This window comes from Chanodichthys erythropterus, chromosome 8 (genome assembly GCF_024489055.1).
Source record: "Chanodichthys erythropterus isolate Z2021 chromosome 8, ASM2448905v1, whole genome shotgun sequence".
NCBI lineage: Eukaryota > Metazoa > Chordata > Actinopteri > Cypriniformes > Xenocyprididae > Chanodichthys > Chanodichthys erythropterus.
In genome coordinates this window covers 25,477,415-25,549,503 of record NC_090228.1, presented here as the reverse complement: position 1 = coordinate 25,549,503, position 72,089 = coordinate 25,477,415, and the positions used below count along the sequence as shown (strand labels likewise).

Genomic DNA, 72,089 nt, shown 5'->3' with positions numbered 1-72,089 from the left:
GTTCCTGAATGGCTTCAAATGATGCTTCCCCACTCTCATCTATTTCCCCCAGCAGGTCGGCTTGGTATGCCTGCAAGATAGACATAGTATGCAGGCATGCTGCCGCTTGACCTGCCGCCGAATAAGCCTTGCCCACTAAGCTGGAGGTTGTTTTTAATGGCTTAGTGGGCAACGTCGGGGTCTTAAGGGACAGAACGGTCGGGAGGTCGGGAAAGAACGGCAGACCCCGGCGCTGGGGTAGTGACCGCGTTGGAAGAAATCTTTCATCAAGCTTGCTTTTAGGTTGATTTTCCCTTTTTTCTACGGGCCAGTCTATGTTTAACTTTTCAACTGCCCTGGTCACTACCTCCAAAAGCTCCTCGTGCGCTGGAGATGAGGATGGCGGTCCCTCATCTCCTTCTTCGGCACCCTCCACATCAACCTCCTCGGAGGAAGACATGTTGAGTGCCGGTGTCTCTCTCCGGGGGGAAGAAACCGCAGCGCGTGCTTCCGCCACCAGAGGAGAGACACTGGGTTCAGCAGGTAAGGGGAGCGATAGGGCAGGACCCGTCTCTCCCCCCTCTGCTAAATCCATTTGTGAACCCCACGAGTGCAGCCTTCGCTGTGCCTCAGCAGCAGCGGGACTGGACCCGCGGGGAACACTCGCCGCGGCGCCCTCCTCAAAGAGCGCCCGGCGTGAACGCAGCACTCTGAGAGTGAGCCGCTCGCAGTGCACACAGACAGCTCCCTCGAGAGCTGCCTGTGCGTGCTCAACTCCCAGGCATTTTACACACATATCGTGTGTATCCCCGTCCGTAATGAAGCGCGGACAGGGAGGAACACACTTAGTAAAGTTTTGCTGCTTTTCCGCCATTTATATATATATATATATTTGTCTTATTTTGTGACTGTGAAACTCTTGTCCTCAGACGAAGAGATGAGTGTATGCAATGTGCAGGGACAAACAACAGTAAATAAGACAGACAAGATACAGATAGCGCTTGCTGAAGACAACAGAAGCTGGCGTTCTCTGTTTCTGGGTATGCTTTATAGTTTCCTGGTCCGTGACGTCACCCGCCTCTGACGTCACATCTTCTCATTGGTTGGATACAGAGGTGCTTCACGAACACAAAATGCAGAGGGTTCCCATCACGTCATTGACGTAGCGTCGATAGTTCCCACGAAAGGGAACTACTGTTGGGATTTACTAATGACAAGCTGTGCAAAATTAGCACTGAAAAGGCGTGGACTGAGTCGTTTTTGCGGCTGACCTTACTGCATATGCAATTGTAGAAGTTTCCCTTCCAGATGCAAAATTGATGGGAGGAGAGTATTTAAATGAATCAGGCAATGCGATTTACTAATGTTTGTGCTAGTCAATTTACTGGTATTTGTGCCATTATTTATGCCCAAAAAAAGCATGTGTTAACCCATTTTGCGACATGGCTGCAATTGTTACTGCTAGGAGGAGACACCACTGAGAGCATGTGGTAGAAAGGGAGAAAATATTTTCCACTCGTATTAATTTCTTTGGAATGCCAGAGGAAGACGTTATCCGAACATATCGTTTGCCAAGCCATGTTGGCCTATAAATATATATAGGCCAACATGGCTTGGCAAATGATATTATATATGTGTACGTGTTTGTCAGATTAGATGTAACAAGTTGCGCTTGTGTCGACCCACACCTGATGAGAGTTAAATATGTTAAAAAATAATAGATTTTTTTTGTACTTTTACTAGACATGTTCTGTTTAGTTTCATTATCTCTTCTTAAGTGTAACTGTCATGTTCTGTTTCTACCTGAGTTCTCATTTGTATTTACCATGGTTTCTGATTAGTCACACCTGGGGTCCATTCTTCTTACGTCGCTAACTTAGTTACCTGGATTTGATTGATGAAGATTTGGCATGATCTTGGAACGTGCGGTTTTTCAACAGTCATCCTGGACTTGCTGTCATGGCAACAGGTTCTAAGGTGTGAAATTATTTTCAGGGAAATGCATGGCATTGCAGTCCCATATTACTTCACCAAATGTTTTCAGTTACTTCAATAGGTCCTTACAGCCTACACCCGCAAAAAAAAAAAACCCACAGCGACACCCACAAAGCAAATAAATATAGTAAACAATAGGATGAAAACGACAAATTATTGTCATGGTTTTTGCCACAAAATACGTTTTATCGTGTCCTAAAAGCACATACCTCTCTCTCTCTCTCTTTCAAACGTACTGTATAGTACAGACACACACTTTTTGCATAGAATTTTTTTACTGCTTTAACTGCTTTAATAACTGTATCAACGGTATTATTCTGCTATCAAGGCTCAAGCCTTCGTTACTAGTTCTGATTTTTTCTGATTCTGATAGCTACTAGTTCTTGGTGATTAATCTCAGTGCATTTAAGCCTTCTGTTTTCTTTGTTGGCTGTCCTGTGTTAACATTTGTTAATGCGTAGTGTGCTTTGTTTTTGTCTGTTTCATTAAAGTCTTCTTAGATCTTGGTTGTTCTGCATGACATCTCTTTTTAGATTTATCTAAACGTTTACATAATAGCCTACTATACAGCAGTGACCAGCAATAGGCGGCAGCAATAATATCTGGCCCACGCCCGCCCCGAAGCCAGATTATTTTGATAGCGGCTGGTTCTGAAATAGATCTTCGTCTCGTGGTGCCGTCAACTATTATCACCGTGTCTAGGCTACACCAGAAGCGACTAAAAGCTGTCTATAGAGCTGTCTACACTGAACTTGACAAACCGACTGTTGCAAAGCACTTGGACTACGTCAGAAATAGAATGGGGAATCCGTTTACTGTCGGGAATTTGTTGTGTCGTGTTGGGCCCCATCCAGTGTCAATGGCTGTTTCTCAATTCCAAGAATGCAGAGAACGGACTTGTGTTCTTGTGGAGTCCGGTCTTGCCAGGCGACCTTGAAAGAATGAACTCGGAAGGACACGAGGACACGGAACGCATCATTTGAGAATTGAGATGTGCTGCGATTGTTGCTCAACTGACCATCCCAGCATAAGTGGCCAATGCACAATAAATACAACATAACATCACAAACAAATGTCATAACCTATTAAAATTTCTTTCATATTATTTTAGACATTGTTTTCATATAATTATATATCTTTTTATTTCACCACGTGTGTTTATGAAAATGAATAGCCTGTAATGAATGCGGACTCATGGTAAGATCCATTTGCAGCATTTATTTACAAGTGAGAGTGGTCGTACAGGCAGGGTCAATCAGGAGCGAACAGGAACAGCAAGGAATAGGCAGAATCGTGGTCAAGGAACAGGCAATGATCAGGACAGGCAGATATCACTCACAGGTCAGTATACAAAGCAAGGGTCAGGACAGGCAGCAACGGGTCAATAAACAGGAAACAGGCAGGATCGGTAACAATTAACAGGCAGGCAATAAACACAGGGAAACGCTCGGAAATGTCTCACAGGGTAAACAAGACTTCGCGGTGAGGTGGTGTATGTGACAGTCCTTTATAGTCCTGTAAATGAGCTGCAGCTGGGTGTGGTGATCAGTGTGGTGTGCAAGGGTGGATGTGGCAGGTGATGATTGGAGAGGAGTGTGAGCATGTGACTGGCAGGGGGGATGATGGGAAATGAAGTCCGAAACTTGACAGGGGCCGACGGTGATTGTGACACCGCCTTTGTGTTTTGTCAATGTTAAGATTATTTTTTTTATATTTCAATAAAAATACTGCAGGCTTTCTTCAAGTTATCACTTTATTAAAATTAAGCAAAACAAACGGTTTACTTTCACGAGCCTTCACGCATTTGCGAGCTTGTAGCTGGAATCTCATAAGTGAGAACGAGAACTTTAAAGCTTACAGGCTTCTGTATGTCGACCATTAGCAGTGTCTTCTGGGATTTCGATTCTCTCAACTTTGCATTCGATGCATCCTCGAAAAACAAGAACACATACAAACATGCGTTCTCTGTTCTTGCGTTCTTGAATATTGGAACTGAACTTTGACGGTTGACGTAGAGCAAGAACACAAGGACGCAAGATCGCTTTAGAATGCACATTGAGAAACAGCCAATATCATTATAATGAGTTCTATTATCTTTTGACGTGTCGCATTGCTCACGTCCATTGTAGACACAGTGTTATGTTCTTTGCAAACAGCAACAACTTTGTTGCAAATAAGACACACTGGTTTTGCATTCACAAAACTAGGTAAGAACGCATAGTTGTCTTTCTATTCTTCTTTGTATGCCATATTTTCTCTGACAACTTGATAGTGCCATTTTCTCTCACCAGCTAGCTTAAATGTTAACATCACTCTGCACACGGCATAATTGCGTACCTCCAGCATGCAAACAATATTAAAAAAAATGCAGTTTAGCACATGAGGATGCCAAGGAAGTGTAAAAGTTTGTCAAATAATTATTACAGTAAGCTCCAAATTAAAATGGTACACATTTATTATTCACAATATGGAAAGAATAAATAAAACATAGTTTGTAAAGAGCTCAAACATGCCATTAATGGGCTTATTCAAGTCCTCTTTTATTTTTTGAGTTATTTTTTTTTCCATTACGCATCTCCCACATATGTGTGTTTTAGCAAGGCAGTCTGTGTTGCAAGTTGGTGAATGAAGATACTTGCCAGGTCACTACCCGCTTTATTAATTTATCCAGTGTAAAACCCGGACACCGCCACAAAAATGTGGCGTTTTGTTAATGACTGTCCTACTACAGGATTTAACACAGAGTAACAACTCAATACCAGTTAGAAAAGACACTGACACTGTCTTATCACAGGCAATTCTAGTTGCATTTTTCATTTATTAAATAAATATTATTCATATATTATAAAAAAAGATTCACCACTAGATGGTGGGCCAGAACATAGTCAAAGGATAATTTAGGAAATTATATATTTTTTTGGCCCGATGCCAAACTTAATTGCATCCCCTGCTATATAGTATGTCAGAGCAAAAAAACAAACAAACAAACAAAAAAACTAGCAACTGTAGACATCTGAGAATGAATTATGTGAAGGCATAAATCTGGGATTCTGTTTTATTTTTTATTACACACACAGGTCTTTAAAGGGTTCTCAGAAAGTGAGGACCGGCAAAAATGTACTCACTTTACTCTCTTTGTCCTCACTCAGATTGTCTAAAACTCAAACTGATCCTCCCAAAAATATAGCTGTACAAGTACACACACACAAAAACATTCTAAAAAATGAGTACTCACCTGAGAAAAATAGCAAATGAAACAGCCTGTCCATTTTATGGAACCTGAAACTGTAGAAAGAACCAGAATAATGACAGTTAAACAAGAGTATGTGTTTGTAAGTATAATATAAGACAAAACTCCTGATCAGATTCCAGCAGTTACCTGCAACAACATCCTACACACATTTTTATGCATTACATTTCATGCAAATGCTCTTTTCTCACATGCAAAAAAGTCATGGAGATTGATTTCCATTTGGACTTTATTTACATATTTGAATGAAGAGTAAACAATCAGTGCTTAGCATGAATGCTGTAGTTCTCCATCAGTCTTTCGAAACCCACAACTAAATACAAGCTCTTGAAATGTGCTTTAATGGGTTAAGCCTACAATATATTTCTGAGAACAGATATTCATGAGTTGTATGTTACAGAAGATTGTTAAATGTTTTAAGTTCTGTTAGAGAACACAGAAACACTATCACAATTTTTAAGGGACAACAGTGGCGGTCATGGCCATGCTGTATTGTATGTTATTATGCTGTATTAAAATGTCATACAAGTTTCAAACAAGTATAATAAATTAAGATGGGGAATTATGCCCATTAAACCGAATAGAGTCTTCTTCAAAAGACCATTTACTTTAAAGCAAGTGATATGCATAATAGTATTACAAACAACTCACCCTGACAGAAGGGGTGGAGGGACAGAGAGCAGCGGACGGCCTACAATGTCTGAGCCAGGTGGAGCCGATGTGCCAAGGCTCCTCACACCCAGGAGGAGATGGTTCCATGCCACGGAGAGGAGGCTGAGGTAAAACTGAAGGGATGATGGGAGGCAGCGATGATTGTGTAGCTGGGGACTAGAGAGGGGCTTGGAGAGCATTGCAAAATCCAACAAAAAATAAAGCCTCAAACACATTTTGGAGAGGTAGTGGGAGAGGGAGGTTGGGCGTGACCAGAGTATTAGAGATTATCAGATTCAGATGGCAAGACGGGCAGAAGGTTAACCTCTCCAAAATCAAAACAGTTTTGAGTAAAACTCACTCTCAGTGGTGGGAGGGTGGGCGGGGCTCACTTCCATTCCCTCAAATTCCACAAGCACTCCCTCGGCGACAGATGGTGCACCCAGCTCACACACCGGGTTAGACCCACATTTCTTAGGCTCAGTGGTGATGTTCTGCTTCGGTCGCTCTCTGGCTCGAACATCATGGCAAAGTCCCTCTCGCGGCCTGTGGTGGGCTCATGTTGCCAATCCCCGCAGTCTGGGTGATGTCGGCTGGGCACTGGGTAGCTAGTAGGGCTGGTGTAGTTGTTGACGATGTCCACTGTGAGCGGCGAATAACAGGACATCAGCACCCTCTATGTATCTGGCAAAGCTCCCTCGAGGGCCTTCCCCAGACAGCTGCTCTTTGAGGCCGGCATACAGAAAGCTGCAGAGGCAGTTGTCCAGGAAAGACGTAGCTGGCACGAGGCTGAGGAATTCCTCCAAAGGTTTCTTGAGGGAGTTGTCCTTCTGCTCAAGGCATACCAGTTTGACTGCTGCAAAGTGGTCCATAGTACAGAAAGAAACCAAAAACATGTAATCACAAAAATACAAACAAAAATGCTTTAACAAAACACACTGCTTATCTGTTTGTTGGTCTGGTCTTCTGTAACGCACAGGCTGTGAAAACACACACAAAGATGAAGATGAGAATAAATAGGTAGTCTTTAATAATTCCCACAGGTACAATCCAACAAAGAAGCAAGCTTGTCCAACACAACTGTAATTGAAACGAGACCAGACAAGGACACATCAACAGAGCTGAACTTATATACACAGATGACAAACAGCTGTGATGATCAGTGCAGTGTCCATGGTCACTGATTGTGGCGGGAAAATAGACCAAAGGAAAACAAACTTAAAGTCTATAAAAATTAAGGCAAACTGAACATGGCTGTGACACCTGCACCCTCACATTATACCCCAGCAGAAGAGCTGACCCTTGGGTTGAATGTGGACTGACCCACGGTGCAGGGCATCCCTGGGAGCAGCTGTTCCCTAAACCCCTAGCCAGGGACCAGTAGCAGCAACATTACTGGTAAATAAGGGTGTGACGAGATCTCGTGTAACGAGATCTCGCGAGACTAAAATGTGACGAGATTTCTTGTCGAGGTGAAGAGTAGTCTCATGATATTGCCATGACAGAGTGTTAGGATGATTAGGAAAGAATATGTCACTGCTACATTTACATTACGCCTCCACTGTCGTTTTGCTTTGTATTTAAATAAAAAACATTTAATTCAGTTGGATAACGGTCGCTGCCGTTCGATATTTACAGAGAATGCGCGATCGCGAAAGTGAAAGTAAATGCGAGCGCGCATTCAAACGCGCAATACCCCACATTTTGAAAGTGGCTCCATGATGAATGCACATATCTTCCAATATGAGAGCTATCTTAGGCTGGGCAGTGTAGTTGTAACCATCTCTTAGCTCTGTATCAAAGAAAAATTTGGTCTTATTTGCACTTTAAATATTGGGATAAGTGCAATTATGGTTGCACTTATTGTAAAGTGTTACCGTAAAAATGAATAAGAGTTTTCTCAATCTTATTAAGCACAAACAATAAGGTTTCATTTGTTAACATTAGTTAATGCACTGTGAACTATCATGAACTAACAATGAATGACTATTTTTATTAACTAACATAATCAAAGATGAATAAATACTGTAGCAAATATATTGCTCATTGTTAGTTGATGTTGGTTAATACATTAATGTTAATAAATGAGACCTTATTGTAAAGTGTTAACATTTGTATTTATACTGTTTTTATTTCTATGATCAGTTTGTGGAAAGGAGTTCAGTTAGGAGGTCAAAAGTTGTAGAAGCTCATAAATCATGTACAGTAAGGTCTGAAGAAACTGAAATCATACAAGAGAAGTCAGTCAGTTGAGTTAGTAGCAAAACCTTTTACAGTACTTGAGTATTGTTGTCTTTTACCGCATATGCTAATTCATACTCAGAAAGTAGAATTGAAATGACATTCATTACAAGATGATTAGTTAAAACATTTCAAATACACCTGCAGAATATTTTTTCTAGTCATGTATTTCGCCATTGAGGATTTCTTAAAAATAGTGTGTAAAAATCTTGTCTCGTCTCGTGAACTCAATCTCGAGTCTTGTCTCGTCTCGTCTCGTGAGATACCTGTCTTGTCACACCCCTACTGGTAAATAAGCTTTAAATTCTCTTAGTACAAAAAAAAAAAAGTTGACACGTTTTGAGTTAATGCAAAAACGTGTTGCAATGACTTCTCGTATTCTGCCTCACCTCTCTTTCCATTGCTAAAGTGTATGCATGTATGTGTCTGTTAGATTAGTCTAAGTGTTTAGTCTAGTTAATAAAGTCTTGTTTGTGTCACACATTAAGTTGTTTGTCGACATGCTCGTCAATGGTATGTGTATGTGTTACTGCCTGCTCGCCTGTCCTGTTGGATCTTTATATGTTAAACTACATTTTGGATTGTACTCGTCGTCCTCATCTGCTTTCCTTGCAACAATACGTGACGGTATGTCTCTGTGGAAACATGCAAAGCTGTGTGAGGTGTTGTGCAGTTCCAGTGATACAACCAGAGGTGACTTAACTATTTAGACTTGGCATTAAACCTAGCACTGAAAGTTTCCTTGATATAACTTTACAAATCATCTGGTTTACAATTCAAAACCAATGTTTATTGTAAAAGATTTTTTAAATAACATAAAAAATAAAAATCTTTTACAGTGTTCATTTGAATTTTATTATTGCTCATCATTTAAGGTAGCATTTCAGATAGAAATAAAGAATGGTCATGTTTTTTTTTTTGGAACAGTAATTTGTGTCTGATTTGATTAAAATGGTATCAATAATTGAAGGACTTAAATGTAATTGTCACATTCATTCATAGTTTTAGTTTCCTTATCAAGGAATTTTTGTATGTGATTTTAGTACTGACAGTAAGTAAAAAGCACATTTTAGTTTATATTCATGGTGTCTCAAAATAGCACAGTTGAGTACTTAATAAGTATTTAAATACTCTTAATAAGTATTTTAGTATAATTTTTAGTATATTACAGTTTTTTTCAATTGCTAACAAACTTTTGTCCAATCTGTAGTCACATTTTCAAAACTCTAAACACATTTAGCAGAACATCCGTCTGTTGTGACCATACCACTAACACAATTCATGTCGTTTTCACACAATATGCAGTCAATTAACACGTTTCTAAAATGTTTACATTTTCTTTTCATATAAGCTTACCCCATACCAAAATCATGGATCTTTCTCACCTTATTTGCAAATGCTTACAGTTTTTTACAGACGCTAGGACACATTTCTCAATACTTAGGTCACTTTTGCAAAACTCTTCACACAGTGAGCACAACAGAAGTCTATGTGGGCTAAACTGAGGATCAATTAGCATTGCTTTGGCACAAAATGCATTCAATGACTACATCTCTCAAATTTCATTAATTCTTTTCTCACTCAGACACAACAACTGCCCAAACTCTTTGTACGTACAGGCCAATTTGCACATGCTTACATACTGTTTACAAAACTGTTAAACTTGAGTTCAGAACAATAACATAATACAAAACTGAATAAGACAGCAATTTGCTACATTTCTACAGTAATATAGTTATAAAATATATTCTGAATCTAAAAAAAATAAAATACTATCAAAACAATTAGATGAAACTGAACACCTACACAAGCATTCGTTTTTCAATTTCATTACCATCAACTCAAAAGGGGAAACTTAGGAATAATTTTGTTCTGCAATGTAAACATGGACTATGTAACATAAACTGCAGTGAATTATAAGCAGTAGAGAGTGTCATTCTTGTTTTGTTAAGAAATTTTAAAAACGAAAACATATTGCTTATATATATATATTGCTAACTGATGTTAGTGTTTTTAGGTCGATGTTTTATAAGTGACAAAGCGTGTTTGCTGGGTTAAAACCTTTGCTAGTGTTCTGGAATAATGAGTTGATTTGAGACATGTATGAAGTGTTTTGGTAGATTTAGTGCATTTTGAATGTGAAATTAACTGCTGTGCCAAGATGAAAGTTGGTTAGGAGAACTGTGTGAAGAGTTCTGAAAAAGTGGCCTAAGTATTGAGAAATATGTCCTAGCGATTGTAAAAAACTGAAAACACAGCATGTCAGAAATGAAAACCTAATGTTCCAATCTTTCAATATAGGATAAAATGTCTCGGGTTATGACTCTAACCCTTGCTCCCTGAGAAAGGGAACAAGACACTGCATCAGAAACGACACTTTGGGGATTCCCCCCCAGTGTAGCGCGTCTGAATCATGAATGAAACTATTCCAATCCTGATTGGTGTTGCGTCATGACATAACATGTGACGGCATACACGTAAGCTACAAGGGATGCCGGCACACAACAGAGTTAGCTTTTGCGATGAAGCAAGCCGCTCACAGGCATAAGGAGGTGTGGCAAAGAGACGCAGTGTCTCGTTCCCTTTCTCAGGGAACAAGGGTTACAGTCGTAACAGGTAGGCACAACTTACAGTTTTTTTCAATTGCTTACACACTAAAATTAAAACTTCCCCACAATTAGCAAAACCTTACACTCAAGGAGCAAAACACCGACCTAGATTTGCACAACTGTAAGCACATTGTCAGCTTCACACTTTTTGCAAAACATTACACACAGTGATTTGCAAAACACTAAACACGCTTATATGCATTTGACACAGAAATTTATCATGATGTCATTTCCTTGCAATTTCAAAGAAAAGGCTTTCAAATGAACACACCCCATGAACCAATTGGTTAAACACAGCCACCAGGTGTGCACACACACTGGTGCTTAATTGTAGACACACCAATCAGGTTTAAGCACTATAAAAAGGCAACAGGTAAGTTCACCTGTCTTCAACAAAAATGGACGGTGTCAGAGGAAGAGGGAGAGTGCGGTTGAGAGGAGGAATCCCGATGAGAGGGGGAATCCAGATGAGAGGGGGAATCCAGAGAGAACAAGGTGAAGGAAGAGGGAGAGGAAGAGGAAGAGGGAGAGGAAGACCTGGAGGGGTAGGACATGCACAAAGAAGAAGACAACCAAATCTGTGTAACGAAATTCGTGCTACAAATGTGGACCATGTAATAAACCACGGACTAACAATGAGGGAGGCTGGACTGAGAGTACAGCCTAACCTAAGCAGGTACACGGTGGCATCAATAGTTCTGACATTTCGTCAAGAGCACAGGTGAGAAACTTATCTTCTGTCAACAGAAAATCTATAGCTTACTGCATGTACTATATCAACAGTTTTGGTATGTATTCGTGTATCATTTTACAGTAAGCTTCATGTATTTTGTTTGGCCAACATAGGATTGAACGTCGAGAACACCAAGGAGGGAGGGGCCCCATATTCACACAGGAGCAAGAGAGTCCAGACTTAGAGAAATTCAAGCCCATATTGTCAATGATCACCAAATTTTCAATAATGTCCAACAGGTCTCTCTGTCAACAATAGCCCGAATCCTTAAAAAACATCAAGTTCTGATGAAACAACTGTATAAAGTGCCATTTGAAAGAAATTCTGACAGGGTGAAAGTCATGCAGCGTGAATATGTGGTGGTACGTTTTGTTCACTGACTGTATTGTGTACTGCACACATATCCTTTTTACTGTACATGTAATTTTACTGTATAGCAGACCTACAGTATACTGATCTACACAATGTGATCTTTTGCTGTATTTCAGAGAGTTTTGCAAATGGATGCGGAGGAAGTCCCACATGAGTTTATTTACATTGATGAGGCTGGATTTAACCTGACAACAGTACGAAGAAGGGGAAGAAACATCATCGGCCACAGGGCTATTGTCAATGTACCAGGGCAACGTGGGGGTAACATTACCCTTTGTGCTGCCATTACACAGAATGGGGTCCTCCACCGCCATGCCAACTTGGGTCCTTACAACACTGAACTCATTCTTACATTTTTAGACAGATTACACAATATCATCACAGCAGCAAACCAAAGGGACCAGATGCAATACATTGTCATCTGGGACAATGTAGCTTTCCATCGTTCTGCTCTGGTCCAAAACTGGTTTCAACAACACCCACAATTTACAGTTCAATACCTTCCACCATACTCCCCCTTCCTAAAGCCCATCGAGGAGTTCTTCTCAGCATGGCGGTGGAAGGTTTATGATCTTCGGCCCTATGTCCAGATGTGATCAAATTGAAATATAAACATCCATACAAGGGTGGATTCGTCACTCCAAAAGATTCTTCCCACGTTGCCTTGCAAATGAAAATATATCCTGTGATGTTGACGAGGCCCTGTGGCCAGATCCAGCTAGGCGGAGAGATGTTTAGTTTTATTTTTTTTACAGTTTTTTCTGAATGCTTAAGCGCTAGTCATGATTCTTGTAGCACAATTTCTAAAACTATTAATACGTATAGCAAAACCACTCACTGAGTTTGCAAAACTAAAAGCACAAACACTGCTTTGCACTCAATTTGCAATTTTGTAACACACACTTTGCAAAACTGTAGGCACAATTCACTGCACAACACTCTTTTTGCAGAACTTTAAACACAACTCACTTCTTACACTCAATTACCAAATTTCCAACACACTCCTAGCAAAATTATACACATGTATGGCTATCATTAACACTATTTTGCCAACTGTCTGGCACACTTTCACATGTGAAAACTGTTTTAGATAATTAGTTCACTTTGCAATCAGCCTAAGCACTATAAATAAGCCACAGGTAAGCTGTCTGTGTGGAGTACAATGGAAGGAGCAGTAAGAGTGAGAAGAGTGAGAATCAGAGGAGGCCGAGGGAGAGGACGTGGAGGTGAAGAAGTTGGAGGAAGAGGACGTGGGGGTGAAGAAGTTGGAGGAAGAGGACGTGGAGGTGAAGAAGTTGGAGGAAGAGGACGTGGAGGTGAAGAAGCGAGAGGGTTAGAGGAAGTTAGAGGAAGAGGACAAGGAGGAGCAAGAAGAGGATGAGGAGGGGAAAGAGGAAGGGTAAGAAGAGTAAGAAATAGAATAACTGATGACATCAGAGCTACAATTGTGGACCATGTCATCAACCATGGGATGACCCTGAGGGAAGCTGGCCAACGGGTTCAGCCTAATTTGAGCCACTACACTGTGGCAAGCATCATTAGGACATTTCGAAATGAGAATCGGTAAGTACTTTGTAGCACTGCCATACTCTAAAGAGAAACACAACAGTACCATACATGCAAAAATACTGAAATTGTTACTTTACAGAATTGCTAGACGTCCAGATGTTGGGGGCAGAGGAAGAATGTTCACTCCAGAGCAAGAGACCCATATAGTGAATATGGTGATTGCCAATAATGCAATAAGACTGCGCGAAATACAGCAGCGCATAATTGATAATGACACCATCTTTCAAAATATACACAGTGTAAGCATTTCTGCACTAAGTCGTGTACTTGCGCGCCACAGAATAAGAATGAAGCAAATTTAGAGTTCCTTTCGAGAGAAACACAGAACGTGTAAAGCAACTGCGATATGACTATGTGCAGGTAAGCTAGTGTCATTGGTTCTGAATTTGGAAGTGCATACTGTAGTGCTGTGCATGGGCCTGATATGTTGCATTTGTTTTGTCTTGTCCAGAGAGTGATGGAACTAGAAGCAGATGCCATGGGACATGAGCTACTTTTTGTAGATGAGGCCGGTTTTAACCTCAGTAAAACCAGGAGACATGGCAGGAACATTATTGGACACCGTGCCATCATCAATGTCCCAGGACAACGTGGTGGTAACATAACCATGTGTGCAGCTATAAGCCAAAATGGTGTTGTTCACCATCATGCAACCATAGGCCCATACAACACTGCACACATTATTGCATTCCTGGACACCTTACATGACATGCTCACTGTTCAGAGACCAGAGCATACCCGATATGTCATCATATGGGACAATGTTAGTTTCCATAGGGCTGCTTTGGTCCGCAACTGGTTTACAGACCACCCATCCTTCATGGCACTCAACCTCCCTCCATACTCTCCATTCTTAAATCCCATCGAGGAGTTTTTCTCTGCCTGGCGCTGGAAAGTGTACGACCGTCATCCTCATCAACAGGTAGCCCTTTTTACAGGCAATGGAGGAGGCATGTGGAGATATAGACCAGGCATCATGTCAGGCCTGGATACGGCATTCAAGGAGATATTTTCCCCGGTGCCTTGGACTGGAGGATATCGCATGCGATGTGAACGAAATTTTGTGGCCGGACCCAGAAAGACGACATGATGTAGGCTGATTGTCTTTTATTTTTTTTTATTTTTTTTGTGAAATTACTATTTTGTGTTCTGACTTTGTCTTGGTTTTGATGAGTGTGAATAAACACCAATACTTGAAGTTTGGATCCTTGCATGTTTACATGACACTATGACAAAAGTATGACCTCAAATTGACATCTGTACACAGAGAAAGAAAAAGCCAGATGTGTTTTGTATTCATACCATAGTGTGTAGTTGGCACATTGTGTGCTTAGTAGATGATGGCTTGTGTTTACTGTTTGATACAAAAACACCATTTTTACGAAGGTGTGAAGAGTTAATCTAGCTGTGTTCGCTTTTGCAAGAGAACTACAATGTTTTGATAATTGGGTGAAAGGTTTTCTTATTTGTGTGTAGAGTTTTGCAAAAATAGCCAATAGTTAAAAAAATTTGCTTAAGTAATCAGAAAAAACTGTTATTCAGTACTGAACTGGATATGTATATTGTTACAGTATTACTGTAATCTTACAGTACAATGGTTCATTCAGTAATGTTCTGTATGAAAACTGGAAAATGTTTTGTTATGAATGTTTTGTTGAAATGTTCAGTATTGACTGACTTGAGGACATGAATAGAAATAAATATTTTCATTAGTCTGCACAATTGGTGTCATGTGGTGTTGGTGAATTTATTTTTACACTTTCTCAGTGTAAATGCTAAAAGTGTTTTAGGTTGAGCACAGGAGTGTTTAACTGATTCAAACAGAATCGGACCATATGATGGTTGTGTTTATGTTATGACAACAAAATAAGGTTTTCATAAGACATTGTGTAGTTTTGACAAAAGTGTTCCATTTTGCAAATTATTTGAGGTGTTGTACTACTTTGGTGTAGTGTTGTGCTAATTGTGTGAAGGGATTTAAAAAAACGGGCCCTGTTTTCAAAATTGTGCTTAAGCAATTGAAAAAAACTGTAGGATGAGAGCACTCGTGCACCTGGCGTGGAGGGAAGGTGCAGGCTATAAAACCTGAAGAAAGTATGCGGGGTGGACCACCCAGCCGCATTGCAGATCTCCCGACAGGAGGGCCCTAGAGGATGCCATGCCTCTAGTAGAATGGGCCCTCAAGGACCTGTAACTGTTCTGACCTCCTCCAGTGAGAGGACATTTGAATAAAAATGTTCAATGCTCTGACAGGGCAGAGCAGATGAAGCCTCTCCTCTTCCGCCGGCACATGAGGTGGAGAATGAAAGGCCTGAATAACCACTGGCCGTGCCACATTAGATTGCACCTTGGGCACATAGCCAGGCCTAGGGTGTAAAATGGCCTTGACTCTTCCAGGGGCAAACTCCAGGCAAGTCAGCGAGATAGCCAAGGCCTGGAGGTCCCCCACTCTCTTGAGCAAAATAATCTGTAGGAGAAAGACCATCTTCAAAGTCAGGTTCTTTGCTGTAGCCGACTCAAGAGGTTCGAAGGGGGCAAGTGACAGACCTTCAAGAACCACTGCCAAATCCCAAGTTGGGACTCTGGAATGAGTCGCAGGCCTCATCCTCAAAGTACCACTGAGGAAACGACCAGCTGGTGCCTCCCCAGAGGCCCATCACTTAAAGGAGCATGGAATGCCGCAATGGCAGCCACATACACCCTTAGTGTGGATGGGGTAAGACCAGCAGAGAAGCAATGTTGGAGGAACTCCAGTACTGAAGCCACCAGGCAGTTAATTGGGTCCAACCGATGCTCTCTACACCAAGTGGAAAACACATTCCACTTCAGGCCATACAATTTCCTCGTAGAAGGAGCAATGGAGCTTTGTATGGAAATTAGATAATTGTGTCTGCATCGTTGTCGAGTCCCATACCACCCCCAGGAACGTGGTCCTCTGGGGGAGAGCTAGGCCAAACGGAAGAACCCGATACTGAAATGCTTTGTCCCCGAAAGTGAACCTCAGGAACTTCCTGTGAGAAGGAATGATGGAAACATGGAAGTATGCATCTTTTAGATCTATCATGACAAACCAGTCCTCGGATCTGATCTGACTCACGATGGTGGGATTAGTGAGCATCTTGAACCTGAATCTCCTCAGAGAACGATTCAAGTACTGTAGATCTAAAATTGGACGCAACCCCACATACTTCTTGGAAATTATGAAGTACCGGCTGTAAAGCCCGGACTCCCTGTCTGGTGGAGGAACACCTTCTATGGCCTCCTTTACCAACAGGGAGTGAACTTCCTGTTCCATCACCCGAGCCTGCTCTGAGTCCACCACTGTCCAGACCACCCCATTGAACTTTGGGGGGTGGCAACCGAACTGCAGTCTGTACCCCTTTACTACTGTATGACTTAGACTAAAAACGAAATAAACAAGCTGAAACTTTACCTTTATACAGTCTCCTGTACATACAATTGAACATACAACGAAAAGTTACAAACATAATAACAAAAGTACAATCATTTCCGGGCAATGGAACATTCGATAGAACTTGAAAAACAAAAGAAACAAAAGAATAAAATAAGAAAAAGGAGGCATTTTCCCTTCACAAAAAGGGAACTCAATACACAAGAGAACATCCCTTCTGTTCAGTCCGAAACAGAAAACTTTCACAAAACTTACTCAAGAAGTAAACTTGCGTAATCACATCGTCCACACCATCCCGCAATAACAGCAGTGGATACCGAACACAACACGGGAAAAAAAAAGAGGAAAAAGAAACTTAATCAGGTCACAGTCATTCGTCCATCACAGGTGGACTGTCAGCTGCCACAGGTCGAACATCCTGATCAATCTCCGCAATAAACTCAGAGACTGCTGTCGGCGAGCCGAGGATCTTAGTAGTATTCCCAATGGTTACTAGCAGTTTAGCTGGATATAACATTGCATAGCGGGCACCGATCTCCTGCAAGCGGCATTTAACTGAATCAAACTGTCTATGCTTTCGGAGCACCGCAGCAGAGAAATCTTGAAAAAAGGAGATTTTGCAGTTCTCAAACCGCAAGTTTCCATCCATAGACAACTTTCTACTTGCCTCAAGAATTCTCTGTCTGTCTCCGAAGTGATGCATACGCACCACTAGCGGCCTAGGTCTCTCCTTGGCACCTGGTCTGGGAGCTAGAGTACGATGAGCTCTTTCGATTTTGATGTAAGCTCCCTCGGTCTGCAGCTGAAGAAACTCTGGGATCCATTTTTTGGAGGAAAGCCACTGCATTTGAGCCCTCTGCCCCTTCTGGTAAACCGACAATACGAATATTTTTGCGCCGTCCTCTGTTTTCTAGATCATCAACGTGCTTAGTAAGCAACACAACTTGATTTTCCAGAGTCGAAACACGAGCCTTCATGCTATCAGCTAATTCCTCCGCCGAAATGATTCTTCGTTCAGCTTCATCCAGTCGAGATTTTCAATTTTCCAATTCCTGGGAATGAGTATGTATAATCTCCGCTAAGGGATCAAGTTTGACGTCTATTGTCTTGGAAATCGTCTCCGTCATGTGCTGAAACGCCTTGGCCATGGCTTGGCTTAGCTCAACCTCATCGTTCTCTTCACCATCACCTTGTTCCATTGAAATATCCAACGCAGCCGAGGAAGGTTCCTTTTTCTCTGTTTTTTTGGTAGAACGAGGCATTTGATTGTGGCCAAAAAGATTCCAAAGACATACTACAACACTGACATAACCAAAGCCACCGAGTTGCGTCCGAATTAACTTATAAAATACAGATAATTAGCTGAGTGGTACAGGAGCTAGTGAAAATCGCTCTTACTCCCTGACCACCATCTTAGAACCCCCAGTTTTAGATAATTTTTAGAATGTGAAACTTAAATTTTTTGAAAGCGGGTCCCAGAGTGGATAAATCTGAAAATGACACCCTATTTTGTGAAATGATGATGTCATTATCCCACGTGTCGACTCTAGTCAGACACTGTTATGTCACGTAACAGCAACAACAACAGTGGACTACATGCTTGTGTTCATGCCGCAGAAGCTATTAGTCTATTAGCTTTGCTAAAATAAAGCTATATTTCTAAGCTTTGCTAAAATCTTATTCTCCGTTTTTAGTCTATCTCTGTGGCAGAATAACAGAGCCACATACTGATCTGGCATGTATATTACATCATTTTGAGTCATTTTAACAGCTCACCTTTAAGCTTGGTCAGTATAATCGAGACACACCTTATGCACATCATTTGCTTGAAGATATGACTCTATTGGGTTCAAAGGCATACAGTAATTCACCATGTCATAATTTATTCACCTTTTTTTAAACTCGTATGACTTTTGGAATACAAAAGTTATGTCAGTATATAATAAAAATGAGTTCTTACTGGGCAATGGGTTATTTCCACACTACGTACAGCTATTTGAATAAAGAAAAAACAAAGTCTGAATGAAAACCACTGTTTGTAAAAGCATTTTGCATCTGAGAAAAGGTTTTGCATGAAAGGTAGTGTATAAGAATATAATTCATTTTGTCTGCTGTTGCAGGTAACTTCTGGAATCTGTTCTTATGGTGATTCAGGAGTATTTAGACTTTTTTAGCTTTTGTGGTTAGATATAATTTTATATTTCCAAACAATTGTTATGGTCCTTGAAGAGAAGAGAGAGAAAGATTAAATCCACAAGAACTTTGGCAACATATCAAATAGGCTTGGAGAAACTGACAAGCAAAACTAAATCAAAACTTGTGTATAAGTGTCCAGAACAAAAGGACAAAAGCTTTTAAAGGCAAAGGGTGGCTATCCACCTTTAACATTGAAGTAAAGGTGAAGAGGTGAAGAGAGCAAATATGAGTGGGTTTAGAATAAAAAAATAAAATAAACTAGCCTATATGCGACAGGAGAGAAAATAATCACTACTGTAAATTGCCTAATTGTGCTAATTCATCTCGATACAACACAGAGATTCAGAAGTTGGGGCTCAGTGGTTAATCAAAATTCATAGGGACCACTTCAGTCAGACAAAAACCACTAGAGTGTGTAGTGTACATTTCCAATGAGATGAATTTGTTTTGACAACTGGGGGGCTAAGAAAACTTAAAAGGGAACTTTCCCTTCTCTTTTTGCATGGAAACACTATACACTACCCATACCGAGAGTGAATGTTTGGGAATGTTGACTATGCACTGTACCTGAGATACCCCATCACTCTGACATGAGTGAAATGCAAACAGCACCTGATCAAGAATTTAGGACTTCGGACACTTGCCATTTCCTCAGGGACAACTGAGGTTTCCAGGGAGGTCAAAAGACATACTTCTCTAAAGAAAGGACCGCCTGTGTTTCTTTGGCATCTAAAAAAATAATAAAATGCAATTGTGCACATGCATTTTCATTATCTAATTCAGAAATAACTTATCTTACTTCAGGCAGTTCAATACTGAATTAAAACAACATCTGTGATTTAATGCAAATACTTTGCTAGATAAATAGCATAGTATATTTTTATTCACTATTTTACCTTCTTTGCATGTTCACAGATCCACATGAGGCCTCCCCACTCAAGTTCCGTGAGAACTGAAATGCTGGAGTTGTTGGTCTGCTTTCTTTCAAATGGTTAAAAAGTCTTCTACTCTCATTTTGTGCATTTTGTGAATTAATGTCTCTAATATCATTCTACGATGCACCTAGCCATTTGACCTCACTGATTTCCATTAATAAAAGCAGAGGTTTATGGGTAAAATTTAAATGAGTGGCCAAATGAACTTGTGGCTGTTTTAATTGGCCACGCTGCCCATTGGGTGATGCTAGAAAACACCCTGCGCTGTCGAGTTGGTCCATTGAGCTGAGGAGATGACATGTCAGCGTGGCGTGAGCTCTGTAACACCATGCTGTTTCGTCCCACATTTGGTGTGAAATTGAATGGCTTGCTGTATTTGAATTTTGTTTGCTCTCCTCAGCATGTAATGCCAACATTTGCAGTGGTATGGTAGTATTACAGGTGATACAGGGCACCTTTGGCATCTTGGCAAATTCCGCTGAATTGTAGAGAAGAGGCTGGGTGCAGGGGCGCCGTTGACACGGGGGACAGGGGGGTCAGGACCCCCACAGTTTTGAAAAGAGAGAAATCGACCCCCTCACTTTTGATAAGGGCTTCAATCAGTCAAACTATATCATCTTTAAGCTTAGGATATTTTCTTTCAAATGAGACCATTTTCATGTTTCTGTGAGCTTTCGTTCGTAAATTATCAACTGTTTTTTTCACAGATGTGAACAGGAAATTTGCTCTCGAACGGAGAAACACGCAATCTCCAAGCAATCGATCAGAGCATGCTAACGTTTTAGGACAGGTCGATGGTATATAAATCATGCCCGAACGTTAGCCTTTGTCAATCAAAGCCAAATTTTCCATTTAGAAACCGAAAAATTTGACAGGAGGCTGATCTCTCAGGTTGATGTGCGAGCTGGATTGACTGAAGTTTTCGTGAGGATTTATAGTTTATGGACTGTTTTGATTCCGGTAATTACATCTAGAAAGGTAAACGCATTGATGGCATCTATAAAAGAGATCTCTGAAAGCGGAACAAAAGTGATTATTGCCTCGACCAGCAACGCAGTGGGGAGGACGCACGAGAGGAGAGTGTAATAGGTATGTGTAAGGGCAACTGTAATACTGCATAATGTTTATCAGTGGCATGCACTTTGATCGCGAAAGTGAAAGTGCCATTTGCAGTCGCATCGCGGTGCCCCCGTGTTCCCATTTCTCCCGATGTGAACCGTGAGCTCCAGTCCATTACAATGTAAGGCGGTTAAGGCCCGGGCTTACTTCATTTTCTGCATTCCGCTCAGCCTTTCAAAGAAGCTCCTTTGCCCATGAGCGTGGAAAGACGTATGCACCACCCATGGTGATTTACATGTACATTGATTCATTATCAATACCCCCCCCCCCCCCCCCCCCCAATGCAGTTTCGTCCCCCCCACTTTGAAAATGTCTCCTGCGCCCCTGGCTGGGTGTCCATCTCCTCCTGAAGGGGCACCAAAAAAGCACATTTTTGCCACAGTTTGAGAACAACCGGATTTGCCGACCAGAGTAAACCTCTGTGTCTGTGGAGATTAGGGTCATTCTTCTCTGGCCACTTCCTCCTGCAACAGAATGTAGGAAATGAATGGATCCTAATTGGGTAATAATCTTAAAGGATTAGTCCACTTTCAAATAAAATTTTCCTGATAATTTACTCACCACCAAGTCAGTTGAAGTTCACAATTACAGTTTCAGAGCAGCTTCAAAGGGCTTTAAACGATACCAGACGAGTATAATAATAAGGGTCTTATCTAGCAAAACGATCTGTAATTTTCTAAAAAAAAAATACAAATGTATATGCTTTATATAAACACAAATGATCGCCTTGCAAGTGCACTGAAACTGTAATTTTGACCTTCAACCTTTTGGAGACCATTGAATTCCACTATAAGGAGAATAATCCTGGCATGTTTTCATCAAAAAAATATTTTCGACTGAAGAAAAAAAGACATGAACATCTTGGATGACATGGGGCTGAGTAAATTATCAGGAAATTTTCATTCAGAAATGAACTAATCCATTAACTGTAGTGAACTGAGCTCTTCAAACAAGCTCAAAATCCCCATATTTACCAGTTGCTTTATATAAAATTCAGCATCCTTGAAGAGGGCAAAGTTTTGGGAACTCTTCCTCCATAATTGTTACTATCTATAAATGGCTAATAATACATGAAAAGTTAAACATAAGATTTCAAATTTACACCAGGTAATAGAAAGAATTGCAACGTTGCATATAGCTTTTTGAAAACACAAAAACATACAAATATACATGGGCGTCGGAACCATTGCCAAGACCCACCCTCTTTTTAAGACCAATATATTGGACCCACTCACTTTTACCATCTCTAATTCAGCATTTGTGTAATCCCCCCCAGGTGATGCTACTCCACAAACCACCAACAGAGCATAAAAAAATACCAAAAATAAAAATAGATTTTAAAACATCGCCAAGTAAAACGCGTTTATAAAGAAATGTTTCTTTACGACCACAACAAACGGGACACTTTTCAGATGCACATTCCACCTTCGCTTCAGCGCCAGGCGCAAGTCAAACGAGCACGTAAAAGGTAGCTTCAGTTGAACAACATTGAACTGCGGTCAGATGAGATGTCAGTAAAACTCCAATCAGCCGTTAGGCTATAGCCTACTGTGCTCGAGGTGCGAACTCAAGAATTGCTCACGCAAATGTGGCGGCGCGCGCTGCATATTACTTTAATTATAGCTTAACTAAAGCACAAAAGAAACTACGGGCATGCACGTCATAAAAATTACCAAACATGCGATTAAAGTTGCCTCAAAACTGTGCATGTATGTATTTGTTGACAAAGCTATTGTTATCCAATTTGTTGGCCTTAAAACGTCTTAAAATGCATATATGTACACCAAGGAAATCAACATTTTCTCTGGGGAGCATGCTCCCGAACCCCCTATCACAATACATTTTTTGACCGCAGTAATTATGAAACCCTGCGTACGGCCCTGCTTCTTTGCTATCTAATTAAGGTAAACGTGTATTCCTCCAGTTGTGCACGCTTTGGGACTAAACTTTGTATGCACTGTGTGATCAATGTGTGAAAATAAATGGGAGCAAAAATGCGATTGAATGTGTGGGATATTCGCAATATAAAATTCTTCATCAATTTAATTTAGGCTGCATTCCCTACTGCTACAATCAATGACAAAAAAAAACATCCGTAAACGTTAACCCTAAACGTTTAATAAAATACGGCACTGTCTTGTACTTACAGCAGTAGAAGTTATTGGAGCTGGTTGTCCCACCATGACGGTGTGTATCTACACAGTCGACTCCTCCAAAAATAAATTAGACTCCCATCAGGTGTGTGAGATGCGTAACTACTCTTTAGTATTTTGAATAAAGTAACCGAAGAAGACAAAAGAAAATTCATACAATAATACACAACGAGCCTGATACAAAATAAAACAGTTTTTGTTTTGTTTGTTTAGGCCAGAACACACCAAGCCGACGCTGACGAACTAGTGCCGATGAAAGCAGACTGTGGGGTTGGCTCACATTGGCAGCGTCTGTGTCCAAAGTTGTGGCCTGACACACCAAACCGACGCTAAACAGCCGACGGCCAAGTAGCACGTCAGTTCTGTGCCGGCGTGAGATGAAATGCCTTTCCGAACCAGCAGGGGGCAATAGCTGAACAGCCAATCAGAATGATCAGATGGCCCGACAGACCGACGAGCTCCAATTCCGATTCAACATTTTGAAATCGGCTGAAAAAAAGCAGACGAGGACCAACTTCAGCCAGCGGTGCAGAATACACTGAGAAAACTTAGTCGGTCAATGAAGAAAAACTGCCTGGCGGCAGACCGTCGGCTTGGTGTGTTCCTGCCTTTTGGGACTATGAGCTCGGTACTGCGACTGCCATCTAGTGGTAGCTGCCTGCCTTGCCTTTCAGTGAAAGCCAGTTGCTTGTGGATTGTCAATGCTAAAAACCATGGAAAGAAATGGTGTGTTCTAAATGGGATAAATCACCTTCCGAAGGGCACTTCAGAGTGAAAACAATCTTGGCCGCCATATTGAAGGGTCATTCCAAACCGAAGTGCTCAAAACTGGCCACTTCAAAGGGACCTTCGGAATGAAGGTTTTCAAAGGGAACAACTGATGGACACTTTAGGCCCCTCATGATCCTTTGCACAGGGAAGGTGTTTACGTACAGAATGGGTACATGAATCTCAGAGTTCTATTTTACCTATAATGTATAGTATTTTTCTATATTACTGTAATATTTATACGAGTTATATTTGGTACATTATTATTAAAACTACTAAAAAAAATAGTAGGCTAAATCGTGCGCACGATTTACTAATTTGTTCCCTCGATTTACTAAAACATACGCACGATTTACTATTTCGTTCCCTCGATTTATAAATCACGCGCATGATTAAATCGAGGGAACGAAATAGTAAATCGTGTGCATGATTTAGTAAATTGAGGTAACAAATTAGTAAATCGTGCGCACGATTTATTTATTTTTTCTTGCATGTCATGTGTGGGGCTCTGTACAAAACGACATTGTACTTCCAAAAAAAAAAAAACTGCTTCCATTATCAGTCCATTCAAATGTTTCAAATATACAGACACAATATACAATATGGTGCGATAAACCAAAAATAAATAAATAAACGAATGTTAAACAAAAGGCGCAGCTTGCACAATCTACTCATCATTCAGAGCATGTTTTTTTGGGGAGGTCAATCAGCATTTAAAATGTGCGATGAAGGCAGAAGTGCATTCCAAAAAAATTAGTTTTTTTGACCCCTACACCCTTCTTCTCTGGTTTCAGGCTTTCGACGAGTGCACATGTGTATGCAATGCCTACAAAATCTTGTCTGGCAATCTTCTTATAGCCTACGCCATCTTTATGTAGAATAATAATTCTTTTTTTCAGATCCTCAGAGAGTTTCTTTGCCATGAGGTGCCATGTTGAACTTCCAGTGACAAGTATGAGAGAGTGAGAGTGATAACACCAAATTTAACACACCTGCTTCCCATTCAAGCCTGAGACCTTGTAACACTAACAAGTCACATGACACCGGGGAGAGAAAATGGCTAATTGGGCCCAATTTGGACATTTTCACTTAGGGGTGTACTCACTTTTGTGTCCAGCGGTTTAGACGTTAATGGCTGTGTGTTGAGTTATTTTGAGGGGACAGCAAAATAACAGCAGAAACTGAGCTGCAGCACAGTGGCCAAGACCATACAGCGGTTTAACAGGACAGGTTCCACTCAGAACAGGCCTCGCCGTGGTCGACCAAAAAAGTTGAGCGTCATATCCAGAGGTTGTGTTTGGGAAATAGACTAATTGCTAGCATTGCTGCTGAGGTTGAAGGGGTGGGGGGGTCAGCCTGTCAGTGCACAGACCATACCAACCAGGTGAGGAGAACAAAGACAAGTGTGTCTTGCCTACAGTCAAGCATGGTGGTGGGAGTGTCATGGTCTGGGGCTGCATGAGTGCTGCCGTCACTGGGGAGCTACAGTTCATTGAGGGAACCATGAATGATCCCCTCCCTTCGGAGAATGGGCTACAGGGCATTATTCCAACATGATAATGACCCCAAACACACCTCCAAGACGACCACTGCCTTGCTAAAGAAGCTGAGGGTAAAGGAAATGGACTGGCCAAGCATGTCTCCAGACCTAAACCCTATTGAGTATCTGTGGGGCATCCTCAAATGGAAGGTGGAGGAGCGCAAGGTCTCCAACATCCACCAGCTCTGTGATGTCGTCATGGAGGAAGTGAAGAGGACTCCAGTGTGAACCTGTGAAGCTCTGGTGAACTCCATGCCCAAGACGGTTAAGGCAGTTCTGGAAAATAATGGTGGCCACACAAAATATTGACACTTTCGGCCCAATTTGGATATTTTCACTTAGTGGTGTACTCACTTTTGTGGCCAGCGGTTTAGACATTAATGGCTGTGTGTTGAGTTATTTTGAGGGGACAGCAAATTTACACTGTTATACAAGCTGTACACTCACTACTTTACATTGTAGCAAAGTGCCATTTCTTTAGTGTTGTCACATGAAAAAGATATAATAAATATTTACAAAATGTGAGGGGTGTACTCACTTCTGGGAGATACTGTATTTGTAAAGTCAAGTATATTATGCTCACCCAAGATACACACATATTGCGACCACAGGGTGGCAGCAAATCAATATCTGTAATAATAATAATAATAATAATAATAATACATGTAAACTTAATTTAGTATAAAGAAAAAAATGACACTATAGAAGATAACTAATCATGTAAAAATCTAGCATAAAGAGCATCTAAGTTGTATCTTGTTCCACACAAACTAAAAAAAAGAGGGTTAGGGTTATATTAATAGCAAAAACTGTGCTCACAAAGTTAAACTCTGCATCTATAAGGAGCTGCTTAATGTACTATGATAATCTGTTATCTCTCTAAGTCTTTTTTTGTACTTTTTTATGTTATCCATTCAATTAAAGACCTTCTTTCCATGATATTAGCAAAACCTTTATTTTTGTTTTTACTTTATTTCACGTATTTGATATTCCGAATATATCTACATTTCAACAAATGAGAATATTTGTGAACATACAGTGACACAATAAAGGAAAGCGAAACAATCTAGTTATGTAGACAATAGCTTTACACCAATTTGGCTGCTTTGCTAAGGGTTTCTGGGGAAAATGATTCAGATCTATACAATTCTCACAACGCTCTATTCAGTGACAGGATGAAAAATGAGCAAACTCGTCAACAATTCATATAAACAACATGCTCATTAGGACAATGACAGATTTGACATTTTATTGAGATATTTACCCCTCATAACAGAACAGAATAAGCAACACTTGACCAAGACATGTGACTGAAGTAACAAATAAATAAAGCACTGTTTATATAGACATGATTGTATGATTTTGTAAAACAATACATTGATTCAGATAAATTAGATCAATTTTCTCCAAACATTTTGTGCCATTTCATCCAACAATAAATATTTCCCTACTGTAGCCAGAGTACAAAAATACCTTTCTTTCTTTCAATCAACCAATCAATCAACCAATCATTCATAAATAAATACATAAATAAATATCATGATTTAGTGTGTCACATTTTCATGTTGGTGGTTTAATAGTGTGAATATTGTAAAAATGTGTCATAACATGGACATCAGAAGAAGAGAAGGAGAAGAGAAGAAGAAGAAGAAGAAGAAGAAGAAGAAGAAGAAGAAAAAACTTCATCCAAGATGATGTACTGGATCCTTATGTAGCCACATCCTGGCCAAACAGTCTAAAGACAGCAGCTTAAATGAAACAAATGTTCTCTACTGCAAGTAATCAAGCATTTAGAAATAATCCATAATGTATTTCAAAGCCTCAGTATACTTTCTCTTAAATAGACATCAATGTGGATATGGAGGAAATAGCAGTATACTTTACTGTTACATATCAAGGAATGCATCTGGGGTCTTGTGACACAGATGTTAAAAGATTTCGATGAACTTATATTCTCATCATGGGTATCAGTATTAGTAGGTAAAGCAACATGTTTTATTATAAATCTACAGTATATATCAGTTTCATACTTTTGAGATTGTTATGCAAAAGTCCTACCTGTGGGGATATAAAATGCACTTTATAGCATGACTGAAGCAGCATTTTCAAGTCAATTTAAGTCACTGACAATATTAAAAAAAAATGTACAAAAGGTAACACAGCTGACAGTAAGGGTCACATGACAGTTGACAATCTGAACATTATTTAATCTGTAGCTTAAAGATATATTTTGTTCCGCAACACTGAATGAATGACAATAAAATATATAGTGATCTATACCTATAATTAATATACTGAGTAACATAGTTGACGTTTTTTTGCTGTAACTTCAGCATTAGGCAAGCTTGCATGACTTTATTTATTTTACAGTTGAAACATATAATTCAACTTAATTCATATATTCTCTAAACATTCTATTACTATTATTATTATAATCGAGAAGTAATGAAAATCAGAGCTCCCTCGTCAATTTGTCATCAACATGTCTGTCACTGAAGGTAATGATGTGAAGCACAAATGGTTTTGGGAGAAAAGGTTGCATACTTGTGGTATATGTATATGTAAGGGTTTTCTATTAGACTTAACATTTGTTAACAACAGCAAAGTGAAATATTTTGATTTGCTAGTGTAGTACAATATAAAACACTATGTTCTTGTTTCTTCATTTAGACCCAGATAAATAAAATAAAATGAAATTCAGATATTTCATCATGTGCATTTTGAAACCCAAACACAAAAAGCACACATTAAGAAAATCAATAAAAGCTTGTCAATTTGAAACATAATCATAATAAGCAAAATCACCATAATTTTTTTACCAAATAAACATCGGATCCAAATATCTTCTCCACATTTGCAAAAAAAAAAAAAAAATGAAGAAGATAATCCAAAATAAAGTAAATGAATTATATAACTTTGCTAATTATGCTTTTTAGATTATTCTTATTAATAAATCACTCAAATATACAGCAAATCAAATTATAGGGCACACATATGTAAGGGTGACACAAATTCAGCAAATGCCATTCTAAACATGATCACTGTTGTTGATGAGAGGTACTATGGCTTTTCCCCTGTTTAAGAAGAGGCATTTTCTTTGCCTAACACTATTTTATCTAAAGGTGTTCAGAAGTGTCTCCTCTGTTGGAGAATATTATTATTTTAGAAAAATATACATCAGGAAAAAGCTTTACAAAAATAAACCAATAACCACCATAGTAATCCAAAATCTACTTAGAAATGAACTTCACTCTAAAATAGACTAATATTGCACATAGGATTTCCTCTAATATGATTTATGTTCTACACAGATTTGTTGGACTCCATGGCTTTACATGTCACCTGTTCAGTTCAAAAAAGTGTCTGTCAGGAGTAGAGTATCAGTAATCATATGTTGGTCCCATAAATGTCCAGAAAACGATTGATTCACAGGGTTTGATCGAAGGCACAGGTTTTCTGCAGAGGTGTTTAGAGAGTCTGAAGAATCTGTTGTCATGATTATGGCTCCTCTTCTGGAATCTGTGACAGAGAAATAAAAAGAAAAACACATTTCTTTAATTATTATTATGTTAATTCTTAAAATATGCAACTTTAAAATAGATTCCAATAATAAATGTTTGTTAGCACAGGTTAAAATCTCATACTTTAATAGTAATTATAGCTCCTAACTTAATAAAACAGGCTGTGTGAAATGATTATTTCCGGAGAGCCCCGGAGCTTGAGTGTGTGTGCTGATGGCATGATAAGTAAACTACTAATGCAGAATTTTAGGATTTTTTTTTTTTATTGTAAATGAAAACGTCTCAGGTTACGCATGTAACCAGGGTTCCCTGAGAAGGGGAACAAGACATTGCGAGACGATTGGTCATTTTTGAAAAAAAATACAACATTCTACTTACAAAACGAACGTGGCGCCAGTTTCGTTTTTTTTTTTTTTCATAAGTAGAACAGGGAAGGCGTAGGACATACAGCATAAGCGTTTTGGAGAATACGGAAAGCGGAAGCACGTGCAAGGCATTCATTTTTTTTATAAAGCATATACAGTTGTATTTTTTTTTTCGAAAATGACAGATCATTTCGCTAGATAAGACCCTTATTTCTCGTCTGGTATCATTTAAAGCCCTTTGAAGCTGCACTGAAACTGTAATTTTGACCTTCAAATGTCTGGAGGCCATTGAAGTCCACTATAAGGAGAATAATCCTGGAATGTTTTCATCAAAAACCTTAATTTTTTTTTGACTGACGAAAGAAAGACATGAACATCTTGGATGACATGGAGGTGAGTAAATTATCAGGAAATTTTTATTTAAAACTGGACTAATCCTTTAAGCCCACTGTATGAAATGCTTGAATAGACATGTCCATATTTGTGTATTACCATCTGAACAGGGTAAGTTTTAGGTAAAAACTAAACATAACGTTAAAATAATGCAATTTAATGCCCATGCATCTTCCCCCACTGGTGAGTGTTGTGTTTATGGTTAGGAGATAGAATATAGTTTGTACAGTATAAAAATAATTATGTCTCTGGAAAGTCCCCATAAAACATGAAAACCCAACGTGTGTAAGAATACATGCATACCTTTTTAAACACATTTTGATATTTAATATAACACCATCAATGAAGCTTGTATTTGCTCATGTTTAAAGATGTAGCCTATATACATCTTTTAAATAAAACCTTCCAAATATTTAATATTAATCACAGGTATGCAGTATCTGAACATGTAGACATATAGATTGTTTCGTAGGCAGAGTTTCATATACATGATCTGTAAAATACATTGAATAAATAAATACAATTATTCATTGAAGAATGAAAAGGGACCAAGATTTGACCAAGATATCTAATGATGAAATAATAATTATAATAATAAATAATAATAATAATAATAATAAACTTAAGATAAATTGTCTGAAAATAAGTCTTTTCATCTCATGCAATTTTCAATTTAAAAATATGATTATATTTTTTAACAGTACAAAAATACTCAAAAAAGACTCAAACCTACAAAAATATAGCATTCCTCTGACCCACTGTTTAACAGTCTCTTACTGGCTAGCTGATTTTCTGTCAGTGCAGATCAGTGCAGGTTTGCGACGGATAAGTGCAGTGACCGCGACTGCAATTAAAGCACTTAGTCATTGGTGTGACAGGAATCCCACCCGAGCAGCACACACTGATGCTGACCCCGTATTAGAGAGTGTGGCATACACCCGCTCTTGGAATCTTCCTCAAAGTTAATCCGGTGGGCTGGTCGGGTGGGCAGCGGTGCCAGATGGTGGCTGCAGTTATGAATGATGCCTTGGTCTTAAGTATTAAGTTGGATCAGTGTAATCCTGTGCAGCATATGCAGAAGGCCTGCAGGCCCGATCCATCGAGGACACGCATGCATACCCCAGTCACTCATTGATACACTTCTGATCTGCAGCTTCTGCTGTCTGCCTCATGTTCTTATACATGGCCATACTACAATAGGTTCATTTTAAGCATCTTCGGTTGGTCAAGCCACACAATTAGAACCGTACATAGGTTTATGATCTGACAAACCCCAATAGACCAATAAGCAACTCCCTAGCAACCACTTCCAACACCCTCAACCACATAACAATGCACTAACAACCTATTTAAAAATAACATTTAGCAATCACACAGAAACACAATGATGAGTAGTCAGAACACGTTAGCAACTGCAATGCCCTGGCAACCATGCATAGTACTTTAGCACTGCAGTGAATGTGACTTTTGCACAGGAAAAACACCACTCATCAACTACTATCCAATCATCCTCAGAAACCAGACCATCCAAGTAACTTTATAAATACCATGAATATTCATAATCATTGATGTAACAAATACGTACTGATAACATTGTTTCCCATTCAGTCGGTCACGTTCGACGTACGTCGGACAGACCGACGAATAGGAATCTCGCTAGAGAGGCCAATCTACTTCGAGTGTAACTAAAACGAGCCAATGCACATTGGCATGCAATCATATGCATCAGCTGCTCGCCTCGCAGCGCGGGTATATAATGAGCAGCAGGTGCGTTGCATCTTCAGCTTTTCGCTTCGGAGCCGAACGGTGTTTGTTCCTGTTCTCTGCAAGCGAGTGTCTGCTAGAAGACGAGTCAAGCTTTTTGGTTGAACTTCTCTTTTTTTCCGAGTGCGGGCGAACAGCACAGCAGCGGGGTCGAAGTCCTCTCTTTTTCTGTTTTTGTTTAGTTTGCCGTTTTTGCGCAAATAGCTGTTTGACAGCGTCAGAAGGCTGTTCTCACGGCCGGTACGGTGCGCTTTTGAGCGCTGAAAAGCCGTTTTTACGGCTGGTAAGAGTGAGCGCCTTCAAAGAGAGAGAAAGCACATGACAGGCTGCACACAATCCCTGTCTGTGTTGCGGTGGCCGTTCCCCTGCGTGCTTCAGCACTTCTAAAAGAGTAAAGTCCCTGAAAGAGCTTACACAAGTAGATTCGCGTCTTTTTAAAGACGACATCCTACTTGTGTTTCTGGATACGATCGTTCCTGTCCTCACTGACGGCCACGATCACCGTTTCGCATGTCTGGGCGCGTGCTGAAATGATGTTCGTGGGTGTTCATGTTTTCATATGAGAACATGATCACGTCGACACGCCGGTCGTGACTCTTCTTTCTCCGGGAAGCTTGAGTCCCCTCTGTTGTTGGCCAGCTGCCGCTTGTGTGTAAAAGCACAGCCACGGGTCTGCCCGACACTCTGGGAGACCGTGGAGATCAGCGAGAGCAAACCTCTCGCTCCTCTGCGTGTCGTGTGCCGTCGAGCTGCCGGGCTGCAGCGCGGGTTGTCACGGCAACCCAGCGCTCGCTAGGCGCTCTAGATGCGCGGTTCCCTTGCGTAATCTCCATTGTAGCGCCCTCTCTGGTGCACCAGAAGAGGTCTACTTTGCTGATATTGCTTGGGTGACATGAGGTTGAGGGGTTCCTTCGGGGAACCAACCCCCTAGGGCCCCTCCCTCTCTAGCGCATTGCAAGCTGTGCAGTTTCTGGATTGGATTGCTGGTCCTTTTCATAGGGGAACCTAGCATTTCATTTAGAGCTCCAGCTGAGGGACAGACGTCGATTGCAGCATCGGAGAGAGTGCTGTTATGCTCTGGAAATGAGGGTGACGCTGCCCACTGTAATGGTGTGTGCTTATGCTGACTCAGATTCAGAGTTTACAGCCATGCTTTCCTGGGTCTTCCAGATGTGCATGGAAAACTTGGCAGTATGGGGGTATATTGGTGCCATAAATATGGAATGCCAAAGGTGCCAATCTGCATAAGTTTTTCCTCTCTCACTACCCTCTTGGATGGGGTGGCTGTACACAGACCACACCCACCCTGCATGTGAGGCCAAGGCACTCTTTTTGCATGAGGGTAGTTCTGTGCTGGGGTTGAGCTGCGCTTGTTGACTAACCGTGATCAAAGTCACGGTGCAGGCCCTCAGCCAGACGATGTCCACCTCCGTGGTCCAGAAGTGCCCCCTGGCTTACCTTGTGAGGTGTGAGAGGTTGTCAAGCTAAATGCTTTCTCAATCCTCCTATCTTACGAGGTGGCCTTTCGGTGACACTGTCGAGGACTGAGCCCAGCAGTTCTCCTCAGTTAGTAGCGGATCGGGGAGCTTCCCATGACAAACCATTGAGTTCCTCTTGGGCCGCCCCTCAGTCTGCTCGACGCCAAGGGTGTCGTCCCCTGCAAGAAACTCCGGCCCAGCAGGCTCTGCTGTATCCATTGCGGGGAGATGACGCCTCCCGTCTCTGCAGCTGTTTAACTGGTTGGTGAGAATCACCCCTGAGACGGGCGACCCAGAGATGGGTGGGGCTGCTCTTCCACCCCTGGAGGAGGGCCAGGTGGTAAATCCTTTATTGGGTTTGTTTCTGTTCCGCCACTGACCCAAGAGGCAGCGGTACCCAAATTTTAAAGAGCAGTTCCTCCATTTCCAGGTCTGAAGAGGGTTTGGAGAGCAGTGGGAGGAGAAAAACCTCACCACTCTCATCCCCCTCTTCTGTCGCCAGCGGACAGCAGCGAGCAGCGGGCAGCCAAAGCCTCGACTGCTCCCTCTGTCCATCCGTGGAGCCAGGTAAGTGTTGCCTAGCACACTGTGACGCCGCTTCGGGCCGCCTCACAAAGAGAGCCCCCCGAGCCGCGTCCCTGTGTTCCACCTCGCTGCCCTGCTGCGGGTACACCGGTGGTCCCTTTGGTCCTGCTTGTACGGTCTCTGCGAGCCGGGTTAGCGCTCCCCAGTCCGTCTCGCTGGCTCCTTCGGACCATCAGGGTCGGCTTTGCGATTCAGTTCGCCCGGCTTCCCCCCCCAAGGTCAGGGACGTCCTCTTCACTACAGTGAAAGATGCCGATGCCCCTGTCCTGCATGTGGAGATCGCAGTCCTACTGGCGAAGGACGCGATAGAGCCGGTCCCTCCAGCCGATTTGAGGTCGGGGTTCTACAGCCCCTACTTCATTGTACCCAAGAAAAGCGGCGGGTTACGACCGATCTTGGACCTGCGAGTTTTGAATCGGAGCCTCCACAAGCTACCATTCAAAATGCTCACGCAGAAACGCATTTTCGAGTGCATCCGTCCCCGAGATTGGTTTGCAGCGATTGACCTGAAGGACGCGTACTTCCATGTTTCAATTCTTCCGCGACACAGGCCATTCCTGAGATTCGCGTTCGAAGGTCGAGCATATCAGTACAGAGTCCTACCCTTCGGGCTGGCCCTGTCTCCCCGCGTCTTCACGAAAGTCGTGGAGGGAGCCCTTGTTCCCATGAGAGAACAGGGTGTTCGCATTCTCAACTATCTTGACGACTGGCTCATTCTAGCACAGTCCCGGGATCAGTTGTGCAAACACAGGGATTTGGTGCTCAGAAACCTCAGCCAGTTGGGGCTTCAGATCAACTGGGAAAAGAGCAAACTCGCCCCGGTGCAGAGGATCTCTTTTCTCGGTATGGAGTTGGATTCGGTCGAGCAGATAGCACGCCTCACAGAGGAACGTGCTCGGTCAGTGTTGGACTGCCTGAATACATTCAATGGCAGGACAGCGGTCCCACTGAAGTTCTTTCAGAGGCTCCTGGGGCATATGGCGGCTGCTGCGGCTGTAACACCGCTCGGTCTGCTTCATATGAGACCGCTTCAGCACTGGCTTCACGGCCGAGTCCCGAGATGGGCGTGGCAGCGCGGCACATTCCGGGTGCCAATCACTCAGGAGTGCCGCCGAACCTTCAGTCCGTGGTCGAACCCCTTGTTTCTTCGGGCAGGAGTGCCCCTAGAACAGGTGTCCTGGCATGCTGTGGTGTTCACAGATGCTTCTGCCACCGGCTGGGGTGCCATGTAATACGGGCATGCAGTCTCAGGGGTTTGGACGGGACCCCATCTGCATTGGCACATCAATTGCCTCGAGTTGCTGGCAGTACGCCTTGCTCTGAGCCGCCTCAAAGGCCTGCTTCAGGGCAAGCATGTACTGGTCCGTACGGACAACACTGCGACCGTTGCGTACATCAACCGTCAAGGTGGTCTACGCTCCCGTCGCATGTCGCAACTCGCCCGCCATCTCCTCCTGTGGAGTCGGAAGCATCTGAGGTCGCTTCACGCCATTCATGTCTCCGGTGTGCCCAACCGTGTGGCCGATGAGCTATCACGAGCTGCGCTGCCAGGAGAGTGGCGACTCCACCCCCAGGTGGTTCAGCTGATCTGGAGAGAATTACCAAAGTTATTAAAGGGATAGTTCACCCAAAAATGAAAATTCTGTCATCATTTACTCACCCTCATGTTGTTCCAAACCCATAAGACGTTTGTTCATCTTCAGAATACAAATTAAGATATTTAAATGAAATCTGAGCGATTTCTGTCTCTTCATTGACAGCTATGCAACTATTTTGATGCTTCAAAAAGTTCATAAAAAGATTATAAAATTAACCCATATGAATTAACGGTATAGTCCAAATTTTCTGAAGAGACACAATGACTTTATGGTATTCACATATAAACATTGACAAACGAACATAAACAGAAGCTCAACTGAACCTGCTTGATGCATGAGAACAAACCTCTTGAGGAAGCTCAAACGTGCTGCATAACACACAAGAATGAACCTCATTGGTTCTTGAATGTCAAGCGAACATGCAAACTGATGTGTGATTTGATTAATGTTTATATGTGAATAAAAGCCTAAATTAAATCTGTTCACACCCACATGACAGTACAAGAGAGTGGGAGGAGTCAATTTACAGAGACAAGGAGGGAGGGGAACCAAGCCTAGGAAGTCTCCGGAGACCAAGCAGATACCAAGGGAGGGATGGGAGGGTTGAGCCTGGAATTCTGGAGTCCTGTCAGAGAGCCAGGGCGGTGCCGAAGGTAAGATCCAGGATGGCTCCAGTGGGTCTGGAGTCCCGGCTGAGGGCCAGAGTGAAGCCGGGGGATGGACAGACCAGGGAGTTCTGGCATATCTGGGGCCCTATCTTGCACCCAGCGCAATTGACTTTGTACACCGACGCATGTGTCATTCCTATTTTGCACCCGCGCAAAGCGCGCTTTTCCCTCCACAGAAGCACGTCGCTAAACTAGTGAATGAACTTGCGCTCCCTGGGCGGTTCAGCGCAAAAAAGGAGGCGTGTTCCGGCGCAAACAATCCCTGGTGCTATTTTGCTGTTCCATTAAACAACTGCGCCACTGACCAGAAAAAACCTAGTCTAAAGTCAATGGCGCAATATTTTTTTGTTAGAGCGCGTTGGTAGAAACTGCACCTCTGGGCTCACAGTGCGCGTTGACTTTGCTTATTACACACAGGGATGCGCATCACACAAACATGCCAAACATTAAAAACAAAAGGATTACAGTGTAAAAGAATATTATTGTGTAGGCTACATAAATATAAAAATGTAATGATGAATAGTAATTGCATGTATTAGAATTAGGCTACCTATTTTCAGTTCAGCCTGCTATTACAAATAATCATGAATGAAATTGGCTAATTAATTGGACAATCGTGCCAATACACACACACATATATATTAACCGACTCATCGCGCTGAGCTATTTGAAAGCCTGCATCCAACGCAGACGACTGAAAGATTGACTGGCCACTTAACAGGCAATTTCAGCTTTTCCGCCAACAAATTCCGTCATGTAAATATCAATCCGCCATGGCGCGAGCGCATCTCGCTCTTAAAGGGAAGGGGAGATGACACTCTGATTGGTTTATTTCACGTTACGCCCAAACCACACCTATGAATAATGAAGCTACTTCAGACCAACCCATTTTAGATTTGCGCCGGGCGCAAGAGCCATTTATCCCGCCGGGAAAAAAGCAACAGCGCCGAGACCCGCCCACAAAGTTACTTGCGCTTCGCGCTTTGACACTTGCGTTTCAGATCGTTAAAATAGGGCCCCTGGAGACCCAGCTGATGGTCAAGGAAATGCAGGGACCTTGGGAGAAGCCAGCAGGGGAGGCAGCAAGGGCGGAGCCGGCAGGACAGCAAGCTTGAGTGCTGCTTCCATGGCAGTGAGAGCAAGTGCTCTGTGATGACTTCTATGCTTGTTTGTTTGTTTGTTTTATTTATAAAGCACAATTAAAACAACACCAGGTTGACCAATGTGCTGTACAATAATAATTAGAAAGGGGAGACCAACAGCACAAGGAGAAATAAATAAGCAAAATAAAACAAACATCATAGGCAAAAAAAGATACCCACTTAGTTCACTCAAGGCGTTGAGCCAAATGCCAACTCCAATAAATACAATTTCAGGTTTCTTTTAAAAGAACCTAATGTAGGTAAAAGTCTAAGATACAGAGGCAAGCTATTCCAGCTTATATTATTGTGCCTGTGATAAGCTGAGCAGGTGGCTTCGGGTCCTCTAGGACCACTGGACTTGAGACATCGGCAGAAACCCCCCAGACAGCAACATAGTGTGGACCAGATCAGGCCCACATCTGGTACATGTGGATTACATGCGGAACAGATGTGGGCCGGATCTGTGCCGACACTATGTTGCTGTCAGGGCCTCCTTCTCCTCTGCTTAGTGCGACGTGAAGACAAGCATCGCTGGGGAGACTGCAAGAGACTCTGCCTCCATAGGGAGTGTTGCAGCGATCAAGGGTTCCTCAGGGAAAACTGAAGTGGACAGGAACCAAGCCAGAGTTGCTGCAGCAGGTTCATCTGCCTCTGAAGGGGTGGCAGATGAGGCAGATACTTTCTTCCTCCTTCTCCATTTACGGGTCATTGAAGGACTGGGGCTTCCACTGACTAAAGGTGGAATGGGAAAACAGTCAGTGTAAGGGAACTCCGTGACAAGTGGGGACTCCAGTTCCCCACAATGGTAGATGTGATTAAGTCCCAAAACATCAGGTGCTCCAGCCCTCCACAGGGCTGAGGGGCTCTCTAAGGCAGTTGTTGAAAATCTCCTTTAAATGAGCATTGTTGCTATAGTCCACCTCATCAACTGCAGACAGGAAGTCACAGGCAAAGTCTCTTACATCAGTCTCCCTCTGGCGGAGGGAGAGTTGCTCAATGTGGTGGACCATGTGCTGTTTAGCAGAGCCCCAGGTGGGGGAGACGGGAAAAGGAAGAACTGTCTGCTGAGTCCTCTTGTAGGCCAGTTCATTCTGTCAGGGTTGGAAGAAGGGATGAGGGGAGGACTCAAGATGCAGAAACAATGGGCTTTTTATTTAATAATAATTAAACAAAAGCAAACAAAACAATCCCTTAGGGGAAAACAATGGGAGCAGGACTGGGCAGGCAAGGCCGGGCAAGGATTCACAGGGCTAGACACAATGGGTAAATATGAAACACTGAACTGGCACAGGACTGAAAACACAAGGAGAATACATAGGGAGCAAACAAAGCAGGTAACAAGGGAGGAAAGGTGGGGCAAACTAACCAATAATCAGAAAACAAGAAGGCTGGGCTAGACAATAGACAGGAGAGAAAATGGCACAACGAAATAATCACGAAAGCCATGTTCTCACACCAAACAAGACAAAAAACAAGAGCACATGGCCAATGAACATGAAATAAACATGAACCGCATGCTACACCAAACACAACACACACGCAGACAGAAGAGCGTACGGCCTGAGAGAACTTTGAAACCACATGCTAACACAACAGGACAGAGTGCACAGAGAATGAGTGAATGCTCATCCCATGCGCTCACAACAGAAGACAAACACACGTAGCACAACTGTCCGAATCCCAACATAGAACCAAAACCAAACTGGTGCAAGAAATCCGCACACCACGCTCCGCACACAAAATAAGTCATGTAGAAAGAAAACAGCGCACGGCCCGAGCGAACTCAGAACTGCACGCACACCATGACAAGACAATTGGAGTGTCAGAGCTATGTCACCAAACCAAGAATAAACAGACCAATGTGACAGAACCATGACAGAAAAGTTGCGCTGTTTTTGCGCTCTTTTGTTTTAAAATATGGGTGGCACTTCCGGTCTTGGGAACTGCCACTAAAAATAATTATTTTACGCTGTTACAATATGAAATTGACAACAGATAATGTGGTCTTGTGGTCTGCTCTCCGGTTTAATGAACAATATCCAATGAACTGGAATACACTAAGAATCTCACCTTTTTTTTACACTTTCAGAAACAAATGTGCAAAAATGATACCTTTAGGGGTACATCAGCTAGTTACTGGGGTAGTACTCTTAAATGGACAACTTTACATTTACATTTATTCATTTTGCAGACACTTTTATCCAAATTTTATACCTTATCTACTCCTAAAAGGTGAAGTTTAGTACCTTACAAGTACCCTTAAGGTATTACTATTAACTTGTAAATAAGGTACAAAGATGTCCCTTTATAAAAGGTACTGCCCCAGTGACAAGCTGTTGTACCCCTACACTCTCAAGAAAAATAATTCTAAACAGTACCTGATTTGGGTTCTTCAGCTTGTAACAATAGCAGAACCTTTTTGGTGCTAAACAACAAAAATCCATAAAGAACCATGCTTTAAAAGTGCTATAGAACTTATATATTTTATGGTGTTATAAAGAACCTTTTTTTTTTTTTTTTTTTTTTTTTTTAAATAGTTTATTTTCATTAATATTAATTATATGTTAATATTATTCTTGTTACCCCTCAATCTGCCTAGTTTTATAATACCTTGTAAGCCTCTATTAGGGTATTACACAAAAAATCAAATAAAAAAGCAAGTTGTGTCAATTAGGTACTTTTATTGACATGGGAAAATTGTAGCAAAAACCACAGTGCTAAAACAACAGTTATTATTATATTATTAATAAATGGTAATTGACATTGATCATGAAAAAATACATAAATAAATAAATAAAAAATGTAATGAACGCAAAGTTCCAGTATCTTCTCATGCCTTTACAATCCTCTATGATATCTTCATATTTTTCATTATGTGTGTATTCTGATGTAATTGAGTGGTAGTTTTTCTCTGCAGATAATGAGGTTGTGAGGTGTTACACCATCTGTCTGGGTAGAAATACACAAATGAGTTTAGAGTTGCAGTGTGTGACTTCCATTTGTTAAGTAAAAGCAATTAATTTTATGAAGACTGAAAGTAACAATTGCGAATGGACAGTATGTGAGCCCTCCACAATCTTAAAAGGAAAAGTGTAAAAAGTCATGGGATATTTTTAATGTTTTTGTGACTGGGCATATTTATGCATAAACCCAAGTAATAATTAAAAACTCCAATAATATGAATCATGAATTCAATTTCTCTGTCACTTACTTGCTTAGTGGAAAAGAGGAGAGAAGCATTATCAATTCAACAAAGCTGGTCACACTTACGTGTTCTGTTAAAAAAAATGAAAAGAGAAAACTGATTGAGTGATGATTGATTGAGCAAACCAGTTGCAATTTAATAGTTAACATTTATAGACATTTGAAGAAGGATATACCTGTTGAGAGTGTAGACATCTGTGTAGTAGTTGGTTGTGCTCCAGAAAATCAACAATTAGGTGGATATAAAAGGATTTTATGACAGATTTAGACTAAACACTAAACTCTAACTAAAACAATGAACCATTTAAAAAAAAAGATTCTTTAGGACAATATGGTTCTAAATAGATGTTATTACACTGCAAGTTTGGAAACAACCCTTGCAAAGTGTGGTTTTGGACAATATCAGCATAAATCCTTATTTTTTGGTGCAATACAAAGTAATTTGACATTATCATTGAAGACCAGCAATAATAATTTTCATTTTATTACATAATAATGGCAATATATACATGTCAAAGTCAGATATGCCCCTTTGCCAGCTGTGATGCCTGGTTACTGGTTTAAACTTGGCCAAGGTTTGTAAAAGATTTTTGGGTCAGCACACTTTAATAGCTTCAACAATTGATTGCCAATTATGTTTAGAATACAATGAACCAATTAGAACCCAGTTTAGGTCAGATAGCTGCTAATGGTGGATATTTTGATGAATCGAAAATTTAAGTTTATTCTATGTATAAACTGTTATATAATAAAATATGTTTTCGTAGTTTGTGTTGTCCCTTATCAGTGCAAAATTACCACAAATTAAAAAGGTTTCATGCCAATATTGTCCAAAACCCCACTTTTCTAGGGCGTTTACAAACTTTTGGAGGGCAGTGTATGTATAAAGAACCCTAAAAAAACATCTTTTTTAGAGTGTAAAGATACAATTTTTGCACATTTTCTGTCTACACACATACTCTCTCATGTCTCGTTCCTGGTTTGTTTTCACACAGGCACTTTAGTACTGTAATGTATTTCTCCTTTATTCACTTGCTCTCAGGTCACTGAGTCTGAAGAAAACAATGTTGTCATCTCATTCATCTCCAAAGAAAGAGAAATCCCTCACTTTTGGATGAGGACAGCTGTTCCAGCAGCCAGAGGGGACAAAGGAGAGTGCTTTTGAGTCAGTCTACAATAGGTGTTGTAAAATGTGATTGAAGATTTTTTTTCCTGTAAAAAAAAAAGTATCTTTTCTACCTGGTCAATTGCCACATTATCTGCATCAAAAACACTTGAAAAAAATGACACTGTCATGACCTTGGTTACAACAGGGGGAAAAAAAGTCTCAAACCATAGACATAAGACTGTTAATATGGTCAGTCTCGATTTTAAGTGCCTCTCAAGTTAACTGTAAACAATCCCAGATTTTAATTTAAATGGGTCAAAAAGATCCACATCAAACAGGTAAAAAATATACATAGTTCTCTCTCTCTCATGAGACTCTTGTGGTCAAATTCTGCTTCACTGGGTATTCTAGTTAGTTTACACTGCTTCAGTGGATACATGCACATAAATATTCTGACAGCACAGAAGCCACATGTCCACTAAAGCCTACAGCATCCACTGAGCTCCTGGCACTTTCCATCAATAGGGTACAAAACAAGGCCTGAAACTCCTACAAAATTAGGATTTTTTTTTTCTTTTTCATTTTCAACAAATGGTCAGCTAATAAAGTGCCTATGGCCCAAGATGCTGGGATAGGTTCCGGAATCCCTGCAACCTAATAGGACAAGCGGATTAGAAAATGGATGGATGGGTTAGCTAAAGGAGACGTTTAACCTTTAGCAGACCAAAGTAAATATTGTATGAGCTGTTTCTATTCATTTTATATAAGCAGAAATGTACAGTATCAGTTTTTGCAGCCCTATTACAGCCATCTGGAACATCTAAACTCATTTTATTTGTGTATTGTGTTTTATTTGATATTATTTTCTAGCAAAAATACAATGTAAACTTCAAAATTAAATAATAATTTATTTTTTATATAGTGTCATTCAGGCACTCTATAGTAAGGAAGAGGATTAGGGCCAAGCAATAATAAAAAAATAAAACCATCTCGAGATTAAAGTTGTTAAATTTCAAGAAAAAACTCGTTAAATTTTGAGAAAAAAGTCGAAATAAAATGTTGTGAATAAAGTCATTAAATTACGAGAAAAAAGTTGTTAAACTACGAGAACAAATTCGTTAAATTATGATAAAAATGTCATTAAATTTCAAGAAAAAACTTGAGATAAAATGTTGAGAATAAAGTCATTAAATTTCGAAAAAAAAAAGTCGTTCGATTACGAGAACAAATTCGGTAAATGAGAAAAAAGTCATTAAATTATGAGAAAAAAGTCGTTAAATTACGAGAACATTGTTCTCATAATTTAACGAGTTTTTTCTCGTAATTTAACAAATTTATTCTCAACATTTTATTTCAACTTTTTTTTCGAAATTTAACAACTTTAATCTCGAGATGTTTTTTTTTATTTTTTATTATTATTATTGCTTGGCCCTAATCCTCTTCCATAATAACCTGACCCATGGGAAGCATGTAAATTAAAAAGAGAAGTGGACTGAGAACCGAACCTTGAGGCACACCTAGAAACGGAAAACAAATAGACACACTTATAAAACATATACCAGTATACATAACAGATAGCTTTAATTAAGCTCACTCAGTAGGAGTTAGTTTGTGACTTAATGTTGATTTTTTGTTGTTAATATAAATGTGTTCTTTAAATGAAAGACAACTTTTTGTTTGATTTTTTTTTTCTTACCATAACTTTTCTTATAATAACAGGGTTAAAAAATTTGAGCTTGATGAATGCAGCAACATTAAATGTGTGTAAATATTGAAAACGTTGAATGAGATTATTTATATTAATTGTAAAATTACATATATGTAATGTTGTTTTTCGCCCCTTGTCTCACACTGACCACCTAATATTGCATATTGCACATAAAAAAGGGAAAAGCTGGCTAAAATCACAACTTCCAATCTGATTGGTTGGCATTATGAGTCGGGATATTTTAAAAACTTAAAAACTTTAGATTTTTTTTAGCCTATATGTTATGACAATTAACTTTTTAATTAGAGACAATATGACAAATTACAACCTTATATCAGGTCTATACATTTGCTACTCATACTGATAATAATAAGGTGATGAAAATATGATTGTAGGCAACCAATTTATTTATAATTTGTAGTAGTAATTGATTAATATCCATAAACATTGTACATTGTCTATCAAAGTTTTGCTTAATGCCACTAGGTGGCACCATACAACTGTTCAAATCTTTCTGAACAAGTTATATCTCAATCTGCTTTAACTTTAAAACAAACAAACAAAAAAACACTCTACGACATGTTTGCAAACTGAAGTATGCTGTCCATGAGAGACAATGACAAAACAACAAATAACTGTAGAATCCTCTCATTTATGTATTTAACTTTGTTATTCTAGTGGACACAAATCTGCTTTTGAGAAGGCTGTGGAAAAAAAACAACACTCGATATGAATATGACTCAGAGTGCTCTGGCTCTGCCAAGCCTGTCAACTATTGCCGCCTACATGTGCCTATGGAGGGCAGATGAGCTGTGTAATCTATATTAAGATTGAAATGGCAGTGTCCACATGGACTTATTTTCCTAGGACTCTGCAGCATTAATGTAACCTCCATTTAATGATGCAAAGCAGATTAAAGTCAGCTTTATGGGAAATCTCCAATGGAATGGTGGGAATTCACCTCTAAGGGATGCGTGACTGATAGTTATCGACGTGACTTTAGGAAACACATTTGCACATGATCTACACTACATGGCCTAAAGTATGTGGATGCCCCCTTCTAAATAACTCATTTGATATTTAAATGTGCAATATGTACGATTTTTGCCGTAAAATATCCAAAAACCACTAGGCCAGTGTTATATTTTTTGTTCACTTGAGTACTTACAACATCCCAAATGTTTGCAACTATTTGTAAATCGTGAGAAAATTGCAATTTTAACCAAGACGTGTGAGGAGTCGCCTGTCAATTGCGTCATACCTGCGTTACCCTCGGTTTCCGGTTTTATTTTGTAGAAACCATGGAAAACCCAAAGATGCTTTAATATATTAAATGTTTTAATAGACAAGGGAACAACTGTTTTGATATATTTATAGACATAAAACTAATTGTTGTTATATAGCTCAACACATTTAGTCTTAATGTTTAAATCTAATTTTCTTGATTTTTTGCGAGTACCATGCTTTACCATGCCTTAGAGAAAAACACTATTTTGTCAAGTAGCTAACATAGCATAATCAGATGCAGCTTTATTTTTAGTAACAGTAATACAGAATTTTCTACATCATATGTTTTAAAATTAATTGCATGCCATTTATCAACACAAAGCCATCCAATATTTAATATGATATTCTAAAATCAATCTATTTACTGCAGTGTGTAACAGTGTCTCACAGCAGCTGTCGAGTGAACGCACAGAGTAATGTTAAAAACATTTTCAACACACTCAAATGTATCTAATATGATAAACAGAGCTGCGTTACCTCATACTCATGACTGGAAAAGGTGACTGTGGCATAATAAAAGTTCAGCTGCTCGTGAGGCGTGTGTTGCGCAATCACTCCAGCGGCCTCGTTCAGCTCCCACAACACTCGTCTTGCTCTGCTTCATACTACAGTAACGTTAATAATCGGATCCATGATTTCTTCCCGAGTCCTATCCCTATTCTTTTGCACCAGCTGTGAAGTTAAGACCACATGTCCCAAGATTCCGCACTCAAACTTGCCGTCATCAAGCTACACCTTTGTTATGAATAGGCCTCTAGTGACCTCTAGCGGACAGAAAATATTACATATTGCACCTTTAAGTAATTTCTGTTGATTAAACTAAATGCACCAGATTGTGTACTTCCAATTTTGCTGACTCTTTTGTGAAAGAGCTTGAATGGCTTGCATAATGCCTAGACTTCTTGAACATCTTTGGAATTAAGTGAAAAGCCAAGGAATCATAGAATGTGTTTGTCATGTTTTTCCTGTGCTGAATAATGTTCTAGGGATCATAATGCTATGTATGTCAAATATGGAAAAGAGATATGAGTCCATGCTGAGCTGAGGCTGACCAAAGCTTGATCTCATGCAGGTCTGTAGACATTCTATTGTTGCAGAGAATTTGTTTTAATACTGAGCTAGTATATCCTAAATACTGTATCCTAACCCGGTCACTGTGATTTTATGTTCCTGAATCAGCATCTTTGTTGATCCTGGAACAACATCAATCCACCAATCAGATTTGAGGGACAAGTTTACCGTTTCTGTCAAGATTAGGCTTACAACCAGGGTTAGGTGCTTCTACATCAATGTTATTCATCTATCTTAACCCTCTGATGTTAGGGATAATTTATGGGTAGGATTAGGTTTAGGGCCAGGAATAGGGTTAAGATAAAATTTTCAGACTGGAATGAAAAATCTAAATTATTCCAAACGTTTGACCGATTTGTGTGTGTGTGACATTAATGTGAGATATGTACTGCACACGGATGATGATGTGCATTATTGTGGATAATCTCTGCCTGAAAGGGTAACATGACACGTGTGCTCTCTGTTAAGGGGAAACAACACTCCGTCAAACAGTAGCCCAACTTGGAGGTTTGGTGTGTGAATGTGAGGCACGTGATATAAATAAGCCACGTTTGTGTTTGAGATTTTGTATGTGGTTGCATGTGTTTGGTACATGAAGTCAGAAGGGCTGGTTCAAGTGTTTTGTGTGATTGCTGTGCTGTATGTGGGTGGACTTAAGCGGAGTGGGCTTGTGTCATATCACAGCATGGCATTATTCATACTAGACACTTACTCAACCACAGTGTTTTGAGTGTAAGAACATAATGAAATGTTCCAAAACAATAAAAATATTCCATTAATGGGTATTATTGGGTACTGTAAGGGTGCATTCACACTTGTAGTTCAGTTTGTTTGGCTTGGACCAAAGAAGGAAAAAAAAATGTAGTCCTGGTCTGATTAGCGTTCAGATTGGCAATTTTATTACCAAAAGATACCAAACCTAAAGTTTGACGTATTGCCTATTTTGAGACGGAACTTACAAAACAAGCCAAAACAGTGCTGTGCGTTGAGATAAATGCGCTTGTTGTTTGTGCGTAACCTGCATATGATGGTATTTTGGCCAGCTGGGAACTTGTGAAGAGCTTATAAAATGTGTAAAAGTGAAAACAACGGCGGGAATCCATCCGTCACACACAAATGATCTGGAAACGCGCACATGATGCCTGTGATAGGCAAACCCGCGACGAGAGAAAACTGATATGCATTAGGATTCTGTACTTTTTAGGGTCTCATCTTCCTGTTTTTGGTTCATTTAAATGTCTTTGGTGCGTGTTGAGTTCATATATCATTTGAACCGCACCAGAGTTCGTTTGGAAGCGGACCGAGACCCAACTTTTCAGCGGTCTCGGTCCACTTGTTTGGTGCGCACCATGGTTCAGATGGCAGCGTTCACACAGGCTCAAATGAACCGCACTAACAGAGCACTAATCAAACCAAATATGACAAGTGTGAACGCACCCTAAATCTCATTAAACTTTTCAAAAACGTTATAACATGCAAAAATGACAAATATTGTCTGTTCAGTCTATTCATTTGACAGAAGAGAGATGATATAAGTAAAAAAATCATAATGGTCCATCTATTCTCCAAACACTTGTCTTATATGCAGGGTCAGGGGGATCCTATCCCAGCATCAAAGTTCATAACTCCAAAATAATGCATGAAAGAAATGGGAATTTGTGGTAAAGATGTACATAATTGTTTGTGCATAATTCACAATTTGAACTTTTCTTATTCATTTGAATGTTTGTAGTGTAGTATACTCTCAGCTCAGCTCTGACAGGATTGTATTCTCTCTCAGCCATTATGACTACTACATAATGTCTAAATCAGAGCCAGAGGATTTGAGATTGAAGTAGGTACACATAAGTACTGGCCTTTATGCTCTTTATGTTCAGTTTAATTCTGCATTTATTACAGCTGCACAAATCCTTCTGCTTACCCCAAGAGGAACACAATCAGCAAAACATAACATCTAATACATTTTCCAGGAAATATTAGAGGCATTTTTTTAGAATAGCAGGGCCTGAATTTTGTTTAAGAAAACACTCGAGTGCTCAACTCGAATACTCCCCAAGAAGGCCATTTTGCCATAATTTTGTGTGTATTTGACAGTTTAAGAGCACTAAAGGCTGATTTATACTTCTGTGTTGAGTGTACGCCGTAGCTATGGCGTAGGCTGTTTGTACCACGCGTAGCCTACGACGTAGCCTGATGTGCACCTTTTCAAAAATGTAACTACGCAGACCGCAAGCGCTCTGATTGGTCTGCTAGAACCCCTCCCTCAGGTCAAAAAAACTGGCGCGGAGCACTCGGAGAAGAGCGAGCACTTTCAACTTCCATATGAATGAAAAATCACTCTGTTTCAGGGGACACATACAGTCAAACTGCAACAAAAGTCGTTACCTATTTGCCGCTTCTAGTTGTAAGCTTCTCGACAACATACATGATGAGCTGCTTCTTCTTTGGCTTTTGCCTTGATCCTCAACAGGACCGCGGACACTGCCTCCTAGTGGTCTGCACGCACGTCGACACGGACAACGACGCAGAAGTATAAATGAAAACAGATGCATAGCCTACGGCACAGAGGCTCTGGCGTAGGTCTGATGCAGAAGTATAAATCAGCCTTAAGCCCATAAAAAGGACCTCAATTTGACACTCGCATGCTGTTTGAGAGGTGGTGTTATGTGTGCGTGTCTTGGCTGAGAGCGTGTCACGTCACTGTGGTGATGTGAAGCCATTTGCGCATTTTGAGAGTATAGCTGAACCACTCACACTGTTTTTGAAATTATGCCTCACAGAAAGTTTTCTAATTTCTGGTTTGCTGATAAAATGTCAATTTACTTACAGGCTATAGTGCATAAATGTTTGGAGGAACATTTATGCGCCATACCCGCAATCTCGCACCGAAATTCAGCCCTGTAGACTTTTCAAAAAGGTTATAACATGCACACATTTGGGCACTTGGGCAGATAAGTAACACCTTAGCAACAACCTAGCAACACCTTAAAGGGTTAGTTCACCCAAAAATGAAAATAATGTCATTTATTACTCACCCTCATGCCGTTCCACACCTGTAAGACCTTCGTTAATCTTCGGAACGCAAATTACGATATTTTTGTTGAAATCCGATGGCTCCATGAGGCCTGCATAGCCAGCAATGACATTTCCTCTCTCAAGATCCATTAAAAACATATTTAAATCAGTCCATGTGAGTACGGTGGTTCAATATTAATATTATAAAGCGATATGAATATTTTTGGTGCACCAAAAAAACTAAATAACGACTTATGTAGTGATGGCCGATTTCAAAACACTGCTTCATTAAGCTTCGGAGAGTTATGAATCTTTTATGTTGAATCATGATTCGGATCGCATGTCAAACCACCAAACTGCTGAAATCATGTGACTTTGGCGCTCTGAACCACTGATTCAACACAAAAGACTCATAACGCTCCAAAGCTTCCTGAAGCAGTGTTTTGAAATCGCCCATCACTATATAATCATTATTTTGTTTTTTTGGAGCACAAAAAATATTCTCGTCGCTTTATGATATTTATATTGCACCACTGTACTCACATGAACATTAATGGATCTTGAGAGAGGAAATGTCATTGCTGGTTATGCAGGCCTCACTGAGCCATCGGATTTCAACAAAAATATCTCAATTTGTTTTCCGAAGATGAACGAAGGTCTTATGGGTGTGGAACGACATGAGGGTGAGTAATAAATGACAGTATTTTCATTTTTGGGTGAACTAACCCTTTGAATACATCAGGATATTCCTGTATACACAGTTGTTGTGAATATGGCATATCATGTCATATATGACATGTTGTAAATATGTTCATTGTCTACACATGCACATTTCCTATGTTATTTCCAGGGAAATTAAAGATGATGTCAGTGGTTACACAGTAAGTACAGTATTCCCTTCAAAAATGCCCACAGACACTGCCATGAAATGGAAACTGTAGAGCAATTGTTAATAATAATAATAATAATAGTTATTTTTAATAATTAAATTAAAAATCTTTAAAATATTTTAATAATTCTTTTCCCAAAAATCTTGATGTAACTCTAGAAATCCCTCCGTTTGCCTGAGTTGCCATTTCTAAATACCGAGCCTACAGTTAAGCATCTGTTAACACTCAAAATTCCTTGTGAACTGAGCATGTGCATGTACAGTATCTCCTTTGAGTGGATTTTCTAAGGCTTACATGCAACAATTTTTCGATGAAAACAGGCTTATTCTAGTCGGGAGAATCAGAAATTGGGCACTTATAATATTGTCTTACGGCGTTTGCTTGTCTCAAATCTAATAAGAAGCTGGTAACTTAAAAAAAAACCACTGGGAAATAGTTAAAACACTGTTTACATTTGGTATTAAGATGAATTTTGGTCAGTCAGATCACAATTGGATGATCTTATCTTGGGATCCGATCGACCAAAACAGATCTTAATTCCAGGAGTAAACAGAGCCCTAATTACAGTAATAATTATTGATATTATAATGAATAATAATCAATAATTTCTGATAAAACAAGTAACCCAAATAGCTGTAAAAGTAATCTCTTGAGAATTAAACTGACCTTAATAGGAATTTGTTTTCCTCATCCCCTCACTGCCTCTGGGAATCATTATGCCTTCATTTAACCTGATAGAGACTCGCTTCACTAGTCTTTCTCCTTTTATATGCTGCTTCCACTTATATAACCAGTACATCATGTATATGATATAAAAATAAAAGTTTTTTTTTTTTTTTTAATAGTGGGTAGAATGCACTATAAATCCTCATATTTGATGCTGAACATCAGCGTCATGTTAAGTGATCTATATCAGCGTATCAGATTCCTTGATCAAACACACTAATTTGTTTCTGTAAGCAGCTGAGCTCAGTTTCCCTGAATAATTCAAGTGTGTCTGCGGCTCACGAGGTACTTGTGTTGTTATGTCAAGGATGGATTATGATCCTGCAAGGCCCCGGGGCACCAGACGCCTGGATGCCAAAAAATTGCATGCACCTTGGAAGGAAAGGATATATGATACATGAGCTTGTGATACAGTGCATGTGTTTTCAAACGTGTGACTCTTTAATGCCTTCAAAGACTGACTATATATATATATATATATATATATATATATTTATATATATATATATATATATATATATATATATATATATTTATATATATTTATTTATATGAACAAACAGCATCCAAAGTGTGAAGGAACATTTCATTATTTGAATGTACAAAACAAATTAGATTGTTTAATAGACAAATTAAATAGAACAAATTTCTGCTGAACACTATCCAAGCGAGACATTTCATTCATGAACATACTGAATGAACTGGGACATCATCTTGAATAAAAAGAGAAAGGGATCAGAAGAATCATGAATGTGTAAAAGATGACTGATGAATATACATTAAAGGTGCCCTAAAACTTCTTTTTAAAAGATGTAATATAAGTCTAAGGTGTCCCCTGAATGTGTCTGTGAAGTTTCAGCTCAAAATACCCCATAGATTTTTTTTAATTCATTTTTTTAACTGCCTATTTTGGGGCATCATTAACTATGCACCGATATGTAGGTTGCGGCCCCTTTAATTCTCGTGCTCCCCCTCCCCCGGAGCTTGCGCTTGCCTTGAACAGCATAAACACAGTTCACACAGCTAATATAACCCTCAAAATGGATCTTTACAAAGTGTTCGTCATGCATGCTGCTTGCATACATCGGATCATGTGAGTATAGTATTTATTTGGATGTTTACATTTGATTCTGAACGAGTTTGAGGCTTTGCTCTGTGGCTAAAGCTAACATTACACACTGTTGGGGAGATTTATAAAGAATTAAGTTGTGTTTATGAATTATACAGACTGCAAGTGTTTAAAAAATTAAAATAATGACGGCTCTTGTCTCCGTGAATACAGTAAGAAACGATGGTAACTTTAACCACATTTAACAGTACATTAGCAACATGCTAACGAAACATTTAGAAAGACAATTCACAAATATCACTAAAAATATCATAATATCATGGATCATGTCAGTTATTATTGCTCCATCTGCCATTTTTCGCTGTTGTTCTTGCTTGCTTACCTAGTCTGATGATTCAGCTGTGCACATCCAGACGTTCTGCCCTTATCTATGATCATGGTTTGATCATGGGCTGGCATATGCAAATATTGGGGGCGTACACCCCGACTGTTACGTAACAGTCGATGTTATGTTGAGATTCGCCTGTTCTTCGGAGGTCTTTTAAACAAATGAGATTTATATAAGAAGGAGGAAACAATGGAGTTTGAAACTCAGTGTATGTCTTTTCCATGTACTGAACTCTTGTTATTCAACTATGCCAATATAAATTCAATATTTAATTCTAGGGCACCTTTAAGAACTTTCATATTAAATTCCTGCTTTATTTAGGCCATAATTTGTGTCCTTTTACTATGTCCTTTGTTGTTGTGAAGTCTCTTGAGATTTGTAGACACAAATTTTAATGAATAATAATTTCTGCTTGGTCGACTTAGGCTGTGTTCCACTTCAAATATTCATGCCTGTGCCTCACGAGCTTCCCTTTGTCTCGTGGAATCAGATGTATATCATTGTTTACATTGAGGGAGTGCATATAGACAAAGGACTATATAGAGACTTTTCATCTTGCTTTACCAACCGAGACAATGGAAAAACACAAAGACAAAAAACAAGTTTAAACACTGATATGGCATACACGAATGCATAGACCACTCTCATACACTGATTAAACGCTGAACTGACTTGAGCTGAATTGTAGAGCTGTTTTACAGTAGAATTTGAATTTGTATCATACTTTATAAAGTTTGCATCACTGATTGTTATTTTCCTGTTTATTCCTGTGAAGCTGCTTTGAAACAATCTGTATTGTATAAAACACTGTATGGGTCAATGACGTGACGGGTGATTTTTTTTTTGTCCAGAGGCCTTAATAATAATAAAAAACAAAGATAAGACATCCAAAGTATTTAAGGTTGTACAACTAGATCTCTTTTATTAAATCCAAAAGGTTTTAATTATATTTTGCTACATATAAACGTATTTTAAAGATTTTGAAGTGTCAAAAGGTCATTCGGTTTAACTGTCTAAAGGCCAATACAGCCATTTCATATGTGATTAAAATATCTAAATGTATCATATTATAATAAATGTATATATTTTTTTATTCTGGCATGACTTTATAACATAATATATATATATATATATATATATATATATACGATTTTAAAATTATGTGTAGAAGTTGTTGCTTTGTTATGAGGAAAAAATGTCCAGAACAATCATCAGACATCAGAACATCAATCAGACACCTGCAAAGGATCACAAGATCATGAAGCAAAGTAACTAACTCTCTTTTAACTATTTGAAAAATTCATGTTTTCATTTGCTCATACACGTCCTGAAACATCATGTCATTCGCTACAACCGCTAAAAACATGGAAAATGTTGTAATATTTTAAAAACTTGTACTAAATATCAATTTTTTGATTGTCCTTTTGCTAGCTAGCTAACAAGCTAATTAGCATTGTTTGAAAATATCGTCATTCGGTATAACCAAAAGTGTCATTTGGTAAAACCGAAATTTTGGTTAAACAGAATGACTTTTTTTGGTGAAAAATTTTGTTCATCTTGTAAAAAATGACAAAAGCAGCGTTAATTGATTATAAAAACCACATAATCTCATTGTTAACTCTTAATAAAACTTCAAAATTAATAATTATATCGCCATTGTGTTTTTTTTACACTTTTAAAAACCTTATTCGTCAACGACCCATATAAAAATTGGTGACTTGACAAAGTAAAAAGATTTGATATGGAGAAAATCCTGAGTAATGATGTACAAGTTGCTCCTTTTTTGTTGGACAGGAAAGAGAATTAATTATTGTGTAGCTACTCACTGAAACTCACTTGTATCAATGTAATTTACATAAAACTTAGAGATGATCATGCTGAACCACGTTGATAGATGGGAGTGCAGAGTTTAAAACCAGACTTAAAGTGCACAAGAACATGTTAACTCTAGCAAAATAACTACTGAATGCACCTTTAAGGAAACTAATAAACAACAGTCACATTAAAATTTCTAAAAGTCACACGCAAAGTTTCTATAGACAGACACTGCAATGTTATAATATGAGTTTACACTCTGCAGTATTTTTCATAAAGAAACATAATTCAACATACTGTATAATCATCCCAAATGTAAAAGTATGCAATCTACTTAAAAGAATGCAAACCATAAATTTACAGAATTTAAGAGGTTCACACGTGACGTATCAGTCTTCTACTGGCCACACATCTTCATGTGATATGAATTTGCACCAAACTTGATCTTAAAAAAAAAAAAAAAACGAAGGAAAAAAAAAGAGCTTCCTGTCTCCTGCATTCCCATGCATATGAATCAATGGAATGAAAATTGGAGGGTGCAGAAAGTATACTCTGCGGTTAGATTGCAAAATAACTCCAGTATCATACACTACAACTCTGAGCGGGATTCAAACCGGCGTCTCTGGCATGGGAGGCGGGCGGACTAACAAGAGGTACACATCAGTCGCTAGTGCACCTCTTGAGATAATGGGAGTGAGGTTTACCTGCACAGCTCTCACTAGCTGGCCTCCATTACACTCACCCCCTAAACCTCTCACCCACCCGGGTCACGGCACCAATGTAACCTCTCCAGTCCTATTCACACCACTTCGAGCGGGACTCAAACCATCGTCTCAAGCATGGGAGGTGGGCGCTCTAACAAAGACGCTAAAGACTGCAGCCTCTAGCATCAGTCGCTAGTGCGCCTCTTAAGATCAGGGGAGTAAGGTTTACCTGCATGGCTATCACTAGCTGGCCTCTGTTACACTTCCAATATAGCTATCAGGATATGGTTTGAGAAAGTTTGCGAATGCATGTATAAAGATGACTCACTCATAAAAAACACACACTTGTTTCCCCCTACTGGCAAATAATGGTGTAACCTACAGTAAGAGTAACTGAATAAATTAATCAATGAATGAATTTTTTCTTTAGTAAATGGATTCAAAAGATTCAAATTACTGGGATGAATCTCGACTACTAGGGGGAAAAATATTGGAAATTACACTTTATGTCTCATATTTGCAAATTACATCTTAAAATTGATTTTATTATAATAGCAGCATACACAGTACACACACAATACGTGTCTTTGTCTAGGATTTTTTGATGATCCACAATCAAAGATGCAAATGTTACGCAGCAGTGAAAGAAAAGTCTTATAACTGTAAACCTTAAATACACTTCAAGCAACTTTGGATAAAATCATCAACTAAATGAATATATCACCTGCCATCTTCAGAGTTCACAGCCCTGACCTTTGACCTTATTAATCTGATTCAGGCGACCATGTTCAACTGATGTGAAAAAAAAAAATCTATACAAAAAAGAGATTAACATTCAAAATCATCAGTAGCACTGAACTGTAATCCCATTGTTTTGTTGTTGTCAGAGATAAAAAAAAAAAAAAATCAAGATACAGATGTAGATCATTTTTCCCCTCAATAACTATTGTTTCTGTTAGTAAAAATTATGAAAACAAGCAGCATTGTCACGATTAAAGCAGAAATATCAGGGAAATTATCCTGTCAATATGGGTGGCCTTCAAATATAGATTACCTCAAATGGGCTGTCACGATTCCTCGATTCAATTTGAGTGCTCGATTTTTAAAAATACTCAACAGCAATTTTCCCATGTTGAGTAACCAGCAAAATACCAGAAGATTTGCAAAGTAAATCACTTATAAACCTAAGCAAACACAGGAGAATACTTATGTTTCTAAGTATGCAAACTGTTAACAATGCTAACAAGTGGCTAAATGGGACTACGGAGGTTGTCGAGGACATTAAACGTCATCAGCCCAAACTCATCTACTTGCTAGTTCACTTTTACAAACTATTATAACTCAGCATTTTAAGGATTTTCTTCTTTAAATAAAGACTGAAAGAGTAATTGGAAGCTCAATGATGGTGACGTTGAAGTCATGTGACAATGGTGTAGTTTGTTTCTAGCCTGTGTTTAGGTTTTTACTTCTTATATTAAGCTTCAAAATTCACAAAAAAGTCATTTTCATTTGTGAAGAATATCATGATGAACAAAATGTGTAAGAATCATAAACTTTTGTTGGACACAGAGCTTATTTTCTGCAATAATCCTAAAGCCAATGGAAAAATCCTACTGGGTTTCTGTTAGGGGAAACAGAGTGATGCTAATGTATGGGTTGCCCTACAAAAATGCACTGACTCTAGTTTTGTCATAAACTGACACATTCATTCATGTAATCCAGAAGAAACATAATGCGAAGCCATAAAACAGCCAGCCCAACAGTTCATCTAAAGTCTCACTCTCACAAGCTGTTTCATGCTGCTCATATAATCTCTTAAAAGCAAAACAAGCCATTTTTGATTGCAAGGCATTTCTGAATTCATATTTCTTAACAAGCAAACTAAAAAAAAAATATATATATTCTGGACACTTCAAGCTCTAAAATGCACTGTATAAAGTAATATGCTCTATCTACTCCATAAAATTAAAAAAAAAAAAAAAAAAAAAAAAAAACAGATTACAAGCAATATTATTAATTAAATTCAACAAATAGATTTGAGTTACAATTAATCAAATTAATTCCTTAAATGTCAATCATTAAAAAGGAGTAAAATTTAAACAAAAACACCTGAATAATAGGCAGATGTCACTCTTTTTTTATTGCCAACAATGAAGAAACCTGATGATAACAAGCATAATCACTGAAGAAAAGAGAAACATAAGAATTAACAGAGGTTAAGATGTTGATGTTGATTTTATTGAAAATGATTGGTCACCATTATGGTGATCAGTGTTTCATAGTTGGCCAGTTTCACTCTTTGCTTTTTATGTCAGTTTGTGGTTTTTGTAATGGTGTTTGCTCATTTTACACATTTTATATGGTTAACTTTTAAGAAATTAGTTTGATTAACTCAATTCTTTTATGTTGAATTTAATTAATAGTATTGTTTGTAATCTGTTGCCACAATTTTATTGAGTAGATAGTGTATTTTTACAGTGTGACAAAAACAACATTAGAGCACAATAAAATAAACAAAAACACAAAGTATGATATTAAATTTACACTTTTTGCATTCATCAAATTTCTTGTTTTACTCGGAAATACATTCAAATTCAAAAGTAAAATGTGTTGAAAACAGTGATTACTGCCGACTTTAAAAAGCAAACATAGAAATGGAACATAGAGGAACATAATAAAGTGACAGGGAAATGTCAAAGAATATATTTTTTAAAGTGATATATTTTAATCCACTTCCACTCAGATCATGAGGTTAAATCTGTTTCCTTACACATCTCTTTCTTCCTTTTAAAACGTTCTTTTTCTTGTCTAATTGAAAGGCCATTTACGCTCTGTGAGAGGCGGTCAGAGAGGAAGGGCTGCTTATATAAGAGACCCGAAACGGTTCTCTTGCTTCAAGCCTTTTTATATTACAAAGACAAGATAACACAGTCACATCAGGATAAGCAAGTCAACTCTAACACACATCCTAACAACAACACAACTAACCAGTGGCTTCTACTCTAAATGCAACCACACATGATAAAAAAAGTATATATAAAAAAAACAATGTGTAATTTATTAAATTATTGATGGTTTTAATTGCAACAAGTAAACATAACCATTTTTAAAATTACAGTAATATTTTAAACACATAGTTATAGTGTCAAAATGTATTGATTATGAACACTATCCAGCGGTTGACTTCACCTACTTTTCCTTTTCTTGACTGTCTATTAAAAAGCTATCAAATGACTTGGACCACTTTTATGAGACTTTGTAATGGTGCTTTCATGCACTTTTAGGCCACGTACACACTAAATTCGGTTGTCAATTCAACACTTTCGGTTGTCTGCCCCCAAATAAAGATTTTTCTAGTCGACTAGTAGTCATTTATTTAAGCCACTAGTCGACCAATTGCATGTTTATATTCATTTAAGTACTTAAATACACTGGGGGCGGAATATATGCCTCGTGCTCAAACACACACTGGCAAAAATAATGATTATGAATGTGTCTGAAAAAATAGCAAGTTTACATAAGTTTATTATGAAATAACATTTTAATTGTTTATTAATAAACTAGTGATTTCTGAGTCAGTGTCTGCGGTGTCTGCAGTAATGCGCCTATGGAGTAAAAAAGCACCTTTGATATGGATATGATTACATAATCAGAGAGGCCTATATGCTTTTGATTCAAATTTGTTCGTTTAAAAGTAGACGTTTCAAACTTTCTATATGTATTATTGGTGGGCCATTATCGGCGTTAACGTGCTGCGATAAAATCGGGCGATTAAAAAAAATATCGCCGTTAATCTATTCTCAAAGTTGGGTTGGGAGCTGGGTCTATACTACGCAAGCTATGATGACTTTCACCTTGATATTTTAGCGAGGATGTATACCTAGCCGAATTGACCCTTCGCAAAGACCCGCCCCCCTTAGTTACTGTTGCTTTGTCCGACAACACATTACCACACAAGACAGAGCAGGTTACTTACAGTATGATATTAAACAAAGTCCCAGCTTTAAAACTGTGTAGTTTTTAAGAAATTCAAACAATAAAAACTGTTTTGTTGCTCTTTAATGTGTCGTTACCATGGTTGTGACAGATTGCTGTAGCGCCTCAGCTCAAGAGGCTCGTAAACCGATCATCTCTTACTACTCGTCCATTTATAGCATCAAATAAACATCAATGAACATGAGAATCAATGTTGTTTCAAACGCGGAAAGATGTAAATATACACAGTTTTTTAAGTTTAACTCCACCGAGGTTAATCTTCTAACTCCTGACTGCTTTGTCGGACAAAATGGCGGATTGCTTTTAGTCATTATTTTGGTAGCTCACATATTCTGAATGTCTTCGGCAGAATTCAAATGAGTCATTTTAATCTAGATTAATCTAGATTAATTCCAAGATTACAGTGAGATTAATCTAGATTAAAAAAAAATAATCTATGCCCACCACTAATATGTATATATATATATATATTAGTATATAGCATATAGTAGCTTGTATGCTGAGTTTCAGTTCATTTATGTGACTGAACGGCAGAAAGTGAATCCTGTTTGTTTTCTATATTTTACAAAAGCAGAAAGTTTTGTTGTTAATTTGAGTGTACACAAATAAAACTAAAAGACCCTCGGAATTATGTATTACTCTTATCTGTATGACATAAATATCTGTATGAGTATTTTAAGCTGAAAAATTACAAGTGATCGCGCTGGTGCCTCCATGTTGTGCAGTAAAGAGCGTTTTACTTTAGCTGCCTTTCACATTCGCACAAACACTTGGATATATATATATATAATAGCACACATTTATGTAGGTTAATGTTAGAGCAAGCAGGCATGTAAAGTTGCTTCTACTTGCATGTTTCAAATGATAAGCCATATTTGGATGATAGGCGAACGTTTGAATTTCCTGGCCAACATACTGTACTGTAATTAACACAAGGACCAGTCGTTAATGATCTGTCCCTCAGTTCGCCACTTTCTGTGGAGTTTTTTTTTTTTTTTTTCTGCAACTGACCGACTAATATTGACTAACTGACCAAAATATTGGTTGACTAAGCCTCTAGTCGAATAACAGTTAGTCAACTATTAGGGGGCTAGTCTTGCGTAGCCGGACCTTCAGACTGACGGCAGAAGGTCTGGACTCTATCGCAGCTTTCATTGGCCGAGGACCGCCCAGAGGCCGTTTGACTGACATGTAATGCAACCAATCGCAGTTCGTTTTGTTCCGCGTCATGTTTAGGGGCATGAAAATGTAAAGTCGATGTCCCTACAATAATAGATCGGCATGCATCTAAAAAATTATTAATCCAAGAACGTTGTGCAAGTTTACTACAACAATGGAGCTCTATTGCTTTTATATTTTATCTCCTAATTTTAACTACAGCAAATCAGCACAGTGCTCAAACGACAGATCTTGGCACCAACAAACTTTTTAACTGGAAGAATTGTTACAAAAAAGGGGAATTTGAATTCCTGTAGAATTCAAACAACCAGAAGATGACTTCAAAACTTCTGAAGTGTTTCCAGATAAATGTACCATATGCATCAGACGTTCAGCCAATGGTTTGTGGGCATGACATCAGAGGCTGAGACTATTAGGAGGCAGCCCTAGTGAGAACCGCATTCTCCAACCGAAGTGACTCCCAAAAAAGCTAGTGACAACTGCATTTAAAAAAATGCTACGCAAAAATGCTGACTCATTCGTGTTGCCAGACCTTACAAGCAAACAAGAACAACCCCATATAAAAACTAAATAAATTGAAGTGCTTTTTGCTGAAAATAAGACAGAAATATCATGACCCCCACCTGCTCACTTTAATAACTCCATAAACTCGATCGCTGTATGAGCCAGACTTAAAAGGCACCCAAAAATGAAATTTCTGTCATTGATTAGTTACCCTTGTTTCGTTCCAAACCCGTAAGACCTTCGTTCATCTTCAGAACACAAATTAAGATTTTTTGATGAAATCCAATAGGTTTTTTTTTTATCCCCCATAGAAATCAATGTAACCACCATCATTCAAGGTCCAGAGAAGTAGTAAAGACAAAGTTAAAATAGTGAACCTCACTATAGTGGTTCAACCTTAAATGAACACTCATGAACACTCAATGCTCATTTTCCAACTCCCCTAGAGTTGAGTTTTACCATTTTCGAATCCATTCAGCCGATCTTCGGGTCTTGCGGTACCACTTTTAGCATAGCTTAGCATAGTTCATTGAATCTGATTAGACTGTTAGCATCTCGCTCAAAAAAAAAATAACCAAAGAGTTTTGGTATTTTTCCTATTTAAAACTTGACTCTTCTGTAGTTACATCGTGTACTAAGACTGACAGAAAATGAAAAGTTGCGATTTTCTAGGCCGATATGGCTAGGAACTATACTCTCATTCCTGCGTAATAATCAAGAAACATTGCTGCCTTACCATGGGTGCAGCAGGCGCAATGATATTACAAAAAATCGCAACTTTTCATTTTCTGCCGGTCTTAGTACATGATTTAACTACAGAAGAGTCAAGTTTTAAACAGGAAAATATCAAAACTCTTTGGTCATTTTTAAGCAATATGCTAACGGTCTAATCAGATTCAATGAACTATGCTAAGCTATGCTAAAAGTGGTACCGCCAGAACCGGAGATCGGCTGAATGGATTCGAAAACGGTAAGACTCAACTGTTTAACTCTAGGGGAGTTGGAAAATGAGCCTATTTTCAAAAAAAGTGGAGTGTTTCTGTAATGTTATGAAATGACGAGAATACTTTTTGTGTGCAAAAACAAAACAAAAATAACAACTTTATTCAACAATCTCTTCTCTTGCCTGTCAGTCTCCTGTGCAGTTGCCGCAGTGCAGAGCTTCCGTGTTTACGTCCAAATGCCGGCTCATTATTGGCCGATGCTGTTCACGTGAGCAGCTTGACACATGCATGTGATGCCGACGCAGGAGCTGGCCAATACTGAGACGGCATTTGGACGTAAATATGGAAGCTCTGCACTGCACGATCTGTGTAGGAGACTGACAGGCAAGAGAAGTTGTGGTTTTGCACAAAAAGTATTCTCGTTGCTTCATAACATTAAGGTTGAACCACTGTAATCACATGGAATATTTTAACTATGTCTTTAATACCTTTCTGGACCTTGAATGACGGTAATTACGTTGCTTTCTATGGAGGACAAAAATCTCATCAAAAATATCTTAATTTGTGTTCTGGGGATGAACAAAAGTCTTACAGGTTTGGAACGATGTGAGGATGAGTACTTAATGACAGAAATTTCATTTTTGGGTGAACTAACCCCTTTAAACAACCCCAAATATGCTTATAATCTGCTCTGATGGATAGGCCTACGTGTCTAATTTCATATCAGAATAAGGCATTTGCATAGTGGTCTCAAACTCACAAAAATAAATTAATTAATTAAAAAAAAAAGTTTTATTTCTAAGGGTTGGTGAGGTCTGAAATGAAAAACTAAAATATATGACTAAATTATGATTAGATCTTAGATCTGTTCCCATCTGAGTCATACTTGACATGACCATGTATGTTGTGTCTACAAAAGGACATGAATTTTTAATGGCCTAGATTAAATGTCTGTCTTTTCAGGATTCACAAGTCAAATTGGTTACTGATTTACCAGTAACTCTAGAACAGCTTTTAACAATCCTCACAGTGTTTAGTAGGCTGATGTAGGCTGTAGTTTAGCAGCGCACTTCTGCCAGATTGAACCTGATTTATCCTGCCAGCTTCACTGCATGTGACACTTCCTCTGAAAATACTAACACGAGAGGGAGGTGAGAATCATGCTGCTTGTCAATTCTATCTAATAAAAGAGTTTTTGCTGCATTCCTTAAAATGGAGTCACATTGTACTTTTGCAAGTCAAACATTTGCTATACTTTGGAAGATTAAAATGGTGTTCTAGGTTCAATAAAAGTTGAGCTCTATTCACAGTATTTGTGGCGTAATTTCAACTTGTTCCTCAGTAAAAAAAAAATTGATAAAATAAAAATTATTTTAAAAATGTGGAGGGTGGATGAAACTCATGAAACACATTTTAAAATTACATTTCAGCCAAAAATTCTGTGATCGTTCACTCGCCCTAATGTCGTTCCAAACCCTTACGACTTTTTAATTTCTGTGGAACACAAAAGCAGATGCTTATAATCAAAGACTTCTGAAGTCATACTATAATTGTGTGTGAGGAACATACTACATTTTTATTATTCACTGAAAATCTTGCTTGACAGTCATAGTCACCATTCACTTCCATTGTATGGAAAAGAGCAGCATGGACATTCTTCTAAATTTCTCATTTTGTGTTCAACTGAGAAAAAAAAAAAGCCATACAGGTTTGAAGTGACATGAAGGTGAGTAGATGTATTTCATTTAATTATATTAGTTATTTTATTTCATTCTATTGTAAGTGCATTATTATAACTGAGGGACAAATCAAAAACTACTTTCAGTTAAATCAGCATTAGTCCATAAAAGACCTATAGTTAATTGAACCTAAATCACAAAGCTGCATGATTATCTACTGCTACATACAGTACTGTGGATCATAAAGAGTGTTTCACCTGGACAAATCAGTTGAACTACTGATTTGAATGAGAGTGGCTATAGGTTAAGTCTTCGATAAAGCCTGTCTAATGCTATTTTCATCTGTTATATGACGACTGTCCACCACTCAAAAGGTTTCTTTTATTAAATGGCTTGCAAATGATTTGTGCACTTTTACAAGCTATGCTAGAATATATGGAGCTGTCTGTGGTGCTGAAACCACACTTTATCTGCAATAATGATGCATTTGACTGAAGAGACTATGAGAAAAATAAAACATACTGAGATCCAATCCATTAACACACAGATGTTTGACTGTGAAAATGACTTAGACCATATTTATGCTGATTTCACACCAACAAACTGTAACCCTTTGTGAGCCAGGGTTACAATTTTCCATCCTTAAATATTTCAACATTAAGTTGAAGACAATTTATACTTGAAAATTATGTCCCTAATTACTCACCCTCATGTCATTCCACACCCATAAGACCTTCGTTCATCTTCGGAACACAAATGAAGATATTTTTGATAAAATCCGACGGCTCAGTGAGGCCTCCATTGACAGCAATTTAATTTCCTTTTAAACTGCTAGAAAGCTACTAAAAACATATTTAAAACAGTTCATGTGACTACAGTTGTACAACCTTAATATTATAAAGTGACGAAAATACTTTTTGTGCGCAAAAGTTATTCAAAATAACGAATTATTCAACAACATCTAGTGATGGGCGATCTCAAAACAAGCTTTACGAATCTTTTGTTTCGAATCAGTGGTTTGGAGCGCCAAAGCCACGTGATTTCAGTAAACGAGGCTTCATTACATCATAAATGTTTCGAAATTTCAACGGTTCACATGACTTTGGTAGTTTGATATGCGAGCTGAACCACTGATTCGAAACAAAAGATTTGTAAAGCTTTGAAGCTTCATGAAGCAGTGTTTTGAATACAGCCATCACTTGATATTGTTGAAAAGTCATTATTTTGGGCCACAAAAAATATTCTCGTCGCTTTATAATATTAAGGTTGAACCACTGTAGTCACATGAACTGCTTTAAATATGTCTTTAGTAGCTTTCTGGGCATCTGAAAGTGTTAATTATCTTGCTGTCGGATTTTATCAAAAATATATTAATTTGTGTTCCAAAGATGAACAAAGGTCTTACGGGTGTGGGACGACATGAGGGTGAGTAATTAAAGACAGAATTTTCATTTTGGAGTGAACTAAACCTTTAAGTAAATAGAATGCCTTAAAATGCTTCAAAGCTAAACTAATTATTAACCACATAACACTGTAGCAATTGCATAAAAAAACACTAAGAACACTTTAGCAATGCTCTTAAAACCATTCACTGGCATCATGTCAGTGAGTTTTGCACATGCAAACACCACCCATGTTTGCCTCAGAAAGTGTACAAATCTAGTTAATATTAATCAATTAAAGATTGATAGTTGTGTTAAATACATTCTACTGATGCTCTACTAATATTTTCAACTTAATCTTACAATCCTACAGTGAATTGCACATTGTTATAACACGTTATTTACTTTCGCATTTTCTTTGATTTGAGCACAATGCCTTTAACTCCTGCCAGATGTTCACCTACAGCCAGATCACACTGACAAAAGCTCCTCTGTCGGTGTACAGTGACAGGGTAGATTCAGAGTAACAAAATTGCCATTTGATTGCAAATGAAGCAAGCATGCTGTGATAAATACAGACAACTGATTCAATAAAGACAAGCAATTCACAAGCACAACTACTGGAAACAATGGAAAAACAAAATACTATGGAAGTCAATAGGATCCATCAACTGTTTGGTTACCGACATTCTTCAAAATATATTCTTTAGTGTTTAACAAAAGAAAGAAATTCATACAGGTTTGAAACAACTTGAGGGTGAGTAAATGAAGATTCATTTTTGGGTGAACTATCCCTTTAAGACCTAATATGTTATTCATCTCTCTATAATGTCAATGGTTTGTGCTGTTTTTGTACTACTGTAGTGCAGTGAATCTTGCTTTGAAAGCCTCCGTAACTATTGGACCTTGTCAAATTTGTCCCCATTCACAGCCTAACCATCATGTTAGTTATATGTGGTTGAAAAGAAGGGTCTGAGCTCATCACATCTCCAGTGAATGCTGATGATGAGCTCAGACCCTCCTCTTCAACCAAATGTAACATGACTAGCTTGTGCACATTAACAAACAGACTGTAGTGGCAAGTTTACAGTCATGACGCACTTTCAAGAGCTTAAAGAATATTGCTCTTAATCATTTATGTCTAGTCACCACATCTCTTTTAACACTCATCTACATCAGTCTATTGATCAATGAAAGTGTTTTAATTCCTCATGATGATATTTGCAAATATTCCAGCAATCACCTGTTGAAGTGATTGATCTGCATCTATTTTGTTTTTTTGTTTTTTTGGTGGTTTGTCACCTGCTGGAACACGGCTGAGAAACTGTGCTACACTGCAAAAACGTTTCTTAAAAAAAACGAAATGTGACTTATCACATTAAACACACCAACAAATTATTATTAAGAGTCACTTTGCAGTTGTCTTTCCTGTAAAATTTGATGGAAGTTGATGGAAGAGTAAATGAAGCTGTAGCCAAGGGATCTAAAAAGGGCTCTAAAGGGAGCATCAACTGCACCAACTTTAACATTTTACTGTGTAATTAACAAAAACACTATTGTCTGAAGAGGTCAGCTCAGAGTGCATATGAAGACCATCCAGGTCATCGTGATTTTGCTGAGACATGTTCCTGGATCAACTTATTTGGTTGATCCTTGAACATCAGTTCTGTCTAAAAATTTAGTCTTAAAGGGTTAGTTCACCCAAAAATGAAATTTCTGTCATTAATTAGTCACCCTAATGTCATTCCAAACCCGTAAGACCTTCGTTCATCTTCGGAACACAAATCAAGATATTTTTGATGAAATCCAAGAGTTATCCGGACCACACATAGGCAGCAACATCATTGCAACGAAGATCTTTGGAATGACACAAGGGTGAGTACTTTCATTTTTGGGTGAACTAACCCTTTAACCCTATCCCTACCCTTAAACCTAACCCTACCCATAACTTACTCCTAAAATCAGAGGGAAATGATGACCTAACCCTGGTTTTAAGCCTAAACTTGACATACTGTAAACTCTAAGGGCCCTATTTTAACAATCTAAGCGCATGGTCTAAAGTGCACGGCGCAAGTACACTTAGAGCGTGTCCGAATCCACTTTTTTAGTTTAACGAGGGGAAAAATGGTTGGCGTGCCTGGCGCATGGTCTAAAAGGGTTGTCCCTATTCTTTTAATGAGTAATGGGTGTGTTTTGGGCAATAAACCCAATAAGAGTCTCCCATTCCCTTTAAAAGACAGTTGCGCTCGCGCCATGGCAGATTGGCTATTTACATGGAGGAATTTGCAAGCAGAAAAACTGAACGCTTCTCTAGTGAGGAAACGGATCTGCTCATGCACGAGGTTAAAGCACGTGAGCAGACCATCTACGAGAAAAGCCGGATTCCACCAAAGCACTTTTATCTTTATGCACACAATAATAATCTTTTACATTGTAATCCTTTTATTTTCAATATTTGGTATGTTTGTGTGCCCTGTGTGTGTAATAAGCTGAGGGGGCATCCGCTTATAGGCGCATATCACTAACGCGCTCTTTATATAACAAAAAATATATATATATTGCGTCATTGACTTTAGACCATGTTTTCAACATGTCCTCCAACCAATACGCCCATTTAGGTAATTTGTCACTTCCCTGAAATACAAACCTTAGGAGCGTTTACCAAAGTTGCACCCCTATCGACAACAGGACACTTTCATTTTAATGCATTGTACCTTTTTATCTACATCATATTTCGTGTTTCGCACATGTTTTATACAACAATATGCGATCATGCGATCGTGGGTTCGATCCCAGGGAATGCATGTGCTCATAAAGTGTATATGCACTATAAAAGGGTAGGTTTAGGGTTGGGGTAGGTGTAGTCCTTAATAAAACAATGTGTTTTGCTAAATGGAAAAAGGACAAATGGTGGGTAAGGGACAGTGTAAAAAGTCCACAAATTGCATTTAAATGAATACACATTTTGACTGGTAACGACGGTCATACGTCATTTCATGACGACAGACATAACACGACACTGTCATTATTTTAATGCCAGCTAGAGGGTGCATGACTTTAAAATGTAAATATAGGTTATAATAAGGTGCTTGAAAGAAATGACCTATAGGGTTGTTTTTTTGAGGAGGACAGTCTCCAGGTTTCAGTTGGTCAATGGCGCAGTCTATTTCAGTTGCCTCAAAATAGCAACACGCCAACAACGCGCCTGAAGACACCTCATTTTCAGACCAGCACGCCCACGGGCGCACAAATGGGCGCAAATTAGTGATGCGCGGGTCGTCTCATAACCTGCGGGTCGGGTTGGGGCGGGGAAAGAAATTGTCACTTTATTTGCGGGACGGGTTGGGGCGGGTCCTAAAAAAAAATAATTAAAAAAATAAATCCATGTATGTTGCGTGCAATTCCCTATAGCCTATATTAAATATTTGGGAATATCTATTTTCTTAATTTATTAGGTTCTTTGATAAGGTTACAATACGAAGGCCGTAGAAACGTAACTTGCGTGATGTCCCCAAACCTTTAGCGTCACATGACACGTCACGAAAGCGGCGCGCCAAGCAGCTCCCGCCACCAGCCACGACAACAAAAATGGAGAAATAAAAGTGGTGCGGGAGAAATTGAGGTCGAAATTTACATAATTAAAAGAAGAAAAAAAAAGGTCAGGCTGCTAAATCTAATGTTTGGGACCAATTCTCAGAAATAGTTGCAGCAGGAGTGAAAAAATATACAAACACAAGAGCCACAAAACGGGCACTTCCACAATGTCAAGACATATTTTCTGTGTGTTAAATAAAACAAAATTCAGTGGTTGTAGCGTAGGCTGTAAACTGTTGGCCGATACAAATCTGAAATAAAAAATTGTTTAGCCTATTAGATGAATACAAACGCTGCTTTAAATGTTGAAAATGTTTATCATTATCTTGTTATTAATATGACCTGATTTATGGTTCATATTCATAATCGTATGTTGTTGCCAGTTTACAGGGTGATGTTTCCAAGCACTTTCAGGCTGAAATAAAGGCTGTTTTCATATACATTACAATGCCTAGTATTATTGGTCACGGGTGTGGGGCGCGTTGTAAAAATAGATACAGTGATGCGACGCGGGCTGGGCCGGGCCAAATAATTTCATAAAAGTGGGACCAGCGGGTTGGAAAAAAAGCAGACCCGCGCATCACTAGCGCAAATGCATTTGCTATTTAAACAATGTGGCGGAGGACGTGAAAATGATAACTGCGTCGGGCTGAAACTAGCAAAAAACACTGGTGCCGCATTGCGACGTGTGTATAATAGGGCCCTAAACTTGTCCCTCAAATCTGATTGGTTGATTGGAATGTTGTTCCAGGATCAACAAAAATGTTGATCCAGGAACATGTTGTACTTTGTAAACTCATGTTCACCAGATCTTCCTGCAGTCACATAATTAACAATATGCCATTTGGATCACTGGATGTGCTTAAGTTTTATTGCTATCAGTCTTTATACTTGTCACTCCTGACCTACATTGCCCACTGTTAAAAAGCAGCTGTCTCATGTATCTATGCAACCAAAATAAGCATGCAGTACACACACTCTAACACTTTCTCAAAGGTTATGTGATATAACCTATAACGGGCATATCTAATCCTCTGTGAAACAGGATATGTCACTCCTCATAGAACAACACTGTCTGTGATCGGCCCTGCCACAAACACACACACACTTATTTTCTGGTTGGTTCCTGGCACCTAATAACAACTCGCCCCCCTTCAAGCACTTGCATACATGAGATTCAAACGGTGTCAATAATGGAAGTGAACTCACACATTCACTGACTCTGATTTTGTCTATTGTAATCTGACAGCTCAACATGCATAAATATGAACAGACTAATTCTCAGAATTTTAGATCATGCAATGCATTGGATGTGTAAAATTTGAAACGTGTTTAGAATAATTTAATACTTATTTCACATTGTGAAATCCCTCATAGCAACATGTTTGGCTATTTGAATCACACAGTATGCCATTTCAGGTACTTTACAGGAGGTCAGTGAGGTGAAGGAATAAAATGAAAATTTTAAATGCGTATTTTTTGGATTAACGTTTTTTACATGGTACATAAATCATGTTTTTTGGTGGTCTATTAGGGTTAAATTAACAAATGCTGAAATATTATAATGTTATAAAATATTATAATGAACAATATCTGTGGTTACAACTGTGCATAAAAACAACATTTCAAGCGCAAGAAAAGCACTGAAAGTAAATGAATTGGACAGTGTAGACTTAATGAGGAGACTGACCTTATATGAGAACGGATCACTGGATTTTCTTCAAGTTCTCCTCTGGATTCAATGGATTATCACGGTTCAGTCGTTTGTTGTGGTTTCTCTCTCCTGTACACAGTCTTACATAAACTTCAGGGGAAATGAAAAGTCGAAAAGGCTTCATCGTTGTGAATCCAGTGGCAAAACACATTAAAGCTGTCCTTTCCCACGAAGTGCTTCTTAAATTTCATACGCCAATGAAAAAATAAGTTACTGATAAAAGTTACTGATAGCCACAAACTTCACATAAACTGTTTTAGACTAACAATAAAAGTGGTAATGAACAAGACCCTAAAGAACAAACAATTATTTTACAAAAAAAAACTATGTACATGCATTATTTTAAATATGCTTTCAAAGAAGAAAACCTATTTTGGCTTTTCACTTAAGTTGGGAGTCAACTATACAATAGAAGAGTTGGTTGAAAGAGTTAAGGCCTGTTATCGAATTTCAAAGCATCCCAGCACGTTCTTAAAATTTTACTTATTTAATTCATCATTATTTTGTGTTCTATTCTGGATAAGAAATCACTCAAAAGCTGTTGATGCCCAAGAGATCAACAGATTAGAATGTACTTTAAAAAAATAACTGCAACTTTACAGGATTTTAGCAGTGCGATGATCCTTGGATTGTACAGACTTTGGGTGCATTAACATAGCCTGCAGGAGATGGATGGACTAGAGGTTTGTCCAATATCCAGTTTATCATGTTAGTCGTCTCAAACATGTTTGATTCCTCACTGTATTCTCCATCTGTTGAAGATTTCTTCAACACATGAAGTTCATCACATGAGCTGAAAGGGCCACTGCCAGGCTCTTCTCTGAGAGATGCTTTGCTCCTGGTCAGTATCCCTGAGATAAAAATAGCTTAAGTTGGAAACAATGACGGGCAATGGGGTGGTGATGGACGAACTAGAGATCTGTTTCTCTAGCGTCCAAGCAAAATGTATAAAGGGAGCGTTTAATATCCATTCTGCTGTTAGCTTTCATGTTAGTCTTTTCAACAGGCATGTTTGTTTCATCATTGTGTTCTGTATCTCTTGAGTTGGAGGTTGATGATTTCCTCAGCCCGTGAAGTTCATCGCAAGGGTTTGAAGTGCCAACATTAGTAGGCTCGTCTCTGAGAGATGCCTGATCTTGGTCAGTTTCTCTGTGGTAGAAATAGTTGAAGTTAGACACGATGACGGGCACCGGCAGTGCAATGGTCAACACCCCTGCAATGGCACAGAGGGAGCCCACAATTTTGCCCCCCACCGTAATCGGTCTCATATCACCATACCCAACTGTTGTCATGGTCACCACCGCCCACCAGAAGGCATCTGGGATGCTGGAGAAGTGAGACTCAGGTTCATCTGCCTCAGCAAAGAAGACAGCACTGGAGAACAATATGACACCAATGAAAAGAAAGAAGATCAAGAGGCCCAGCTCTCGCATACTGGCTTTCAGAGTCTGACCTAAGATCTGAAGCCCCTTGGAGTGTCTAGAGAGCTTAAATATGCGAAACACCCGAACCAAACGAATGACCCTCAGTATGGCCAGTGACATGGCCTGCTGGCCATTGTTGTGCTCCTGACCCTGCTGCTCCGCCAGCTCTGTGCACAGTGTGATGAAGTAAGGCATGATGGACATGATGTCAATGATGTTCATGATGGTTTTGGAGAATTCAGACTTACTGGGACAAGCAAAGAAGCGCACAAAGAGCTCAAAGGTGAACCAAATCACGCAGGTGGTTTCAACGATGAAGAACGGGTCGGTGAAGGTGAGCGACGGGCGCTCTTGAGTACCATTGATTGCGCGACTAGTCACTGGAAGCTCTCGCTCGTCGCGAAACTCGGGTAAAGTTTCCAGACAAAAAGTTATGATGGAAATGGTGATAACGATGACGGAGACGATAGCGATGCCTCGCGCAGGACTAGAGCTTTCAGGGTACTCAAAAATGAGCCATACCTGTTTCTGAAACTCATTCTGTGGCAACGGTTTCTCTTCTTCTTTGATAAAGCCCTCGTCCTCGCGGAAACGGTCCATCGCTTCTTCTCCCAGCTGATAAAAGCGAATTTCGTCGGCAAACACGTCGATAGACACGTTAACAGGTCGACGGATTTTCCCGCCGGACTGATAGAAATAAAGGATTCCGTCAAAACTCGGTCTGTTGCGATCAAAGAAATACTCGTTCCTGAGGGGATCGAAATACTTTATTCTCTTGTCAGGGTCTCCCAGTAAAGTGTCGGGAAACTGGTTCAGAGTGCCCAACTGGGTCTCGAACCTCAGCCCGGCGATATTAATAAGAACCCGTTCGTTGTTCTCGTGGTCCATATCCATGTCCAGAATGTCCTCATCAAACAAATGGGGACTGTAATAATCCACCGTATTCTCAGTGGAGCCCATCATTGTGTTATTCATGTCGTTCATTTTCCATGAGCTCTGTTGTGGACTTCTCGAGTATAATTCTTTGTTGTGGACCAAGCGTGGATGATCCAGTGAGTTTTGGTTTTGGTAGGTTTCTCCATCACTGCCTCCATCTCCCCGCTTCTCAAAACTCACCAAAGCTATCTCCATTTCCAAGCCATTAAATATTCATTAATAAAAGACCTGTAGAATAAAAAAAAAAAAAAAAAGCCCCTCGTATATCCACACTCGTCGTTTTCTTTGCCGTTGTATTGTTCTGCTTCGGATAAAGATGTGTATTATAATCCAAACATCCTCCCGTCACTCTGGTAATTCATGTGTGCGCTCTGAGCGTAAGTACTGGAGTGATTCACATGCGAGTCGGTTCTTTTGAACACTGAACGAATCGATTCTCAAAGCGTTGGTATATCACTCGGCTGTAAGGACTTTGGTTGAAGTGGATGATATGGAAACAAATTCGTAAAGATAAACAAGCTAAATGTTGATTTTATTAATTACCTGCCGCGCGGGAGTGTTCACAGCAATGAATTTAAAATTAACCATTTAGCTGAAATGTGTGGGGAGATAGACAGATTCCCTCCGTTTAACAGCTTATGTGTTTTTAATAGCAAACATACTACTATACAAATAATTACATTTTTAAGATAGAAGGTTTAATGTAGCATATGCCA

General features: G+C 39.2%; 1 protein-coding gene across 1 annotated transcript; it reads right to left on the bottom strand.

The window, feature by feature from the left end:
* Positions 1–28,513: 28,513 nt before the first annotated feature.
* Positions 28,514–71,553, bottom strand: LOC137024639 (potassium voltage-gated channel subfamily A member 5). Its single transcript, XM_067392415.1, has 2 exons — positions 68,990–71,553; positions 28,514–29,041 (listed from the first exon to the last, which is right to left on the bottom strand). The coding sequence occupies exon 1, from the start codon at positions 71,419–71,421 to the stop codon at positions 69,925–69,927; it is 1,497 nt and encodes a 498-aa protein (XP_067248516.1). The 5' UTR covers positions 71,422–71,553; the 3' UTR covers positions 28,514–29,041; positions 68,990–69,924.
* Between the last annotated feature and the right edge of the window lie 536 nt (positions 71,554–72,089).

Excerpts from the sequence above, each read along its gene's own strand:
- LOC137024639 (XM_067392415.1), bottom strand. The coding sequence starts at position 71,421 with ATGAACGACATGAATAACACAATGATGGGCTCCACTGAGAATACGGTG.